This window comes from Macaca nemestrina, chromosome 7 (assembly GCF_043159975.1).
Source record: "Macaca nemestrina isolate mMacNem1 chromosome 7, mMacNem.hap1, whole genome shotgun sequence".
NCBI classification, from domain to species: Eukaryota; Metazoa; Chordata; class Mammalia; order Primates; family Cercopithecidae; genus Macaca; species Macaca nemestrina.
Genome location: NC_092131.1, coordinates 92,841,943 through 92,908,914, shown reverse-complemented (window position 1 = coordinate 92,908,914; position 66,972 = coordinate 92,841,943). Strand labels below are relative to the sequence as shown.

At 43.6% G+C, this 66,972-nt stretch overlaps 2 protein-coding genes across 2 annotated transcripts; one reads left to right on the top strand and one right to left on the bottom strand.

The window, feature by feature from the left end:
• Positions 1–17,356: 17,356 nt before the first annotated feature.
• FAM169B (Protein) lies at positions 17,357–58,764 on the bottom strand. The gene is made up of 4 exons (XM_071099435.1): positions 58,674–58,764; positions 31,057–31,239; positions 20,059–20,153; positions 17,357–18,733 (listed from the first exon to the last, which is right to left on the bottom strand). Exons 1-4 carry the CDS (start codon positions 58,762–58,764, stop codon positions 18,647–18,649), a joined length of 456 nt encoding a protein of 151 aa, XP_070955536.1. The 3' UTR covers positions 17,357–18,646.
• On the top strand, positions 51,738–52,323 carry LOC105479396 (mitochondrial import receptor subunit TOM20 homolog). The gene has a single exon (XM_071099434.1). It carries the CDS (start codon positions 51,847–51,849, stop codon positions 52,282–52,284), a length of 438 nt encoding a protein of 145 aa, XP_070955535.1. The 5' UTR covers positions 51,738–51,846; the 3' UTR covers positions 52,285–52,323.
• Positions 58,765–66,972: the final 8,208 nt, after the last annotated feature.

The window sequence follows — 66,972 nt, the reverse complement described above, 5'->3', positions numbered from 1 at the left end:
AGAACGCAGGTACCCACCCCTGAGTATGCAAAGGCGTCCCCCAGAGGGCTTGAGGTTGTGATTCGCAGGTCTGAGGTGAGAGCTGAGGATCTGCATTTCTAGCAAGTCCTCCGTTGATGGTGATGTTGCTGGTCTGGGGAGCACCTTGAGACCCACTCTTAAGCCTCATAGCTATTTAAGCTGGGCTGCTTCTTCCTGAACATTTGAAAAATTTCCCGTGATCTACACTTATCTTGCTCCACCCACGCTGGCAGAGTTCCAGAGCCTGAGTCTGGGACTTTTCAGGAAAAGCCAGAGAGGCGCTGGGTGGGGGTAGGGGGTCATGGGAAAGGGGATACAATGGAGCTGAACATGGGGCTCTCTCCCACCCGCTACGCTCTGGCAGCGCAGATCCACCAGGAGTTAAAGTCATACCCAGCCCCAGGCCTGCAAAGGCTGTTGGTCCCAAATGCAGCATCCAGACAGTCAGTGAGGGCAGAATGCTTACACTCTGGAGGCTTAACATTCTGTGGAGGACAGGTCTGGGGTCATCTGTGCAACATAAATGCTCATGGATTTGCACCACCTTTACAGAAAGATTTGTACTGGGGACATTTTATGCTAGAGATTTATCAACACAAATGAAAAGATTCCGTTCTGATACAACCACCATGATTTCATGAGACGGTCCTTTCTTCAGCCTGCAGTCTATGGATCTCTGGCTGACACTTAGGCCAACAAGACCACGTGTGCATTCAGTCAATCGGAGGTGAGCAGTGCTCTTTAGTGCAGTCCTGTTACATTCCAGCCAGTCAGACAGCAAGCATGTTCAGCCAATCAGAAGTAAGCATTGCTCTGAGCTCCATCCCCATCACATTCAGCCTAAACAGACCACAAATGCATTCAGCCAATCGGAAGTGATCACTACTGTGAGCCCTCACCCACCGGGATCCACAATATTGTCGTAACTGTTCTATTAATTCATAAATGGCCTCCATTGATGTGGCCGTTAATATGCACTGTAGATCAGCTGAAAAGTGATGTGTCTGCACTAGGAACTCACTGTTTATCACAAATGTATGCCCATGACAAAAACGTATACAAGCAGGCTGGGCACAGTGGCTCACACCTGTAACCTCAACATTTTGGGAGGCCAAGACTGGAGGATCACCTGAGGTCAGGAGTTCAAGACCAACCTGGCCAACATGGTGAAACCCCATCTCTACTAAAAATTCAAAAATTTAGCCAGGCATGGTGGTGAGTGCCTATAATTCCAGCTACTCAGGAGGCTGAGGCAGGAGAATCGCTTGAACCCAGGAGGCAGAGGTTGCAATGAGCTGCGATTGCACCCATGCACTCCAGCTTGGGAAACACAGTGAGATTCCACCTTAAAAAAAAAAAAAAAGAAAGAAAGAAAGAAAAAAAGTATACAAGCAAGAAAAGAAAGTTAACACCCCCAGAGTTGATTTATCCATTATGTACATAGGCATCTTGCCGAAGGCCCAAGGAAATATTTTAATTTATTTTTTAGAAAAGTAAGTAAATACAATCTGTCTTGGAGTATATTTGTCTTTATACCAACACAGTACCAAAATATGTTTTTTAATATTTTTATGGAGGAAGGGGCCTATGAAGGCAAAAGTTCGTAAGGCCCAGGAAAGTCATGCTTCAAGCAAATAGGAAGAATTGGATCATTCTGAAGGCCTGTACAGCTCTAACTATCTTCGGTTCCATATAACCATTCTCTTTTCCCTCCATTATCACAAAACATAGTCGACTGGGGAGAAGGAACGTGTCAGTCTGGACTGTTGGTTTCAGGGGCAGAAAACCAACTTAGGCAAATTAACTTAGGCCAAAGAGGAAGACTTTTAACTCTTGTCACTGAAAACTCTAGGAGTAGTTCTGGCTTCAGGCAGAGCTGGGTTCAGAGACTCAGTAAACCCCAGGTTCCCAGGTCTCCCCGTCTCTCAGCTCCCATTCCACTTTCTGGCCCTGCCCTGTAGCCACAAGATGGCAGCAGCTTTTTCACACTCACTTCTACAATTTTCAGCCATCTGAGGCTCATTCTGTCTGGACCAGCTCAAGCCAACTTGCCACCCTGAGTGACTCAGGAGAATCCTATGCTCTGACTGGCTTAGGCCTGGGTCACCTGCCTTATTCTAAGCACCAGGTAAGAGGCAGAGAGAGCGATTTAGGGCAAAACTCGGGCTATTCTGGAAGCAGAGAAAAAGAATGCAGAAGGCAGATGACACCTGCTGGATGGACTGCCCTTCTGATCTGCACCGTGGAACAGCTGCTCCACCTTACAGCTGAGATACCTCCACCTACATCAGCTTATCGCACCACCCAGCAACACCGGGACCAGGATATTATCATCCCCTCTTCACAGATGAGGAGACTGAGGCTCAGAAAATTAAACTTCCCACCCAAGATCACCTGCCGTGAACACAAAGCCATATCAAGATTCCAAATGTGTTCTGCCACTTAACCAGTCTCCCGGTTCTGTGTTTTCTCTTTGTTGTACAGGAAGTGAGGAGAGAGGATTATCACAAACCTGAGAGAGGAAGAGGAGGAGAAAACACAGAAAGGATGAAAAATCCCTGACGAAGTTTTACCAAGGTGCCTCCGCGCCACCCCGTCCCACGTGCTGTTGGGTTCATTGCTCTCCATTTAGGAGCCTTCTTCCCAGCCTTTTTAGTTGTTTACCAAACATATTGATTTCCATGTCATCTTCACGATTTTGCCACTTGTATTTTTGTTTACTTATTTTCTTAAGTCAACTCATTATTATACTTGCAAACATGTATGTAAATATCAACTTCATAGGGCAACTGTCAATCAAAAGGAGTGCCACTTGCCTCAAATAAAAATTAACTTCAGGATCAACAGAGAACTAATAAACTTAATAACAGCCATCCACACATCCCTCAAAATCATCTCACATCCAAAGCAGGGTCCTCAGACTAACTCTGGGGAATCAGAGCTACCTGGTCACACTGGAACACCAGCAATCACTGTGCTCTTTATTCTGACACGTGCATTCTGCCAGGCATGCCCTGCACCTCCCTTGTGCTCTGATATGCAGGGGAAGGAAGGCAGAGGTCCCTAAGATCAGGAGGCATGGGCGACCCACTCCAAATGTGGCCAGCATACTGCTGGATTACAGCCCTGTCCGCATTCCCCCACCACAATGCCACTAGTTCTTCCATTATCAAAAGAGTTCCACTATCAAACTAGGGTACCAGAAATCCTCCCCTAACCAAAAATATTTCCCCTACCCTCCTTGGCTTTATTCCTTTGGGTAAGATCTCTTCATTTTGGAGATTTTATTTTATTTTATTTTTTTTTGAGACAGAATCTTGCTCTGTTGCCCATGCTAGAGTGCAGTGATGCGATCTTGGCTCACTGCAACCTTCCCCCTCCAGGTTCAAGCAATTCTGGTGCCTCAGTCTCCCGAGTAGCTGGGACTACAGGTGCGTGTCACCACACCTGGCTAAATTTTTTTTGTATTTTAGTAGAGACAGGGTTTCACCATGTTGCCCAGGGTGGTCTCAAACTCCTCAGCTCAGGCAATCCACCTGTCCCGGCCTCCCAAAGTGCTAGGATTACAGGCGTGAGCCACTGTATCCAGCCTGGATTGTTCTTTATAACAGCATGAAACAGGAAGGACCCTAAACATTCAAGAGGAGGAAAGCAGTGGTGTCCACCATGGTGCAGCTATGTGACGAGATCTTATGCAGAATTAAAGTATGACGGGCCAGGTGGGGTGACTCACGCCTCTAATCCCAGCACTTACGGATGCTAAGGTGGGAAGATCACTTGAACCCAGGAGTTCAAGACTGTCTTTATTTAAAAAAAAAAAAAGTATGATGGTTAAAACATTGGGGTAAAATAACTCAGGTAGTTCTCACATTTTTAAAAAGCAGAAATTAAACTGCATGTGCGGTATGATTTCTAGTATAGAATAAAATGCTGCACTTTTAAAGCAAATTCTAGCTGTATATACACCAACAATAGCATTGTTAGTGGTGTACTCCTTGGGCAGTGTGTGGAAATATGGCAAGATATGACTAATTAAATGCAAGAGTCCCTGTTCCCACTCAGGGCATCCCAGCTGCCTGGGACACCCAGCTCTGCCACTGCATGCCCTACAAACTGTCACCTGGACCTCAGGCTAGGATGCTAACCCAGGTGTGTGCTGAGCCCATGCACCTCAGGGTTTCTTCATGAAGGACACCACAACAGCAGGAATGCCACCGGATGTGGCAGAGTCCAAGTTCTCCTGGGGATTCTTTCTATCTCTTCAGACTTTCAGCTGACACTCACACAGTGCTTGTTGCATCAATGCTGAGGTCACTGTGAGCCCTGACCCTGACTTCAGGGAGCTTACAATCAATCTAGCATAAATATCCACAAGTGAACCCCACCTGCCCCTCCTCAGAAGTCCCCTCCTCTATTCATCTCACTGGCTGCACCTGCATCTCATCCTTGGGAGCCAAGGGCTATAGAAGGACAATTTTCTGCCATACCCACGAGTCTGTACCAGTTCTCAGCATAGCACCTGGCCCATGGAAGCCACCAGTGTGCATGGGAAGGATGACTGCATGAACCAGTGTTTTTTTTTTTGTTTTTGTTTGTTTGTTGAGACAGGGTCTCGCTCTGTTGCCCAGGCTGGAGTACTAAGGTGGAATCACAGCTGACTGCAGCCTCAAACTGGTGGCCTCAAGCAATCTTCCTACCTTAGCCCCCCGAGTAGCTGGGGTTACAGGTGTGTGTGACCACAGTCAGCTAATGTTTTCATTTTTTGTAGAGATGGTGTCTCACTATGTTGCCCAGGCTGGTATTGAACTCCTGAGCTCAAGCAGTCCTCCCACCTCAGCCTCCCAAAGTGCATGAACCAGTTTTAAAACAGTAATTAGAACTTCTGTAAGCTGAGAGCATGCTATCCTTAAATCGGTAGTCCCCAGAGGCACGGGGCACCCGGTGGCCAGAAGGATCTTGGGCACCTCTGTTACCAGTCCAGCTTGGTTTAACTAGGGGGAGGGCTCCTTGGACCAGAAGGGCATCTTCTATCCCTCCCACTCCAATTCAAGTACCAGGTGTGGCTCCCCAGCTCCCCGCTATCTCAGTTCAACCTCCCTGGGGGCAGGTGGGGGCACCCGGCCCCAGCATGCTCTGTTGGCTGTTCCACTTCCTTGTTCCCTCTCTTCCCTCTTCTCACCCTTAGTTCCATTCTCCTCATTGTTGCAAGCCAGGGTCACCATGGTCCAGGACGCTGCAAATTTACCTTCATCTTCCCAGGGAATCCTGCCAGGGAGACACTGTCCCCATTTTATAAGCAAAGCACACTGGCCCCAAAGTATTTTGGCGGCTGCTGCTGCTGAAAGAAGCCAAATAACACATCAAAAAACTACAGATGAAAATGGGGCCAAATTGATGACACAGAACAGAAGGGAGTCCAGATCACAGCTGGATCGGGGAGTGCCTCTAGGCCCATGGCCCCAGTGTTTTCTATAGGATGCCCAAGGGCCAGAGAGGCTAAGAGGGAGGAAGGGGACAGCCCCCACTGCACCCCCCAGCTTTCATGCCTGGGTGGGGAATCCCAAGGAATAGGTGAGTCTCAAGGCCCCCCACTTTCAACCTGTGGTGAAGGGAGGCAGGGTGCATTGTAGTGGGTTTAGTTGAATTTTTTATGTATGTATTTATTTATTTGCAAGTCTATGGGATTAATGAAGTAATTCGGGAAATCTGGGGTCTGCACTCCTGGACTCACAATGAAAGCTAAACATTTTTTTTCCTAATCCCAGCACTTTGGGAGGCCGAGGTGGTCGGATCACATGAGGTCGGGAGTTCAAGACCAGCCTGGCCAACATGGTGAAATCCCGTCTCTACTAAAAATACAGAAATTAGCTGGGCGTGGTGGTGGACGCCTGTAGTCCCAGCTACTCAGGAGGCTAAAGCAGGAGAATCCCTTGAACCGGGGAGGCAGAGGTTGCAGTGAGCTGAGATCACAACTGCACTCCAGCCTGGGAGACAGAGCTAGACAAGAAGAAAGAGAGAAAGAGAGAAAGACAGAAAGAGAGAAAGAGAGAAGGAAAGAAGGAAAGAAGGAAAGAAGGAAGGAAGGGAGGCAGGAAGGAGAGAGAGAGAGAGAAAGAAAGGAGGGAGGGAGGGAAGAAAGAAAGAGAAAGAGAGAGAGAAAGAGAAAGAAAGAAAACAAAGAAAGAAAGAAGGAAAGAAAGAAAGAAAGAAGGAAAGAAAGAAAGAGAAAGAAAGAAAGAAAGAAAGAAAGAAAGAAAGAAAGAAAGAAAGAAAGAAAGAAAGAAAGAAAGAAGGAAGGAAGGAAGGAAGGAAGGAAGGAAGGAAGGAAGGAAGGAAGGAAGGAAGGAAAAGAAAGAGAGGAGGAGGAAAGAGGAAGAGGAAGGAAGAGGAAGAGAGACACGCGAGCCCCTTTTAAGAATAAATCTTTTTAAGAATAAATCTCAGCTGTGTTATCTGTCTTGTCACATCACTGAAGTGTGGGGATGAGGAGAACATAGTTCCACATTGAGCTGTTTACATCGAAGCAGACGAGCAGGCAGGAGTGTGCAGTCTGTGCGGCTCTCTGTTTCTTTCACCTGTTAAGCGCAGAGTTTCTAGCTGCAACTAAAGACCCACCCACGCCGAGTGCCCTTGGATTCTGTGGGAGGGCGGCCCCGTGTCCAACGCCTGGGGACACCGACTTGGAGCTGCGGACCTTAGAGCGCGCCCGGCGGGCTTTGGTTTGGGCAAGGCTGCCATCGTGTGGCCGCCATGGGTATTTCCCTCGGAAAGCGGCCGGGCAGCGAGCGGTCAGCGAGCAGGCGCCCGCGCGTCTTGGTTTTACAGGGGTCCACGCTCTCCGCAAGTCTGTCCTGAGATCGCCATTTTCTCCCAACAGCCAGAATGGGGCTCACTGCTGCAACCCGGGTCTCAGTCTTCTCCAGGGCACCTCCTAGGCCGTGCCCCGAGCCTTGACTGCAGTAGGTGGTGGTTTCTCCTCTAAAGGAAGAACTTGCCTGTCAGGGCAGTCCACAGTTCAAAATGTGACGCATACCAGAGCTCAGGCTTGGTATCAATCTTAGCATAGCATTTCAGGCTGAATAACTCTTTTATGGGAGCTTTCCTGCCTCCACCCACTAGATGCCAGTACCACCTCTCACCCAACTGTGACAACCCAAAATATCTCCAGACATGGCCAAATGTCCAGGGTTAGGAGGCAAAGCTACCCACCTGAGAACCTAGGAGGGGGTGTACTCATTTCCCATTGCAACTGTAAGAAATTATCACAAATTTAGTGGCCTAAAACTACCAGGATTTCTTACCACACAGTTCTGGAAGTCAGAAGTCTAAAACAGGTCTTGCTGGGCTAAGGTCAAGCTGGTTCCTTCTGGAGGCTCCAGGGGAGCATCTGTTTCCTGGTCTTTTCCACACAGGCGGCCTGCATTCTTTGGCTCATGGCCCCTTCCTTCATCTTCAAAACCATCAATGGCTGAGTGTGTCTTTCTCATGCTGCAATGCTCTGACGGTTCTCCTGCAGTCACATCTCTCTGTGTGTCCCTCATTTAAACGACCCTTGTAATCACACTGGGCCACCCAGAGGATCCAGGATAATCCCTCCCTCTCACAATTTTTTTTTCTTTTTTTTGGGACAAAGTCTCACTCTGTCCCCCAGGCTGGAGTGCAGTGGCCGCATCTCAGCTCACTGCAAGTTCCGCCTCCCGGGTTTACACCATTCTCCTGCCTCAGCCTCCCGAGTAGCTGGAACTTCAGGTGCCCACCACCTCGCCTGGCTAGTTTTTTGTATTTTTTAGTAGAGACGGGGTTTCATCGTTTTAGCCAGGATGGTCTCGATCTCCTGACCTCATGATCCGCCTACCAAAGTGCTGGGATTACAGGCTTGAGCCACCGCATCCCGTCTCCCTCTCACAATCTTTAGCTTAGTCACATCTGAGAGTCGCTTTTACCAGGTAAGGTAACTGATATGGTTTGGATGTGTCCCCACCTACATCTCATCTTAAATTGTAGCTCCCATAATTCCCTTGTGTGGTGAGAGGGTCCCAGTGGGAGATAATTGAATCATGGGGCACTTTCCCCCATACTGTTCTTGTGATAGTTAATAGGTCTCAAGAGATCTGGTAGTTTTATAAGGGGAAACTCCTTTCACTTGCTTCTCATTTCTCTCTTGTCTGCTGCCGTGTAAGATGTGCATTTCACCTTCCACCATAATTATGAGGATTCCCCAGCCACTTGGAACTGTGAGTCCATTAAACCTCTTTTTCTTTATAAATTACCCAGTCCCAGATATGTCTTTATCAGCAGCATGAAAACGGACTAATACAGTAACACACTCACAGGTTCCCAGGATTCCCATGTGAGCATCTTTGGGGGCTGCCACAAGAAGATACAAGTGTAAGCCTTGACCAGGCTAGAGAGACAGTGCAGATGAGTGACACAGGCCAGTGAGTGGTGGGGATATGCCCTCCAGGAAAGGGACAGCAGCTTCCAGGCCCTAAAACATCTCACCTGCTGACTAATTTGAACCCTCAAGCTGCCAGTTTACAGACCCTGATTCATCCTCTTCCTTTCACCATCAAGAACCTGAGGGACCCAGAAGGAAAGTGATCATCCCAGCCCCCTCTGGAGGAAGGAGCCAGGCTGAAGCCAGACCCCAAGCTCTTCCCAGTTCTGGGACACAAGTCTATGTTACCCATTCTCAAAGGGAAACATTTCTGCCATGGGGTTTCAAGCTGTGCATGAGGCTAGGGAGGAAGTGGTGGTCCCCACACCATCTACACTCCACACCCCCCACCAAAGGTTGGAGACTGGCTGTGAGAATCAGCCCAGGGCCCTGCCTGAGGGGCTGGATGTGAGAGCAACGTGGGCACCATGGCTCTCTGGGGACTGACGGGATGGGCTCAGGGGTCTCTCCCTCACTTGGAGGGTGAGACCTGTGTTTGGCTCTGCATTGAGTGTGAGGATACGGAGTGCCAGGGAGGGAAACAGAAAAGAAATGCCCAGTTATTGGCTTGGAAGTCTAAAAAGCCAGGCTCACTTGGGCAGCGGTGGGAAGGGCATCGTAGAAGCTCTCAAATAGATTTAGGGGTTCCAGAGTAGAAGAGAGGTGTGTTCCAAATCCAGCTTGGAGTTCTCAGAGAGTGAGTGGCCCCAACCCCAGGGCTTAGAAGAGGACTGCACGAGGGTGCAGGGTCAGCCCCACAACAAAGCCAGGAGTCCCCAGTGGGGACAGACAAATGATGCTTTCCCATGTGACCAGGGACAGAGGCAACGCAGGTTGAGAGCGAGAACTTGCCAGCCACAAACGCCACTTCCTGGACAGGGGTTTGGGGGAGAAGCGTCAACAGAAGCCAGCAGGACCACACACCAGGTGTCCAGGGAGCCTGAGACCAGAGACCATGACAGGACAATCGTGCATATTAGCTGGCGCCAGGGTGGGCCAAGAGCAGATGGCATCTCACCAAAGCCCCTGCCCTTGAAGCTGACCGCAGGAAGAAAGAGGTACCAAAGAAAATCCTACTTGGAGTGAGGTTAGTTGGAAGGTATCTAAATCCACTCGACTACTTTTTCTGCCATCAGCCAGAATGGGTGCTCCAGATATAGATAAAACTCAGTTCTAGGAAAATCAAGTCCTAATTTTGCACACCTGAGTGTGAACTGTGTAAAGTCAAAATTAAGTATGACAATAGCAGGTGCATGTAATAATGGAGCCTTTTACAGATGGAAGAGTGCTGTCCTGGGTGACATCTGTGGTCCCCTCACAGGGACGTGCTGGGGCTGGTGTTTCATGCCCATGGATAGCCAGGACCTGTGGGGCTCAGAGCTGTGCAGGGATCACTCAACAAGACCTGTCCAAATGTGCAGGCCAAGTCTTCAAAACGCTGTGTGTCCCCTCCCAAGCTGGCTTCATCAGAGAGATGGTGGAATGGAGCTCTCTCCCAGCGTCCACTTCCCGATCCATCACCAAGGGTCCCCACGCACCCAGGACCATCTGAAACACAGGGGTGGGAAGCCAGCAGGGCTAGACACACACAGAATCCAGGCTTTGCAGGGGAGGGAACAAAGGCCTCCAGTCAGCTTGGCCTTCCCACAGCACAGGCACCAAGGCCAAAGCTGCTGGGCCTCCAGAAGCCACCTCTGCAGCCCAGGCTCTGGTCCACAGCAAAAGTGGGTGGGATAAAAGTCAGAGCATGTATTGTGAAATTCGATTTCTTCTGCTCAACTTATGTCTGCAGCATTCAGGAAGGGAGCAGGGGAGGGTTTTGTTAGGAAATTACCAAAAATTACTGATGAGGAGAGATCAAAAGAGGAAAGCAGATCCCCCGAGTTCAGTGTCTGACATCAAACCAGGGCCCATCGCCACACTTGCTGCCACAGCGTCAGTCACCTACAGCCCAGGAAGGTTGGGGGTGGAGAGGGGCCAGCAGGGACTAAAGGAACCTTCCCAGGAGGCCTCCTCTGGCAACTTTTCTGCTCCCGGAAGCATCTCGGGGAGGAAATAAAAGCTTCCAGAAAGTATGAGGAAATGGTTCTCAAACTTTTCAAACCATCGGCTATGATTTCATAGAACTTTATTTTCTAATACTAAATTAGTAACTTTTTTTCATTTTCAAAATATAGCACTGTGGTATTAGATGTCTTTTTCTAACCCACATCCACCGACTCCCATCCCGCACCCCAAAACATCCTCAAGTACCACTCATGTGGCAGGGGTTTGGGGTAGGAGCAGCCACTAGAAACGCAAAGAAGCGGATGGGAAGCTGTGCTGACGGCACAGCTCAACCAGAAAGGCACACGCGTGGCCAGCAGCGGGACACTGCAGTGTGTTGCTTATAGTCTTTCTCTCTCTTTCTTTCTCTTTCTTTCTTCTTTCTTTCTTTTTCTTTCTTCCCTTCCTTCCTTCCCTTCTTTCTTTCCTTTTTCTTCTTTTCTTTCTTTCCTTTTTTCTTTCGCTTTCCTTCTCTTTCCTTTCTTTCTTTTTCTCTCTTTCTGTTTTCTTTCTTTCTTTTTCTTCTCTTTCTCTTTTCTCTTTCTCTCTCCTTCCTTCCTCCCTCCCTCCCTTCTTTTTTTTCTTTCTTTCTTTCTCTTTTTCTTTCTCTTTCTTCTTTTTCTTTCTCTCTTTCTCTTTCTCTCTCTCTCCTTCTTTTTTTTTATGAGATGGAGTCTCTCTCTGTTGCCCAGGCTAGAGTGCACAGTGGCACAATCTCAACTCACTGCAACCTCCACCTTCTAGGTTCAAGTGATTCGCACACCTCAGCTTCCCAAGTAGCAGAGATTACAGACACATGCCACCACACCCAGCTAATTTTTGTATTTTTAAGCAGAGATGGGGTTTTGCCATATTGGCCAGGCTGGTCTCGAACTCCTGACCTCAAGTGATCTGCCTGCCTCAGCTTCCCAAAGTGCTGGGATTACAGGTGTGAGCCACCACACCCAGTCCCTTGTAGTATTTCTTTATGTAGCTTATGTGAATTTAATTTAGACTGATTTTCATGAAGCTACTTTACAAATACAATACATATAGTTGGTTGTAATATCTACATTAGATGGGACGAATTTTATCTGCTTCTGTTGTTCACGTGGTGATACGGTGTGGCTGTGTCCCACCCAAATCCCATCTTGAATTATAGCTCCCGTAATTCCCACCCGTTGTGAGAAGGCCCTGGTTGGAGATAATTGAATCACAGGGACGGTTCCCCATACTGTTCTTGTGGTAATGAATAAGTCTCACGAGATCTGATGGTTTTATAAGGGGTTTCCCCTTTTGCTAGGGTCTCCTTCTCTTTTGTCTGCCCCCATGTAAGATTTGCCTTTCACCTTCTGCGGTGATTATGAGGCCTCCCCAGCCGTGTGGAGCTGTGAGTCTATTAAACCTCTCTTTCTTTATAAATTATCCAGTCTCAGGCATGTCTTTATCAGCAGCATGGAAACAGACTAATACACATGGAGACCCAGCAAACATTTCCTAAATCAAAGCACCCCTATTGCAAGTTGAGAGCCGTGAGGGAATGATCATAAAAAGAGCCTACCTAGTCCTGTGACTGGCATTACCTAGGAAGATTATACCACAATCTGCCCCCAGGAGATGTCCTCCCAATCCCACAGGATTGGAACAGAACCTGGGTGCCCAAGGACCCAGAGCCGTCTGCTGGGAGCCCATCCTGTACAGCATCCATCAGCCGCCCACGAAGAATGGGTGCCTCGAGTCTCAAGCAGTCAAGATCACCCAGGTTCACAAGTCCTGCGGCCTGCCTGTCTGCACATTGTCAAGAATCCCTGTTAGAAGGGTTTGCTGCCTAGAAAATCAGAAGGTGACTTTTTTTTTTTTTTTGAGACGGAGTCTCACTCTGTTGCCTAGGCTGGAGTGCAGTGGCATAATCTCAGCTAACTGCAAGCTCTGCCTCCGAGTTCATGCCATTCTCCTGCTTCAGCCTCCCCAGTAGCTGGGACTACAGGCACCCACCACAATGCCCAGCTAATTTTTTGTATTTTTAGTAGAGATGGGGTTTCACTGTGTTAGCCAGGATGGTCTTGATCTCCTGACCTCATGATCCACCCATCTCGGCCTCCCAAAGAGTTGGGATTACAGGGGTGAGCCACCACACCCAGCCCTGAAGGTGACTTTTGTTTGGTGGGAAGGAAAGTTCAGAAAGATGAGGCAACTCCATTAAACAGAGTTAGTTGGCACTAAAGCACCCTTCCGGAAGCACCTCAGTGGCTGTGGTCACATTAGGATTTTCCTGCCAGGAAAGAAATTATTCCTTCCAATTGTGTCTCATCTGATGCTGAAAATAACACAGGACCTTCCTAGAGCCAGAAATCACAGCTGCGTAGATACCAGGCTTAGGGACCTCCCGTGACTGCATTGCTGTGGTTTGAGCTCGGAAGAATACCCAGCTCCAATCCCTCTTGCTTTGCCATGGTAATGTTTTATGCCCTGTGTGAAATGGAGGAGCCAGGGGAAAAGAGGAAGGTGGCCAAGGAATTTCATGGCTTCTCAAGAGGGAAACTTAGATACCTAACTTTAAAACTTCCAGCTGCTAAGCATGCTTTCCCTAGAAAGAGAACTAAATCAAATGCAAAGATTGCTTCTTGCAGAAAATGGGGATTTTAAAAATTATCTCATAATCCATTGGCCCCCTGAGGTTTCTGGAAGTAGCCAACAAGTTGAGTTTATTTCTTCCTCATCCTGAAGGGCTTGTTCTCAAAGACTTCCTGGAACAAAATACCTAATGCTGGGAGAGTCTCAAAACCCTGCTTCCTGAAATATAACCTGTTTGAAGGCTCCATGCATAGCAGTGAGCGTCCGTCACTGCTGCCAGACCCTGGTCTGGAATGCAAGCTTCCAAGTGACTATGGACTCCCTGTCTGAGCCCATTCGTGAGTGTGGGGCAGAGCGGCCCTCAGGACAGTGTGACTGTTACAGGGCATGTGCGCACATGCGTCTGGCCACTGCCCTTGAAGAACGTGGGATCCAGAAACAGCCTTGTTCTAAGTAATGACTTCTGTGTGGATTTCCCACATTCATTTTGGAGTCAGATCACTTTCTCCCCGATAACTCCTTTTAGATGGGAATGAAAGAGCATTCATTTAAAAACACACACACACACACACACACACACACACACACACACACGGCAGGGCGCGGTGGCTCACACCTGTAATCCCAGCACTTTGGGAGGCCGAGGTGGGCAGATCACTTGAGGTCAGGAGTTTGAGACCAGCCTAACCAACATGAAGAAACCCTGTCTCTACAAAAAAAAAAAAAAATAAATAAATAATAAAAAGCCAGGCGTGGTGTTGCATGCCTGTAATCCCAGCTACTCAGGGGGCTGAAGCAGGAGAATCGCTTGAATCCGGGAGGAGGAATTTGTGGTAAGCCGAGATCGCGTCATTGTACTCCATCTTAGGCAACAAGAGCGAAACTCCATGTCAAAACACACACACACACACACACAATATTTACTACTGCAACTTTGTTGTTTTGTTAAAGCAAACAAAGAGAAAATAATTGGACATTGTGAAAATTAAAACTGGGCCAGCATTGGTGGCTCACACTTGTAACCCTAGCACTTTGGGAGGGTGAGGAGGGAGGATCACTTGAGCTCAGGAGTTTGAGACCAGCCTAGCTAACATGACGAAACCCCCATCTCTACAAAAATACAAAAATTAGCCAGGCTTGGTGGCACATGCCTGTAGTCCCAGTTACTGGGGAGGCTGAAGTTGGGGGATGACTTGAGCCTGGGAGGCAGAAGTTGTTGCAGTGAGCTGAGATCACCCCACTGCACTCCAGCCTGGGCAATAGAGCAAGACCCTGACTCAAAAACAAAATTTAAAATGTGCTTCAAATGACATCAAGAAAATGAAAAGAGAAACCAAAGAATGGGGAAAACACCTGCAAATCATATATCCAAAAAGGGATTAAAATCCAGAATTTATAAAGAATTCTTACAAATCAACAACATAAAAACAACCCAATTCAAAAATAAGTGAGGATTTGAATAGACATTTCTCCAAAGAAGATAATACAAATAATTGAAAAGCACATAAAAAGCTGTTTGACATCAGTAGTCACTGGGGCAATGCAAGTCAGCACCACAACGAGATACCACTTCCCACCCACTAAGATGGTGGCTGTATCAAAAAGATGGAATAGGCCCCGGGTGCAGTGGTTCACGCCTGTAATCCTAGCACTTTGGGAGGCCGAGGTGGGCAGATCACGAGGTTGGGAGTTTGAGACCAGCCTGGCCAACATAGTGAAACCCCGTCTCTACTAAAAATACAAAAAATTATCCGGGCATGGTGGCGGGTCCCTGTAATCCCAGCTACTCGGGAGGCTGAGGCAGGAGAATCACTTGAACCCAGGAGGCAGAGGTTGCAGTGAGCTGAGATCACGCCATTGCACTCCAACCTGGGGGACAAGAGCAAGACTTTGTCTAAAAGAAAAAAAAGATAGAATAAGTGTTGGCTGGGATGAGGGAAGCATAAACCCTCACACCTGGCTGGTAAGAATGTAAAATGGTGCAGGGACTTGGAAAAAAATTGGCAGTTCCTCAAGAGTTACCATATGATCCAGAAATTCCACTCTCGGATGTGTACCCAAGAGAACTGAAAACATATGTACACACACAAACTTGTATTTGTGTATGTGTATATTCATAGCAGCATCATTGAGAACTACCAAAACCTCAAATCAATCCAGACTACATCACCTAGTGAATGCCAAAATACAGTGTTCTACATCCATACCATGGGATGTTATTTGGCAATCAAAAGGAATAAGAACTGATGACATCCACCACAACATGGATGAACCTTGGAAAAATTATGCTAAGTGAAAGATGTCAGCTGTGAAAGACCCCATATTGTGTGATTCCGCTTAAATGACATATCCGGAAGAGGCAAATTTATATATAGATTAGTGGCCACACCTCTGGTTAATTTCTGTATTTTTGTAGAGACAGAGTTTCACCATGTTGGTCAGGCTGGTCTTGAACTCCTGAGCTCAAGTGATCCACATGCATCTTCTCCCAAATTGCTGGGATTACAGGCATGAGCCACCTCGCCAGGCCTGAATTATTAGTTTAAATGAGGGAACTTTAAGGTTTGTAAATAATATCTCAATAGAACTGTTAAAAAAATAAGAGACAGGAACACAGAAAACCGAAAAATAAAATTGATTTAATAAAAACAAGACAACACACACAAACATGTGCATTATGGGCAGTCCTGCACACAGTGCTGGAAGGGACCCCTGCACACGGCCTCACAGCTGGCACGGACTGGGCAGGAGGTTGCTCTCAGTTCCACGGCATTGCCCTCTAACTTGTGTGGTCGATTCATATGCCCTTAAACAAAGCCATCAGTACATCAGCTGTTCTTCCCTGAGAGGTTTATTTTATTGAACAGTAACTTCATCAAACCCCTGAGACATTTTTAAACATTTATTTTCATGTAAACACAAAATACTAACCATTCATCTCAAATAGCACAATGTTCACAGCACACACATCCCATGTGAAAGGTTACATCTGACACCACACACAGGGCACCCTCTAGGCTGAAGACTTAACTCTACTTTTATGGTCTGTGCCACCAGCACAAAGAGCCCATGTGTAAGGGGCAGGGGGGAGGCAGGCTTCATGATGTCTCCATATGAAGCTCTAAACTATATTTCTAGTCAATTGGACCCTTCCATCTTTGTAATGGGTGCAAGAGAGATGAAAACTCCAGTGGAATACTCCAGAAGATATTCCTTTAAAGAGAAGATAGTTTCCTGAGGCCAGTAACCACACTTCACTTATATCCCCTGTGCCCGGCACACAGCATGTCCCTGAGAAAGCATGCTGAATATCTGTTGTACAACAGGATGGATGGATGGATGAATGGATGGATGGATGGATGGATGATGGATGGATGGATAGATGGATGGATGATGAATGGATGGAGGATGGATGGATGGATGGATGGATGGATGGATGGATGGATGGAAGATGGATGGATGGATGGATGGATGATGGAAGGGTGGATGGATGGATGGATGGATGGATGGATGGAAGATGGATGGATGGATGGATGGATGATGGATGGGTGGATGGATGGATGATGGATGGGATGATGGATGGATGGAGGATGGATGGATGATGGATGGGTGGATGGATGGATGATGGATGGGATGATGGATGGATGGAGGATGGATGGATGGATGGATGGATGGATGGAGGATGGATGTATGGATAGATGGAAGGAAGGATGGATGGGTGGAGGATGGATGGATGGAGGATGGATGGATGATGGATGGATGGACGGATGGATGGATGAATGGATAGATAGATGGACGGTCGGACAGATGGACAGCTGGATGCATGGATGAATAAATAACAGCTCCCACTGTGTGTGTCCTTTGACTGCTCAAAGAACAGATGATGTATTCCCAGAGCTTGGGACTGTTGGTGGTCTCCTTACCAGGCCACAGGAGGGGCTTTATTACATCCTAAAAAGGTAAAACCCAGCAGGGCGCGGTGGCTCACGCCTGTAATCCCAGGACTTTGGGAGGCCGAGGCGGGCGGATCACAAGGTCAGGAGATCGAGATCATCCTGGCTAACACGGTGAAACCCCGTCTCTACTAAAAATACAAAAAAGTAGCCGGGCGTGGTGGCGGGTGCCTGTAGTCCCAGCTACTCGGGAGGCTGAGGCAGGAGAATGGCGTGAACCCGGGAGGCGGAGCTTGCAGTGAGCCAAGATCGCGCCACTGCACTCCAGCCTGGGTGACAGAGCAAGACTCCGTCTCAAAAAAAAAAAAAAAAAAAAAAAAAAAGGTAAAACCCTATTTCTCTGTCAACAAGGTAACCAGGCAGCCCAGGGCTAACCCTGCAGCTGAACTCCAACGGCAAAGAGCAGAGGCGGCAAGGCCCACCACGGTAGCAGGCCCCTGGCTTCTCCAAAGTCAGTGATGAGCACAGAGGGGTTTGGGGTGTCCTCGGCAATGGGATCGGATTTGCATTTCCCCAAAAGCAGGGTCAAGAACTTGGGTTATCTGCCTCAAGAGGGCCTGACCAGCTTTCTCTGGGAAAAATCCTACTGAAATCAGCAAGGCTGGGCCCAGTTGTAGAGAAAGCACCGCCCCAGCTCTCAGGGAGCAGGCTTTGGGCTCCCTAAAGCAGCCTGGATTTGCGCTCCACCCTTGAGGAGGGCAGACGGCTCTGGGACAGCTCTGCCTAGCCCATCGGACCTGAGGCCTGAGAGCAGGTCCCTGTCTCTGCATCCCAAGTGCGGCCATACACAAGCCACCAAACAGGGCTCCATCAGTATTTGAGAATGGGGAGGTCAACGTCACATTCAAGCCAGGTTGTCATTTTTAGTTACTTTTACTACCACAAGCTTTTCCACTCAAGGCCACCATGTGCTAGAAGCACCATCTGCCCAATTCCTACCTGGTGCTTCCCATCTAAGCTGATGGCTGAAGCCTGTGCAGAGCCCTCTCTGAGCACCTCCTGTATACCAGGCCAGAAAAGAGCTCCAGATCTGCAGTAGGCACCATCCAGCCCCTGCCCCGGCCCTCAAGGCACTTCTGATGTGGCTGAAGCCTCCCCGGAAAGGACATGTGTCCCCCTGGAAACCTCTTTGGTGTCCGTGGTCTCACAGCAATAGCAAGGCTGGCATGTGCAAACCTGCAATGGGTTTCTACAGCCCAGATGGAATGGGTGTGGCCCCTTCCTGAGCATCTTTAAACTTCTATAAGGAAAGAGGTACATTCAGTAAAACATCCCTGTGGTTCCGGTGAAGTCCCACCAAGTTATCCTGAGAAGCAGAAGCCACATAAGTTTTAACAAGTAAGCTTCTGAAATGTTTAGGAACTATCAACAATTAACTTAGGGAAATATTTCCTCACTGTTGCATGGTGTCGCATGCTAAGCGCAGCATGTTCTTAGGCATTCTAGAGCCTGAGCCCACCTCAGAGGTATGTGGGGCCTGCGGGGTCACTGGCCCCTCAAAGATCCCTGGGGAAGGTGCACTCCCGGCCACACAAGTCTCAGACCCGAAACCTGGGAGCCCAGGCAGGCCTCCGGACCCAGCCCAGATGGGCGTCTGGAGACGTCAGGGACTGGACCTTGTAAGCTTGCCCGGTGTCTACCCCGCCAGCCCGGCATCCTCCTCTTCCACTCCACACTCTGGATCATTCTTTGTGTCTTCCAATTCTTCTCCACGCATCCTCTCCTGAAGTCAGAAAAGAATCCACAGGCATGCCAATTAAACATGGCAAAGGGGTTGTCCCACACAGTCTGGGGCTGGACGTTCAGGACATGCAGGTGTCCTGGTCTGGCTTGTGCCTTCACTTCCTGCTGAGATTCAGAATAGGCCAGGTTCAGACGCCCCAGCCAGCCACGGGGAAATCAGGTTTTGTGCATAAGAGCACATATTTACTGAAAGGAACTGAAGGACAGCCCAGCCTGGGGAGACCAGAGAAAGGGCAGGGAAGGAAGCATTGCTTTCAAAGCTGGCACTCCGTGCTCAAATGTGCAGAATTCCCCCAGGTCCACACCCATGGGCGTTACAGTACCCTGGACACTTCTGCTTCTTCTAACAGAGGTTTAAAAGAAAAGTCAAGGATCAACAGAAATGGCCAAGTACTACGCTCTCTGTTCAGTGCCTGTTGGGTCTTAGGTTAGCCCATCTTTCTATGGTGAACCAAAGAAAATGAAAGCCCTCATCTGCCAGATGGCTAGAGCTAATGTCAGACAGGAAGCAGCTTTCTAAAACAATCCAGCACTTACTGGGATATTTTATGCTTTCATTGTTGAATCTTCTATTTCAGAGCAATATAGTTTCCAAAATAAGCAGTATTTGTCCATGATGTACAAGTGTGAGTTTAAAGTAATTTTGGACTCTTTAGGGATTTGAGAGCAAAGACCCTTTGGCACCAGAGAATGGACATTTTCACAATACCCTGTGTGGGCAAGAGTCTGGTTTAGCCACAGGAAAACCAGGAAAACCTATAATCTTATGAAATACTGAATGACAACAAGCCTCTAAGAAATATTCTTAATATTCCCTCAAGATTCTGTTCTACAGTCACTCTGGATTATACAAAAACCTAATACCTAATTCCACTCCATCCCAGCAATCTGAGCTTTCGCAGTGGAGGAGGAAAGAAAGACAAATTTGTCTTGTTTTTTGTTCTGCTTGACAGACACTGGTCCATGGCAAAATTTGAAATTCAGATTTTTCAATATTTCCTTAACGATGCAAGGTTACGGCCAATTCCCATGTGTTCTGTTCCATTTTGGTTTCGTTAGAGCTTGTCTAGTTTAGAGAAGAGAACCATAAAAAATCTAATTACAAAGGCCTCTCCTTGAAACACCCCCCTCCCATGATAGCCCGGAGATTCTGAGCCTAGACCAAGGCCCCGCTGCCACAAGAAGCCCACAGCCGAGTCATCTAGGAAGCTGCCTGGCAGGTTCAGACCACGGCTTCACTGAGCAAGGACAATCTGATTACTAAGAAAGTGAGAGGTTCATGGGGGTGATATAGTATCACCATACCTTGCTGCTGTCTCCAGGGGCAGACTGTCTGGGTCTGTCATTCTGAGAAGTCCTCGCATGACGGCTCACGTTTTCCTCAGAATTTCCTGGGTGTGCTGCCCTCCCCAAGCAAGAGAAAGAGGATAAGCAAATGAGGGTGGCTCCCAAGGGGCTGGACAATCAAAAGAGGAAATGGTACACTGGGGACCTTGTAAACGTGTTGATAGCCATGACCCAATTCTATATCCTTTTTTTGTTTGTTTGTTTGTTTTTTGAGATGGAGTCTCCCTCTGTGGCCCAGGTTGGAGAGCAGTGGCGCCATCTGGTCTCACTGCAACCTCCACCTCCCAGGTTCAAGCGATTCTCCTGCCTCAGCCTCCCAAGCAACTGGGATTACAGATGCCTGTCACCATGCCTGGCTAATTTTTGTACTTTTAGTAGAGATAGGGTTTCACTATGTTGGTCAGGCTGGTTTTGAACTCCTGACCTCAAGTGATCCTCCTGCCTCAGCCTCCCAAAGTGTTAGGTCAATTCTATCTTCTTGACCTTCACTTTGCCATTTGCTGCAATGCTTTCCAGAAGACAGGTGTCAGGAGATGCAAAGTAATGGTTCCACTCAAGCATTTCTGAGCTGGAATTGTGATCTGTTCTTCCATCGATTCTGGAATTCAAGGGACTCACATTTTCCCAGTTCTAGTCCTGGATCCTTTTTTTTTTTCTTTTTTTTTTTTTTTTTTTTGCTCACTGGTGATTTTGCTCACAAGAGAGGTCATAATCACCCACGTTCAGTGAGTCTCCCTCCTCTCCTACCAAATCAGTACCGACTTGGAAAGGGATGACTTTCTTGTCCTCCTTTGCACCTCTCCACCCCACGCCCCCAAATCCATATGTGTGTGTGGTGTTCAGATCCCTAAAAAAATACGCAGTTTTACATTTCAGCTGAAAATACCTATGTAACACATTTTGTTTACTAAAGAACAAATGAATTATTTAGTTGTTATCTATATAAGTAAATTTTTAAATGTATTTACAGAACTGCATAAATTAGCAAAATTTGGTTTGGCAAAATTTAATTGTGGGCACTTAAAAATATCAGCACACTTTAGCTCTCTTGGCCATACAGAGTTTTTATATCACACAGTAGTAGGTGCCCATGTAGTTAGCTGGTAAACGAGTTCAGAAGCCAGGTCAGCCCTATTCACTACTGCATCCCTAACGTCTAGGAAGTGCCTGGCGCACCCGTAGATGCCCCATTAATGGTTATCGAATGAACAAATAAAGCAATACACGAATGAATGAATGAGAAAATGAAGTAGAAAACCTATTATCAATTTGCCACCTTTCCTAATGTTTTTATGTGTTGTGAGCTATCAAATGTTTACTTGTATTTCATTCCTAATTGAGGTTCATTAAATCTTTAAAAATGAGCGCACTAATTTGGAAGCACACCTGGAGGTATCAGAGCCCTAATCACAGAGGTAAGTTATCATCCAAGGCTGCAGTAGATTACAATGGCCACTAAGGGGAGCCACACAACCTGTCAAAAAGCAGCATTTGCCAGAAAAAAACACACCCAATATGGTGGTTTTGCCCCCAGCACTCCCCAGCACACAGCACCACCACAAAATTGCTGTTGCTATTGTACTCTATAATGTATGAGTCACCAGAACAAACTAAAAAAAAAGGTCAGAACTGCAGTTTGCTGGGCATTAAACTTTCAGAAAAGTAGCCCCTGCTTCCCATCTCATATTTTTCACAACTCTTGATGCAAAAATCCTTCTGGTTTAAAAATTAAATGCAAATAAAAGTATTTGTGGATGACAACTGAATCGATTAAAAATTCAGCTGGAGAAAGAAAGCAAAACTATGACTTATAGATTGAAAAAAAATTAATTTTTAAAGCAGTGGTCAATTATTTCCTGCCCCCAGTAACAATTTTGTAAAAGAACATTTCACTGTTGACATATTCAATTTCATTCTCTCTGGTAAAGAAACTTAAGGCATGTTTAGGCTGACCGGGAAATCACATCAGAAGCAATTATGATCCTATTGGTCAAGTTTCAAAGGCTTTGTCTGTAACTGAATGTAGGAAGAAAGAAATTTCCCACAAACTCCTTCCCTCAAAAGGTCTGCATAACCTGTAAATATTTTCAGGGCCATTATAAGCTGCAGATGTTATCAACAGCCAAGATCGCACAAACTTTTAAAGACCTGGCCCACCAATCAGGCTGCTTCAAAAATAGTCTTTAAAAAAACATTTGCAATGAGCACAAGTTAATTTCCCTTTGAAATGTTGTGAAATGTTCATGCCTTATTTAGAGCAAGAAGCAATTGATTCCACTGGGCTTCTTGCTTACAGTTCTATTTCTATGGCACATAAAATTATAGGATACCTCCAAAATAACTGTCAGGAAAAAGAAAGGAGAACAGATAAAACTTGAAAAAACAGAACAAGTCAAGAAAGTAACTCTAAGAATCACTGACTAATTTAAGACTAACATCCAATTAATGGCCTGAGTTTCCCAGGGAAGAGAAGGTTCCGGAATCTGCATTGTTAGGTGACCCGTAAGAAGTTCTAATCCACTAACACTTGCTGATTTCCATGAAGAGAGAAACAGATGAGAAACTGCAGAGCACTGAGCTAATCTGTGATCACATTTGCAGCCCCAACTCACCAACTTGAAAAAAACCTGAGATGTCAGCACTAACTGTCATAATGGTTGCAAGTTGAAGCCGGTTGGCTGAAAACCTTCCTGAGTGAATTAAAATCCTGACTGCGGGCCCTCGAGGGGAAAGAAGACGTGGGTGAAACTGGGAACTAGCCATGATTTATACAGGCAGTGAAAAGACCATAACTTAGAATTTTTTTTTTAATTAAAGAGGTTTAGTAATCTAATTATATCCTAATTATAATGATAACCCTTATTCCTTCAAGGGACTCAGGCATGCTTCTGGAACATTCTCTGTGCAAGTCCCCTCATTTGCTGTTTTAAAACGAGAGTTGGTGAATCTCAGAGTGAATTAAAGTGACAGGTTTGGCATCTGACTTCCAGCTCAGTTTCCTCTGCCCAGACCACACTGACTCCTAGCTCTTGAAACAGCCCCAGTGGAATTCTCCAGGAGGAGCCATCTCCCCAATTAGGAGAAAACATCCTCGTCCCTGCTCACCCCTCTGGCCTGTGCGATTTCCACATTTCAATATGCAACACATTTTCTTTTTCCATTCCCAGCCAAGGAACTGAAACATCCAAGCACAGAGGCTGTGCGAGGCCCCACAGCCTCATTTGTGAAGCGTGTCCATAAACCCGCACAGCTGGACAGCTCAGTGCCCAGGGACCTGACCGGCTTCCCTTCATTCCTAACTCAGTGCCACAGGGCAAGTCACTTAACCGCCTCATTAGGATCACAGCACAGCCCCGCCCTGCCATGCCTCCTTCCCGGGTGCCTGGTCACCCCATTAATATCTGTAAAGATCCATTAAGCCTTCCAGCATAAAAGCAAAACTGATCACTATTATCATCAATAAACTCCAAGGCACGCTCACCTGTCAACACCTAAGGTGGATCAGTCACCACGTGGAGAGAAAGCCTGGCACCTCGGCTGCCTGTCAACCCCTTAATGAGCCACCTGCAGCCGCAGAAATGGCATTCGACGCTGATGGGAGCACCCACTCCAGGAGTGAAGGAGAGCCAGGGCTTTCATTTTGGACAGTTAATTTAAATTAACTGTCCCCCCTCACCTCCCACCCATGGCAGCACCTGCAGTCTGGAGGTGTCTGCTGCCCCACCCCTGGCCTGGCCTCACCTCTCAGTGCTGAGCTGAGAAGCACTGAACTGAGAAGCACCTGTCATGGGAAGCCGTTACCCACTTGCAAGAAGTGGAAAGTTCACTGTCAAAAAAGCAACTTGAGGTCGGGCGCAGTGGCTCACACCTGTAATCCCAGCACTTTGGGAGGCCAAGGAGTGCAAATCACCTGAGGTCGGGAGTTCAAGCCTGGCCAACATGGTGAAACCCCGTCTCTACTAAAAATACAAAAATTAGCCTAGCATGGTGTCACATGCCTGTAGTTCCAGCTACTCAAGTGGCTAAGGCAGGAGAATCCCTTGAATCCAGGAGTCGGAGGTTGCAGTGAGCCAAGATTGTGCCACTCCACTCCAACCTGGGTGACAGAGCCAGACTCTGTCTCAAAAAAAAAAAAAGCAACTTGGAAATCCTGACACTGCAAGCCTGCTTTCCCATCTGACTGTTTAAAGGATTTCCCACCCCCTGCCTCCTCCGGAAACCCACCACCAAAGGCTCTGTTTTCGTGCTTCCTCCACTAAACCCCACTGGCAAACTGCCACTGGGGCACTGTCTCAAGCAACCAGAAATTGAAGACGGAGTGCACATCTGTCAACAGGGAAACAAATGACATCATGTCCACGCGACATCATACTATGCTGCTGTGAAAAACATCAGGCAGCAGTTTTGCAGCACGTTGTCTCTGCGGCGCTGCCATTATGTGTGCAGTCGCCTCAGAGGTGAGGAGGATAGGAGACTCGCGTTTCATAGTAAACCCTTTGGAGTTTTCAACCAAGTGCACACAGTACCTTTTTTTTTTTTTTTTTTTTGAGACGGAGTCTCCCTCTGTCGCCCAGGCTGGAGTGCAGTCGCGATCTCGGCTCACTGCAAGCTCCGCCTCCCGGGTTCACACCATTCTCCTGCCTCAGCCTCCCAAGTAGCTGGGACTACAGGCACCCGCCACCACACCTGGCTCATTTTTTTGTATTTTTAGTAGAGATGGGGTTTCACCGTGTTAGCCAGGATGGTCTCGATCTCCTGACCTTGTGATCCACCCGCCTCTGCCTCCCAAAGTGCTGGGATTACAGGCATGAGCCACCACGCCCAGCCACACATTACCTTTCATTACCTGTTCAGAATAGTGTTTTCAACTCATCTTCAGCTAGGCAGAGGAAACTGATCTTCTTATATGTTTCAATAATCTATCTAATTTTAAAAGGGGAGTCCCTTAGTCCCAGGGAGCTCCTAACTGCTAAATTGGGGGTGATCTTTTTGAGCAAGAAGGACGGGAAGGTGTGCTTCACTCAGGAGGGGAACGTTGGAGGATAAGATGTCCCCACCCAGGTCCTGCCCCTCCTTTGTTCTTGCCACAACAGAAATAACATCCACATGGGTCTCATTAGATCATGTAAATCCATACTAGTATTGAGACCAGAAATAACTAGACATGGTGCAGTGTTTCAGTCCTACTCACAGTCTGGAAGCTTTGCCTGGTAAAGTTGAGCCTTGAGCCAGACGTTGGTGTGCTGGCCCCAGGCCCCCAGGGGCTCCACCTCCCACAGGCGCCCTCGGTCCTTCGGACAGACCAGCAGGAACTGCCTACAGACTGGGAGAAGGGAACGCAGTGTGAGTCAGGAAGTCCCCCACCTCACCCTGGTTCACTCTGCGCCAGCTCTCTGGGTCTCAGATACGGGCAACTCCAGTCCTCTAGCAGCCCTCTATCCCCTGATCTCTGCTGGAATCCCTGCGGCACTCAAACCACTTTTTCACCTGCCTACCATGGACACGCCCACCTCCCCGGCTCCTCCCAGTGAGGAGCTCTCATCTCCATGCTTCCCATCTGCATTCATTTACCAGGGCTCCTCTAACAAAACACTGCAGACCGGTTGGCTTAAACCAGGAGTCCCCAACCCCTGGGCCACCGACCAGTGCTGGGATGCACAGCAGGAGATGAGTGGTGGAGGAGTACACAAAGCTTCATCTGTATTTACAGTTGTTCCCATTGCTCATGTTACCGCCTGAGCTCTGCCTCCTGTCAGATCAGTGGCAGCATTAGATTCTCATAAGAGCATGGACCCTATCGTGAATTTCGCATGCGAGGTTGCGCACTCCGTATGAGAATCTAATGCCTGATGATCTGTCACTGTCTCCCATCTAGTGCAAGACGGGACCATCTAGTTGCAAGAAAATAAGCTCAGGGCTCCCACTGATTCTACATTATGGTAAGCTGTATAATTATTTCATTATATATTAAAATGTAATAACAATAGAAATAAAGTGCACAATAAATAAATGTAATGTGCTTGAATCATTCTGAAACCAATCCCTTGTCTCTGCCCCATCCATGGAAAAACTGTCTTCCACGAAACCAGTCCCTGGTGCCAAAAGGGTTGGGGACCACTGGTTTAGACAACAGAAATTTATTTCTCATAGTTATGGAGGCTGGACGTCCAAAATCAAGGTGGCCCAGGGTTGTTTTCTCCTGAGGCTTCTCTCCTTGGCTTACAAATGGTCATTTTCTCCCTGCATCCTCATACGGCTGTTTCTGTTTGGGTCCATCCTGGTGCCTCTCTTCTTACAAGGACACCAATCATACAGGACTAGGGGTCCACCCTCAGGACTTCATTCAACCTTAATTAACTTTTTAAAGGCCCTATCTCCAAATGTGGTCACACCAAGGGCTTCAACATATGAATTTGAGTGGGGGGCACAATTCAGTCCTCAGCACCATCCACCCTGGCCACTCTTCATGCACCGTCCTTCCTCCCTCCCAAAGAACCTTCAAGCTTATCCTCTGCTCCCTCCTGGATTCCAGGGTCCACTCAAGTTTCCCACACTTTTATGCTCACATTCATGGGTGAACATTTTCACATGGCAATGTCCTGAATCCAGGTGAATGGGAAACTGCTCCTGGTTCTGCAGGTGCCCATGAGGACTCCATTAGGCCCTCTTCTTAACATTTGGGGGGCCCTGGGAAAGAACACAGATGGAAACCTACACAGTGCAATGCTAAGTGCAGGCAGACCTCGGAGATACTGTGTGTTTGGTTCCAGACCACCACAATAAAGCAAATATCACAGAAAAGCAAGTCACACAAATTTTTTGATTTCCTAGCGCATTCATGTAAAAGTTATGTTTATAGTATACTGTAGTCTAGTAAGCGTGCAATAGCATTTTTGTCTAAAAAATATAATGTACATACCTTAATTAAAATATATTTTAATGCTAAACAATACTAGTGATCATCTGAGCCTTCAGGGAGTCATAATCTTTGTGCTGGTGGAGGGTCTTGCCTCAAGGTTGATGGCTTCTCAGAGTGGGGTTGCTGTGGCAATTTCTTAAAATAACACAGCAATGAAGTTTCTTCCACTAATTGATTCTTCCTTTCACAACAGATTTCTATGCAGCATGTGATGCTGTTTGACAGCATTTTACCCACAGTAGAACTTCTTTCAAAATTGGAGTTCATCCTCTCAAACCCTGCTGCTGCTGCTTTCTCAACTAATTTATGGAATATTCTAAACCCTTTGTTGTCATTTCAGCAATGTCCACTGCATCTTCAACAGGAGGAGATTCCAACTTGAGAACCCACTTTCTTTGCTCATGCATAAGAAGCAACTCCTCAACCGTTCAAGTTTAATCATGAGATTGCAGCAATTCAGTCCCATCTTCAGGCTCCACTTCTAATTCTAGCTCTCTCTTTATTTCCACCACATCTGTAGCGACTTCCTTTGCCGAAGTCTTGGACTCCTCCCTCAAAGTTATCCATGAGAGTTGGAATCAACTTCTTCCAAACTCCTATGAATGTGGATATTTTGACCTTCCATGAATCATGAGTGTTCTTGAGTGTTCTTAATGGCGTCTAGAGTGGTGAATCCTTTCCAGAAGGTTTTCAGTGTACTTTGCCCAGAACCATCAGAGAAATCACTATTTATGGAAGTCTTAGGAAGTGTATTTCTTAAATAAGACTCGAAAGCTGAAATTATTCCTTGATCCACAGAATGGATATTATGTTAGCAGGCGTGGAAACAACATTAATCTCTTTGTACATCTTCATCAGAGCTCTTGGATAACCAGGTGCATTGTCAATGAGCAATAATATTTTGAGAGGAATCTTTTGTTCTGAGCAGTAGGTCTCAACTGTGGGCATAAATTATTCAATAAACTGTGCTGTAAACAGACGTGCTGTCATCCAGACACTGTTGTTCCATTTCTAGAGCACAGACAGAAAATATTTGGCATAATTCTTAAGGGCCTTAGGATTTTCAGACCAGTAAATGAGGATTGACTTCAGCTGAAGGCTACCAGCTACATCAACCCCTAACAAGAGACTCAACCTGTCTTTTGAAGCTTTGAGGCCAGGCACCAACTTCTCTTCTCTAGCTATGAAAGTCCTAGATGGCATGTTCTTCCAGTAAAAGGCGGTTGCACCTACATTGAAAATCTGTTGTGTAGTGTAGCCACCTTTATCAATGATCTGAGCTAGATCTTGCAGATAACTTGCTTTGCTTCTGTATCAGCACTTGCTGCTTCACCTTGCACTTTTATGTTATGGAGACGGCTTCTTTCCTCAAACTTCACAAGCCAACCTCTGCTAGCTTCAAACATTTCTTCTGCAGCTTGCTCAAATCTCTCAGCCTTCACAGAATTGAAGAGAGTTAGGGCCTTGCTCTGGGTTAGGCTTTGACTTAAGGCAGTGTTGTGGCTGGTTTGATCTTCTATCTAGACCACTAAAACTTTCTCCCTATCGGCAATAAGGCTGCTTTACTTTCTTATCATTTGTGTGTTCACCAGAGTAGAACTTTTCATTCCCTTTAAGAATTCTTCCTTTGCATTCACAGCTTGGCTACCTGGTGCAAGAGGCCTAGCGTTCAGCATACCTCAGCTTTTGACACGCCTTCCTTGCTAAGCTTAGTCATTTCTAGCTTTTGATTTAAAGTGAAAGCCACATGACTCTTCCATTCACTTGAACATTCAGAGGCCATTGTGGGGTTATTAATTGGCCTAATTTCAATATTGTTGTGTCTCATGGAATAGGAAGAAAAGGAGGGAACAGCTGATCGGAAGCGGAGTCAGAACAGGCTCGTGTATCGAAAAGTTCACTGACTTACGTGGGCATGGTTTGTGGTGCCTCCAATTGATGTTATAACAATTATAACATCAAATATCACTGATCACAGATCACCATGACAGATATAATAATAATGAAGAAGTTTGAAATATTGTGAAAATTACCAAAACATGACACAGAGACATGAAGCGATACCATACTGTTGGAAAAATATCCCTGATAGACTTGCTTGAAGCAGGGCTGCCACAGCCTTCAAAATGTAAAACATGCAGCATCTGCAAAGTGCAATCAAGGGAAGAGCAGTGAAATGAGGAATGCCTGTCTTCCAAAGGTACAAACCAAGTTAGCAAAGCGCTATATATGACACGTTCTGCCCTCCTATCTTGACAAATATAACTTCCTAACAACAGGAGAAGCTCGTTTCAAATTTAGAATTCTTGGACTCCTTGGAGTGTTGCACCAGAATGTGGCAATACCAAGCGAGCTGGCCCCCAGCCGGCAGTCCACCCCCTTCTCCTCCCACCCCAGCCCCCAATACCTCACGGGGCCTGTGAGTACAAATGTGGCCGTTCTCCCCACATGCCATCCACAGTCCCCCAGGAGCCGCCCCTGGGCTCTGAGGATGTGCAAACTGGCAGCATGGTCCACCCTCATGAGCACAGACCCAGGGATGAGGTCCACTCAGGCCCACAGTGGCCACTGGCAGGAATCCTGGGGTACTGGCACCCTGAGCCAGTTTAGAAGGAGCAGCATGAGCCAGGTGGGCACCTCCTCTTGTGCCCATGAAGTCCTCGCCCCTTGGAGGAAGATGCAGTTGAAAGAAGGCTCAAAGCATGGGGCCCAGGACTTCTGCCAGAGTCCCTCCTGTCCAGTTGGAAGGCATCACTGAACTCAGTAAAAACCTGACAGGCACACCTGGGTGGCTGAAGCCCAGAGAGAAGTAGCATGAGTCAGAATCAGCACATTCAGATCTTTCTCTGCAGGCAAAGACAGTGGAAGGATGGGAGGGATCACAGGGCCCTACAGGGTCTCAGCAAGGCTGGCCCAGGATCAGCAGCCAGCCCTTAGCCTTGGAGCCCACTGTTCCTTTGAGTAAAAGGCTCTCTTCCACTCCCTTGCTAAAGCTTCCTGAAACCCTGAGGTGGCCTGCACCTGAAGCAAGAAGGAGGAGGGGGCCTGGAAGGACATGGGTATGGACAGAGGACCAGCTGCCTGGGCCCCCGAATGCTCCTGCACCTGAAAGTGAGCTACATGATGCAGGAAGCCTTGAGCACTCATGCAGAAATTCAAGGCTCTTCAGAGTTTTAACAACAGGCTAAGAGTTTGAAAATACAAAGAAACAGCCAGACCCACTTGGGGAAAAGTATGTTTTTACCTGCTTTTCTTTATGACTTCACAGCAACGGAAGCTTCCTTGCCTTTCCTAACTGTTCTTTCCTATCCCTTGAGCCAGAAAGACGCCAGAAACTGCATACTAAGCGTTCAAAAACCGCCGCACACCAAGAACAGAGGCAGGGCACAAAGTAGGGTGTGTGTGCTTCATGGGGGAGAAGGGGACTCAGAGACATGCTCTCCAGAGCCTCCCACCCTTGTCACCTTAGAGTGTGATGTTTCACATCAGAGTTGTTTCATCCTCCTCTGGCAAACGTGGATAAAGAATATGGGAGGGAGGCGTCTTGTGCGTAGAGAGCTACAGAGGTGCTGGAAAGCTGAGTCCATTCAGAGCTTGCCTTTCTACCCAGTCCCTGCCTTCCCTTCAGCTTCTGGGCTCTCCCGTGGCTTCTAGTTCAAAGGACAAAGTGAGGAACTACAGGTATCAAGTGAAATAGCAAAGGCACTCCAAAGCCCCGCAGCCCGCAGCATGGCGGTAGCTCTCCGGATTCCCTTCTCTCTGAACTCGTTGATTTGTTTGTGATTGTTTCTGAATCCAATTATTTTCCAGCTTGGGAGAAGTTCACTTCTTGTGATCAAACATGAAGTCTCAGTTTGTGCTGCAGCAACCACAGATTTCTCAGAAAGAAGGAAAACCCCACGAGCGTGCTGCCAAGCGGAGGCCTGCATCTGCCCACGAGGGCTCCCCAGGGCCTCCCCCTGCAGAATCCTCCAGAATGCACATGTGTTATCCATCACCGTTACCCAAATGCTTCTGCAAGACACAAGGGGTTTTACCTTGGTACATGGCAGGAGACATCAGGCAGCTGACCCCCAGGGCCTCGTCCTCTGGGAATGTCTCACAGAAGTCCCACAGCATGGCTGTTCCCAAGCCTTGGCGCCAGTGTTTCCTCCTGATGAACACAGTGTCAAAGACGGGCAGCAGGTAGCATGCACCAGTGCCATCACCACACAGGCTGCCTGTAGAGAAAGAAACAGATAGATATTGTCCCCTGGGCTCACAGCTCACCCACTAGGACCCTGTAGGGCCCCTGCACAGCCAGAGTCATGGGTACCTCCTGGAAGCATGGTCAGTTTCACAAGCTAAACAAGTGATGCTAAAATAGCAGATCATTCTCCAGTTGACTGATTAGCTTTCTTTACAAACTCACATGATACAAGACCACTGGACTGAAATGAAAGGTGAACCTGGGAGACTAAGCAGAGTGAGGCCACTCAGGCAGCACCCTCCTCAGATTCCTCCCTTCACTGCACACAGTTCAATAAGACCCTTGGAGCCAACCAGGAGTATCTGGCAATGTCAACCATCTCCCTGCAGAAGTGAAACCTGAAGAGACCAATTCAGCTCATCTCTAGGGTATGCACTTGTTTCAGTAACTCTAGCAAGGGCTCACCATGTCCAATTATAGCAAAATGCACTTACCCCAAATAGACGCAGCACCAGGCCCTGCTTCTCATGAAATATTGATGGCCCTGCTGCAGCAGAGCAAGAGAGGTGACAATTGGCACCCTCCCCGCTTTTCACCCATAACTTAACTGTATTGCAACCAAGGTCAACACCAGCACAGTTGCCATTTCTGCAATGAGAACGTGGCCTTTCAGCCAGGCATCCCTGTCATCACCCTAACTAGAACACCAATTCTACATTGAGCCTACTAGCTCACCTTCCTCACCTCTAAACTGCACAGGTGCCCATGCCCTAGATGCAATGAAGAAGAAAACAAATAAGGAGCACTTTCAGCTCCTGTTGGAAGTGGTGGTATTTGTCCCTGCCAAGATTCAGAAGTGGATAATTTCCCAAACAAACAAACAAACAAAAATATGACTCAGATTCTAGTCAGCCAGACTGAACTGCAAAGATACACACTCCCATGGTGAACTGTTTGCAAAAATGGCCACGATTACTTCTCTCCTATGGCCATGCCCCTTTGCGTTTGATTTTGAAGCTCCTCCCATCAAGAGATGGGATCAATTTCCCCTCACCTTTAATTCCATCTGGCCTTGTGACTCGCTTTGGTCAACAGAATGAGGCAGAGTGACAGCACCACCACTCTAAGCCTAGGCCTCCTGAGGTCCAGTGGCCTGTGTTCTCTCTCGGATCCTTGCAACACACCACAAAAGCAAGCCCAGGGTAACCTGCTACCATGAAAGGCATATGGCCCAGGCACTGCTGTGGTCCCAGTCAATGTCTAGCCAGCTCCAAGCAGCAGAGCCACCTGACAGGCAGGTCACCACGGATACATAGCCAGCCCAGCTAGACTAGAAAACCACCCAGCTGAGCTCAGCCTAAAATGCCAACCAAAATAATTGTTAGCTAAATAAGCAGTTACTATTTCATACCAAAAATGAATTTAAAAATAAATAATCTCTGGGCAATAAGGAAGTTCATTTCTCTTGAGACAGTAACTATAAAATATTTGGGATTTCAACCTTGATGCGCTTGAGATGACAGTACCAACTTGCTTGCAATTATATTATTTCAGTATATAGAAGATGAGAGCAATGTTCTTGTAACTGTGAAGTCTTCCAAAACTAAAAAAGTTTAATATTAAATAATGATGCAATTTAATTTACAGTAGCATTAAGAAGAAGTAAATAATTAAGGGTATGTTTAAGAAAAGAATTGCATTGAACACTGAAAACTACAAGACATTGTTGAGAGAAATTAAAGAAGATCTAAATAAATGAAGAGAAATTCCATGTTCTTGGATTGGATGACTCAATTCTTAAGATAATTCTTCTCAAAATGATCTGTAAACTCAATGCTAGCTCTATCAAAATCCTCTTTGTAATTCTACAACTAAGCATATGAAAGAATGCTCCACATCTCATGTTATTAGGAAATCACAAATTTAAAAAATGAGATGCCACTACACACCTATTAGAATAGCCAAATTCTTTTTTTTCAAGATGGAGTTTCGCTCTTATTGCCCAGGCTGGAATGCAATGGTGTGATCTTAGCTCACTGCAACCTCTACCTCCTGGGTTCAAGCTATTCTCCTGCCTCAGTCTCCCAAGTAGCTGATATTACAGGCATGTGCCACCACGCCCAGCTAATTTTTGTATTTTTAGTAGAGACGGGGTTTTGCCATGTTGGCCAGGCTGGTCTCGAACTCCTGACCTCAGGTGATCTGCCTGCCTCGGCCTCCCAAAGTGCTGGGATTACAGGCATAAGCCACCATGCCCGGCCTAGAATAGCCAAATTCTTGAACACTGACAACAAGAAATGCTGGTGTGGATGTGGAACAACAGGAACTCTCATTCATTGCTTGTCAGAATACAAAAGGGTGCAGCCACTTTGGAAGGCATTTTGGCAGTTTCTTACAGAACTAAACATACTCTTACCTTATGATTCAGCAATCACACTCCTTGGTATTTACTCAACAGAATTGAAAACTGTGTTCACACAAAAACCTGCACACAAATATTTATTGCAGCTTTATTCATAATTACTAAAACTTAGAAGCAACCAGGATGTACTTCAGACGGTGAGTGGATAAACAAACTGTGGCTCATCCAGTCAATTTAACATTATTCCGCACTAAAAAGAAATGACTTATTACTACACAAAGATATAGAAAAACCATAAGGACATATTACTAAGTGAAAGAAGCTAACTGAACAATGACATTCCATTGGATTCCAACTACAGTATTGTGCTTCATAAAGTCATTTTGGTCAACAATGGACCACATATGTAGTGGAGGTCCCATAAGAATAAAATACAGCTGAAAAATTCCTGTTGCCTAGTGATAGTCATAGGCATCATAAAGTCGTAATGCAACACATTATTCATGTGTTTGCTGCGATGCTGGGGTAAAAAAACATACCACACTGCCAGTTGCATAAAAGTCTAGCACACACAGGCCAGGCACAGTGGCTCATGCCTGTAATCCCAGTAGTTTGGGAGGCCGGAGCAGGTGGGTCACTTGAGGTCAGGAGTTTGAGACCAACATGGCCAACATAGTGAAATACCGTCTCTACCAAAAATATAAAAAAGTAGCCAGGTGTGGTGGCGTGCACCTGTAATCTCATCTACTCAGGAGGCTGAGGCAGGAGAATTGCTTGAACCCAGGCGGCAGAGATTGCAGTGAGCCGAGATTGCACCACTGCACCCCAGCCTGGGCAAGAGAGCAAGCCTCTGTCTCAAAAAAAAAAAGTCTAGCACATACAATTATGCACAGTACATAATACCCAATAATGATAATAAATGACTGATACTGGTTTATGTATTTACTATACTATATTTTTATTGTCATTTTACAGTGTACACCTTCTACTCATTAAAGCAATAAAATTAACTGTAAAGCAGCCTCAGGCAGGTCCTATAGGAGGTATTCCAGAAGAAGGCACTGTTATCCTAGGAGATGATAGCTCCACGTGTGTTACTGCCCCTGAAGACCTTCCAGTGGGACAAGATGTGGAAGTGGAAGACAGTGATATTGACAATCCTTACCCTGAGTAGGCCTAGGCTAACGAGTGTGTTTGTCTCTGTGTTTTTAACAAAAAAAGTTTTTAAACTTTAAAAAAAATTTTTGTAATTAAAGCCCTTAAGAATAAGAAAATATTTATGTACAGCTGCATGATGTATTTATGTTTTAGCCAAGTGTTATTACAAGAGTCAAAAATTTTAAAAAATTAAAAAGTTTTTGTAAAGTAAAAAGGTTACAGTAAGCTACAGTTCATTTATTATTGAAGAAAACTGTACAGTAAGCTACAGTTCATTTATTATTGTAGACATTTAGTGTAACCTAAGTGTACAATGTTTCTAAAGTGTACAGTAGTACACAGTACTGTCCTAGGCCTTCACATTCACTCACCACTCACTTACTCCCTGACTCGCCCAAAGCAACTTCCAGTCCTGCAAGCTCCACTCAAGTTAAGTACTCTACACAAGCATACCGTTTTTAAATCTCTTTACTGTGCCTTTTCTATATTTACATATGTTTAGATATATAAATATTTACCATTGTGTTACAATCGCCTCCAGTAATCATTACAATAACAAGCTACACAGGTTTGTAGCCTAGAGAGGACAGGCCATACTCGACAACCTAAGAGTGCAGGACGCTCTGCCATGGAGTCTTATGTGAATACATTCTATCATGTTCACACAATGATGCAATTGCCTAACAGTGCATTCCTCAAAACATATCCCTATGGTTAAGTGACAAATGACTGTATATTACATTCTGGAAAAGGCAAAACTAGGGAGGCATGGTGACTGGGCACAGTGGCTCACATCTGTAATTCCAGCACTTTGGAAGGCCAAGGTGGGCAGATTACCTGAGGTCAGGAGTTTGAGACCAGCTTGGTCAACATGATGAAACCCTGTCTCTACTAAAAATACAAAAAAATGAGCCAGGCAAGGTGGCTCACGCCTGTAATCCCAGCTACTTGGGAGGCTGAGACATGAGAACTGCTTGAATCAGGGAGGTGGAGGTTGCAGTGAGCTGACATCATGCCACTGCATTATAGCCTGGGTGATAAGAGTGAGACCCCATCTCAAAAAAAAAAAAAAAAAAAAAAAAAAGATCTGTGGTTACCAGGGCTAGGAGTAAGAAGGATGAATAGGCAGAGTACAGAGGATTTTTAGGCAGTGAAACTACACTCTGTGATATTACAACAGTGGACACATGCCATTAAACATTTGTCACAACCCATAGAAGGTGCAACACGGAGTAAGCCCTAATGTGAACTATGAACTTCAGTTAATGATAATCTATTTCTATAGGCTGAACCTTGTGTCTCCAACATTTGCAAACCCACAGTACCTCAGAAGATATTTTCTTTGGAGATCTTTGGAGATAAGGCCTTTAAAAGAGGTCATGAAGCTAAAAAGGAGGCCATTAGGGTATGCACCAATCCAACCTTCTTACAGGGACTAGTGTCTCTATAAGAAGAAATCTGGACCCACAGAAAGACACCAGCAATACTCAAGTAGAGAAAAGACCAAGTATGGACATAGTGAGAAGGCAGCCATCTGCAAGCCAAGGAGAGAGAGGCCTCTGAAGAAAACAAGCCTTCTGACACCCTGACCTAGAACTTCTAACCTCCATAACTGTGAGAAAATTAATTTCTGTTGTTTAAGCCAGCAGTCCCCAACCTTTTTGGCACCAGGAACCAGTTTCATGGAAGACAATTTTTCCATGGACCGGGAAAGGGAGGGGATGGTTTCAGGATGATTCAAGTGCATTACATTTATTGTGCACTTTATTTATATTATTACAGTGTAATATATAATGAAATAATTATACAACTCACCATAATGTAGAATCAGTGGGAGTCCTGAGCTTGTTTTCTTGCAACTAGATGGTCCCATCTGGGGGTGACGGGAGACAGTGACAGATCATCAGGCATTAGATTCTCATAAGGAGAGCACAACCTAGATCCCTCACATGTGAAGTTCACAGTAGGGTCCGCACTCTTATGAGAATCTGATGCTGCCACTGATCTGACAGGAGGCAGAGCTCAGGTGGTAACGTGAACAATGGGAGTGACTGTAAATACAGATGAAACTTCGCTCACTCGCCCACCACTCACCTCCTGTTGTGCAGCCCAGCTCCTAACAGGCCATAGACTGGTACCGGTCCATGGCCTGAGGACTGGGGACCCCTAGTTTAAGCCACCCAGTCTGTGGTCTTTTGTTATGGAAGCCCTAGAAAACTAATGCATATGTCAATATTGGCTCGTCAATTGGAACAAATGTACCTCACTAACCCAGTATGTTAATAATAGGGGAAACTGTTGGGGAAGGGGATACAGAGGAACTCTGTACTTGCCGTTCAATTTTTCTATAAATCTAAAAACTGTTCTAAAAATAAAGCCTATTCATATTTTTAAGTGTATTAGGTATTTTATAAAGTGAGGTTGGACCCATACATCACACACAAAAAATGATTCAAAATGGATCATAGACATGAATGTAAGAGCTAAAACTATAAAGCTTTTGGAAAAAGTAAAAATCTTCCCAACCTTGGGTTAGGCAAAGAGTTCTTAGATTCAACACCAAAAATACAATCAATTGACAAACCTAACTTCATCAATGTTTTAAATGTTTTGTTTCAAAAGACACCACTGGGAAACATGGCAGACGGGAGGCAGGACTAGACTGCACCTCTGACTGGGACAGACAGAGCAGCGTGTGGAGGTTTGCATTGTTAATTTCTGCTCCAGAACAATTGCAGGAATAAATCAGGAAACCTGAGAGGACCCACAGGCTCCCTGAAGGAAGCAGATTGCTCCTGCAGGACCCAGGAGACACCCTAAATACTGTGCTGGTATCCACGACTGAGAGACCCACAGATGGCTCACATCACAGGACTCTGCAGACAACCCCCAATACCAGCTGGAGCCTGGTGGACTTGCTGGGTGACTAGATCCAGAAAAGAAATAACAATCACTATAGCTCAGCTCTCAGGAAGCCACATCCATAGGAATAGGGGGAAAGTAATACATCAAAGGAACACCCTGTGGGACAAAACAAACCTTTAGCCCTAGCCCTTCCCTCTGACAGAGGCTACCCAAATGAGAAGGAACCAGAAAACCAATTCTAGTAATGTGACAAAACAAGGTTCTTTAACACCTCCAAAAAATCACACTAGCTCACCAGCAATGGACCCAAACAGAGAAGAAATTCCTGATTTACCTGAAAAAGAATTTAGGAGGTTAGTTATTAAGCTAATCAGGGAGGCACCAGAGAAAGACAAAGACCATTGTAAGGAAATCCAAAAAAACGATACAAGAAGTGAAGGCAGAAAATAGATATTCAAGGAAATAGCATAAAAAATATCAAAACTCCAGGAAACAATGGACACACTTATAGAATGCAAAATGCTCTGGAAAGTCTCAGCAATAGAATTGAACAAGGAGAAGAAAGAAATTCAGAGCTCAAAGACAAGGTCTTCAAATTAACCCAATCCATCAAGACAAAGAAAAAATAATAAGAAAATATGAACAAAGCCTCCAAGAAATATGGGATTATGTTAAATGACCAAACCTAAGAATATTCAGTGTTCCTGAGGAAGAGACAAATCTAAAAGTTTGGAAAACATATTTGGGGAAATAATTGAGGAAAACTTCCCCAGTCTTGCTAGAGACCTAGACATCCAAATACAAGAACCACAAAGAACACCTGGGAAATTCATCACAAAAAGATCATCACCTAGGCACATTGTCATCAGGTTATCTAAAGTTAAGACAAAGGAAAGAATCTTTAAAGCTGTCAGACAAAAGCACCAGGTAACCTATAAAAGAAAACCTATCAGATTAACAGCAGATTTCTCCGCAGAAACCCTACAAGCTAGAAGGGGTTAGGGCCCTATCTTCAGTCTCCTCAAACAAAACAATTAGCCAAGAAATTCGTACCCAGTGAAACTAACCTTAATGTATGAAGGAATGATACAGTCTTTTTCAGTCAATCAAATGCTGAGAGAATTCACCACTACCAAGCCACCACCACAATAACTGCTAAAAGGACCTCTAAATCTTGAAACAAATCCTGGAAACACATCAAAACAGAACCTCTTTAAAGCATAAATCTCACAGGACCTATAAAACAAAAATACAATTTAAAAAAACAAAAACAAAAAACCAAGGTATACAGGCAACAAACAGCATGACGAATGGAATGGTACCTCATATCTCAGTACTAACATTGAATGTAAATGGCCTAAATCGTCCACTTAAAAGATACAGAATTGCAGAATGGATAAGAATTCATCAGCCAACTATCTGCTGTCTTCAAGAGACTTACTTAATACATAAGGACTCACACAAACTAAAGATAAAGGGGTAGAAACAGACATTACAGGCAAAAACGAGCAAGAGTATTCTTATATCAGACAAAACAAACTAAAGCAGCAGCAGTTAAAAAAGGCAAAGAGGGGCATTATAATAATGATAATTTTATTTCCAACAGGAAAATATCACAATCCTAAACATATATGCACCTAACACTAGAGCTCCCAAATTTATAAAACAATTACTACTAAACCTAAGAAATGAGATAGACAGCAACACAATAATAGTGAGGGACTTCAATACTCCACTGACAGCACTAGACAGGCCATCAAGACAGAAAGTCAACAAAGAAACAATGGATTTAAACTATACCCTGGAACAAATGGACTTAACAGATATATACAGAACATTCCATCCAACAACCACAGAATATACATTCCATTCAATAGTGCATGGAACTTTCTCCAAGACAGACCACATGATAGACCATAAAATGAGCTTCAATAAATTAAGAAAACTGAAATGATATCAAGCACCCTCTTAGACCACAGTAGAATAAAACTGGAAATCAATTCCAAAAGGAACCTCCAAAACCATGCATATACATGGAAATTAAATAACCTGCTCCTGAATGATCACTGGGTCAAAAATAAAATTAAAGGGAATTTAAAAATTCTTCAAACTGAACAGCAATAGTGACACAGCCTATTAAAACTTCCAGGACACAGCAAAGGCAGTGCTAAGAGGAAAGTTCATAGCCCTAAACACCTACATCAAAAAGTCTGAAAGAGCATAAACAGACAGTCTAAGGTCACACCACCTCAAGGAGCTAGAGAAACAAAAACAAACCAAACCCAAACCCAGCAGAAAAAAGGAAATAACCAAGATCAGAGCAGAACCAAATGAAATTGAAACAAACAAACAAAAAATACAAAAGATAAATGAAACAAAAAGCTGGTTCTTTGAAAAGATGAATAAAATTGATAGACCATTGGCAAGATTAACCCAGAAAAGAAGAGAGAAAATCCAAATAAGCTCAATAAGAAATTAAATGGGAGATACTACAACTGACACCACAGAAATACAAAAGAACATTCAAGGCTACTATGAACACCTTTACATGCATAAACTAGAAAACCTAGAAGAGATGGATAAATTCCTGGAGAGATACAACCCTCCTAGCTTAAATCAGGAAGAATGAAATACCCCGAATAGACCGATAACAAACAGCATGATTGAAATGGCAATTTAAAAATGACCAACAAAAAAAGTCCAGGACCAGATGGATTTACAGCAGAATTCTACCAGACATTTACAGAAGGATTGGTACCAATCCTACTGACACTATTCCACAAGATAGAGAAAGAGGGAACACTCCCTAAATCATTCTATGAAGCCAATATCACCCTAACACCAAAACCAGGAAAGGACATAGCCAAAAAAGAAAACTACAGACCGAATCCCTGATGAACATAGATGCTAAAATCCTTAACAAAATACTAGCTAACCGCATCCAACAACATATCAAAAAGATAATCCACCATGATCAAGTGGGTTTTATACCAGGGATGTAGGATGGTTTAACATACACGAGTCAATAAATGTGATACATCACATAAACAGAATTAAAAACAAAATTCACATGATCATCTCAATAGATGCAGAAAAAGCATTAGACAAAATCCAGCATCACTTTATAATTAGAACTCTCAGCAAAATCGGTACACAAGGGACATACTCCAATATAATTAAAGCCATGTATGACAAACCCACAGCCAACATAATATTGAATGGGGAAAAGTTGAAAGCATTCCCTCTGAGAACTGGAACAAAACAAGGATGTCCACTCTCACCACTCCTCTTCAACATAGCCAAACTCTGGAAGTCCTAACCAAGCAATCAGACAAGAGAAAGAAATAAAGGGCATCCACATCAGTAAAGAGAAAGTCAAACTGTCACTATTTGCTGATGATATACTCGTTTACCTAGAAAACCCTAAAGACTCCTCTAGAAAGCTCCTAGAACTGATGGAAGAATTCAGCAAAGCTTCCAGATACAAAATTAATATACACAAATCACTAGCTCTTCTATACACCAACAGCAACCAAGCAGAGAATCAAATTAAGAACTCAACCCCTTTTATAGTAGCTGCAAAAAAAAAAAAAAATACTTAGGAATACACCTAATCAAGAAGGTGAAAAACCTCTACAAGAAAAACTACAAGACACTGCTGAAAGAAATCATAGATGACACAAACAAATGGCAACACATCCCATGCTCATGGATGGGTAGAATCAATATTGTGAAAATGACAATACTGCCAAAAGCAATCTACAAATTCAATGTATTTCCCATCAAAATACCACCATCATTCTTTGCAGAATTAGAAAAAATTCATATGGAACCAAAAAGATCCTGCATAGCCAAAGCAAGACTAAGCAAAAAGAAGAAATATGGAGGCATCACATTACCTGATTTCAAACTACACTATGAGGCCACAGTCACCAAAACAGCATGGTACTGGTATAAAAATAGGCACAAAGACCAATGGAATAGAATAGAGAACCCAGAATAAACCCAAATACTTATAGCCAACTGATCTTCGACAAAGCAAACAAAAACATAAAGTGGAGAAAGGACACTCTTTTCAACAAATGGTGCTGGGATAATTGGCTAGCCACATGTAGGAGAATGAAATTGGATCCTTATCTCTCACCTTATATAAAAATCAATTCAAGATGGATCAAGAACTTAAATCTAAGACATAAAAATATAAAAATTCTAGAAGATAACATTGGAAAAACCCCTCTAGATATTGGCTTAGGCAAGGGTTTCATGATCAAGAACCCAAAAGCAAATGCAATACAAACAAAGATAAATTGCTGGGACTTAATTAAACTAAAGAACTTTTGCATGGCAAAAGGAACAGTCAGCAGAGTAAACAGACAACACACAGAGTAAGATAAAATCTTCACAATCTATACATCTGACAAAGGATTAATATCCAGAATCTACAATGAACTCAAACAAATCAACAAGAAAAAAACAAACAATCCCGTCAAAATGTGGGCTAAGGACATGAACAGCCAATTCTCAAAAGAAGATATACAAATGGCCAACAAATATATGAAAAAAATGCTCAACATCACTAATGATCAGGGCAATGCAAATCAAAACCACAATGTAATACCACCTTACTCCTGCAAGAATGGCCATAATCAAAAAGTAGTAGATGTTGGTGTGGCTGTGGTGAACAGGGAACACTTCTACACTGCTGGTGGCAATGTAAACTAGTACAACCACTATGGAAAACAGTGTGGAGATTCCTTAAAGAACTAAAAGTAGAACTACCATTTGATCCAGGAATCCCACTACTGGGTATCTACCCGGAGGAAAAGAAGTCATTATAAAAAAAAAAAAAAAAAGATACTTCCACATGTGTGTTTATAGCAGCACAATTCTCAATTACAAAATCAGGGAACCAACCCAAATGCCCATCAATCAACAAATGAATATAGAAACTGTGAGAGAGAGATATATACACACATACACATACATACACATGATGGACTACTACTCAGCCATTATAAAAGAAATGAACTAATGACATTCGTAGCGACCCAGATGAGACTGGAGACTATTATTCTAGGTGAAGTAACTCAGGAATGGAAAACCAAACATATGTTCTCATTCATAAGTGGGAGCTAAGCTATGATGATGCAAAGGCATAAGAATGACACAATGGACTTTGGGGACTCAGGGGGAAAGGAAGGGAAGGGAGTGAGAAATAAAATTCTACAAATAGGGTACAGTGTATACTGCCCAGGTGATGGGTGCACCAAAATCTCACAAATCACCACTAAAGAACTTACTCATGTAACCAAACACCACCTGTTCCCCAATAACTTATAGAAATTTAAAAAAAAGAAAAGACATCACTAAGAAAATGAAAAAACAAGCCACAGACTGCAAGAAAATGTTTACAAATCACATTTCTGATAAAAGACTTAGATTCAAAATACATAAAGAACTCTAAATTCAATAAGAAAACAAACAACCCTATTAAAAATGGACAGAAAATCTGAACAGACATTTCTTCAAAGAAAACACACAAATGACTACTTATCAATTAAAAAATATTTCACACCCTAAGTCCTTAGGGAAATGCAAGTTACAACCACAGTGAAATGCCACTTTTTGGCCTACTAGAATGGCTATAATAAAAACACAATAACAACTGTTGACAAGGATGTGGAGAAATTGAAACCCTCATCTACTGCTGATGGAAATGTATTATGGTACAGCCACTTTGTGAAACAGTTTGTCAGTTACTTAAGAAGTCAAACATAAGCTTACCCAATGACCCAGCAATTCTACTCTTAGGAACCTATCCAAAAGAAATGAAAACAATGCCTATGCAAAGACATGTTTGTGAATGTTTATAGCAGGGTAATTCATAATAGCCTAAAAGTGGAAACAACCCATCAACTGATAGATGCATAAACAAAATGTGATATTCATACAATGGAATACTACTCAGCAATAAAAAGGAACAAAATATTAACACATGCTACAATTTGGATGAACCCTGAGAACACACTGTGCTAAATGAAAAAGAAACCAGATGCGGCCAGGTGCAGTGGCTCAGGCCTGTAATCTCAGCACTTTGGGAAGCCAAGGCAGATGGATCATGAGGTCAGGAGATCAAGACATCCTGGCTAACATGGTGAAACCCCATCTCTACTAAAAATACAAAAAATTAGCCAAGCATGGTGGTGGGCACCTGTAATCCCAGCTACTCGGGAGGCTGTGGCAGGAGAATGACATGAACCCGGGAGGCAGAGCTTGCAGTGAGCCGAGATCACACCACTGCACTCCAGCCTGGGCGACAGAGCAAGACTCCGTCTCAAAAAAAATAAAGAAAGAAACCAGATGCAAAAGATTGCATATTTCATCATTCCATTTATGTGAACTGTCCTGGAAAGGCAAGTTGGTAGAGACAGAACAGATCAGTGATTGCTTGGAGCTGGGATGGAAACAGACTGACAGCAAACAGACAGTATTTTTGGAGGGGTGATGGAAATGTACTAAAACTGGATTTTGATGATGGTTACACAACTCTCTAAATGTGCCAAAAATCACTGACTTATACACTTATAATTGGCAAATGTTATGGAATGCAAAAATTATTCGACAAATTGAATTATTCAATTAATAATTATTCAAAATTATTCAAAAATATTCAATAAAATTGATTTCTTAAAAATACAATGGATTAATTTTTTAAAAAAAGATTGTAACATATCAATTATAAAAAAGGGAAAAGAGTAACTTTACAGTGGAGAAATCTAGCAGACACTCTCTTAACTGTGATCAGGGTTATCACTAGTAGTAATGTTCATATCACGTACCCCACCTCTCTGACATGATGTGAGGAGAAAGGCACTTCCCTTTTCCCCCAAATTCAAAGCCCCACAGTCAAATAATGAGTAAACATCAGGCAAGTATATATTAATGGACATTCTATAGATCACCTGACCAGTACTTCTCAAAAGTGTCCAGATGGTGAAAAACAAGGAAAAACCAAGAAGAGGTCTCAGATTGGAAGAGTAGACTAAAGAGACTTGAGGACTAAATGTAACATGGTATGCTGGATCAGGAAGAGAGATTGTTATGGTCTGAATGTGTCCCCCAAAATTCATATATTAAAACTTAATCACCAAAGTGATAGTATTAAGAGATAGGGCCTTTAGAGGGTAATTAGGCCCTGAAGGCTTCAGCCTCATGGATGAGATTGGCACCCCTATGAAAGGGCTGGAGGGAGTGAGTGGAAAGGGGCCCTTTTCTCCCCTTTCCATCTTTTCACCATGTGAGGACACAGCATTCATCCCCTCAGGAAGATACATTAACAAGACGCCATTTGGAGGCAAATGGCAGGACTCATTTGGGTCCTCACTATACATTGAACCTGCTAGTATCTTGATCTTAGACTTCTCAGCCTCTAGAACTGTGAGAAATAAATTTCTATTGCTCATAATTACCCAATCTGTGGTATTTTGTTATAGCACCACAAACAGACTAAAGTGGGGATTAATATCTAGAAAATATAAAGAACCATTCAGCCTCAACAACATAAAAACAATCTGCAAGTCCATAGCTTACATCATATTCAACAGTGAAAAGCTGCAAGATAGTCCTCTAAGATCAATAACAAGTATATTCACTCTTGCCACTTCTATTCAACATAGTACTAGAAGTACTAGCCACAGCAATGCGGCAAGAGAAAGAAATAAAAGCCATCCAAACTGGAAAGCAAGAAGTTAAATTGTCTCTGCAGCAGATGACATAACCTTTACTTTGTCTTTCTTTCTTTCTTTTTTATTTTCTTTCTTTTCCTTCCTTCCTTCCTCTTTCTCTTTCTTTCTTCTTTTCTTTTCCTTCCTTCCCTTCCTTCCTTCCTTCCTTCCTTTCTTTCTTTCTTTGTTTCTTTCTTTACTTCCTTCCTTCCTTCTTTCTTTCTTTTCCTTTCTTTCTTTTTTATTTTTGAGACAGGGTCTCACTCTGTCAACCAGGCTGGAGTGCACTGGCATGATCATAACTCACTGCAGCCTAAAACTCCCAGGCTCAAGCAATCCTCCTGCCTCAGCCTCCCAAGGAGCTGGGACAACAGGCACACCACCATACCTGGCTAATTACTTTTTGATTTTTTTTGTAGAGACAGGGTCTCCCTATGTTACCCAGGTTGGTCTCTCAAACTCCTGGGCTCAAGTGAGCCTCTGGCCTTGGCCTCCCAAAGTGCTGAGATTTCAGGGATGAGTCACTGTGCCCAGCTGATACAATCTTATATATAAAAAAAATCCTAAAGACTATGTTAAAAAAACTATTAGAACTAATAAACAAATTCAATAAATTTGCAGGATACAAAATCAACATACAAAAATCAGTAGTGTTTTTACACACTAACAATGAACTATCCAAAAGAGAAATTAAGGAAACAATCTCATTTACAATAGCTACAAAAAAAAAACAAAAACAAAATACCTTAGGAATAAATTTAACAAAAGAGATAAAATTCTATACAATGAAAACTGTAACACTGATGAAAGAAATTAAAGAAGACACAAATAAATGAAAATTATCCCATGTTCATGGATTGGAAAAATTAATACTGTTGAAATGTCCCTGCTACCCAAAGTTATCTGTAGATTCAACACGTTCTCTCTCAAAATTCCAATGACATTTTTCACAGATATAGAAAAAAAATCCTAAAATTTGTATAGAACCACGAAAGACCCAAATACTCAAAGTGATCTTAATCAGAAAGAATAAAGCCACAGGCATCACACTCTGTGATTTTAAAACATATGCAAAACTATAGTAATCAAAATAGCATAGAACTGACATAAAAACAGACTGATACACCAATGGAACACAACAGGGAGCCCAGAAATGAACTCACATATGTACAATCAGTTGATTTTTGACAAAGATGCCAAGAACACACATTGGAAAAAGGACAGTCATTTCACTAAATGGTGTTGGGAAAACAGGATATCCACATGCAAAAGAATGAAGTTAGGCTCTTATCTCACATCATATACAAAAGCCAACTCAAACTGGATTAAAGATTTAAATGTAAGGCTGAAACCTGTAAAACTACTATAATGTCATGGAAAGCTCCATGACATTGGTCCGGACAATGGTTTTTTTTTTAATATGATCCTGAAGCATAGGCAACAAAAGCAAAAATACCCAAAGGGGACTATATCAAACTAAAAAGCTTCTGCATAACAAAAGAAACAATCAACAGAATGAAAAGGCAACCTACAGAACGGGAGAATATTTGCAAAGCATACATCAGATGAAGGGTCAATATCTAAAACATATAAGGAACGCAGACAACCTAATAGCAAGAAAACAAATAACCCATTTTAAAAATGGGTGCATGATCTCATTTACATGTAGAATCTAAAAAAGTCCAATTCATAGAAGCAGAGAGTAGGATGGTGGTTACCAAGGGCTAGAGGTGGGGAAAAACTGGGAAGATGTTGGTCAAAAGATACAAAATTTCACATACACAGGAGAATGACTTAAGAAATCTACTGTACAACATGGTGACTACAGTTAATAACAACGTATAGTATACTTGAAAATTGTTATGAGAGTAGATTTTAAGTGTTCTCACTACAAATTACTGATAAATATGTGAGGTAATACATATATTAGGCCGGGCGCGGTGGCTCACGCCTGTAATCCCAACACTTTGGGAGGCCGAGGCGGGCGGATCACGAGGTCAGGAGATCGAGACCATCCTGGCTAACACGGTGAAACCCTGTCTCTACTAAAAATACAAAAAACTAGCCGGGCGTGGTGGCGGCGCCTGTAGTCCCAGCTACTCGGGAGGCTGAGGCAGGAGAATGGCATGAACCTGGGAGGCGGAGCTTGCAGTGAGCTGAGATCGCGCCACTGTACTCCAGCCTGGGCGGCAGAGCGAGACTCCGTCTCAAAAAAAAAAAAAAAAAAAAAAAAAATACATATATTAATTAGTTTGATTTAGCCATTCCACAATCTATACATATTTCAAAACATCCTGTTGTACACCAAAAAATATATATATATCTGTCAATTTAAAAAACTTTAAATATGAATAATATTATGCAACCATCATCACCATCCATGTCCAGAACTCTTTCCATATTATAAATGGAAACTCTGTACCCATTAAACAGTAACTCCCTGTTTCCCTCTCCCTCTAGTTCTTGAAACCACCATTTTGCTTCGTATGAATTTGATATAAATTCACAATTTGAATATGAGTATTTTTTAAATTAATATTTTTTAATTGCCAGGAAATATTGTATATGTCTTTGGTGTACAACATGATGTCTTGAAATATGTATAGATTATGGCCAGGCGTGGTGGCTCACTCCTGTAATCCCAGCACTTTGGGAGGCCAAAGCGGGTGGATCACAAGGTCAGGAGATCAGGACCAACTTGACTAACACAGTGAAACCCCATCTCTACTAAAAATGCAAAAAATTAGCTGGGCGTGGTGGCAGGCGCCTGTAGTCCCAGCTACTCAGGAGGCTGAGGCAGGAGAATGGCGTGAACCCAGGAGGCGGAGCTTGCAGTGAAATGAGATCGCGCCACTGCACTCCAGCCTGGGTGAAACAGTGAGACTCTGTCGCAAAAAAGAAATATGTATAGATTATGTAATTTAAAAAAATTTTTTTTAATTACGTACACACAACCAATACAAAAAATAAGCAAAGGATTTGAATAAATACTTCTCCAAAGAAGATATACAAATGGCCAATAAGCATGTAAAAACATGCTCAGTAATCTTTAGGGAAATGCAAATCAAAACTACGAGATACCACTTCACATCCATTAGGATGGTTACCATAAAAAAATAAGTGTTAGAAAAAATGGGGAGAAATTACAACCCTTGTGCACTGTTGGTAAGAATGTAAGGTGGTACAGCCACCATGGGAAACAGTGCAGCGGTTCCTCAAAAAATGAAACCTAGAATTGCCACATGATCCAGCAATTCCAGTTTTGAGTGTATGCCTAAACCAGAGTCTCAAAGAGATATTTGTATACCCATAGTTTACAGCAACATTATTCACAACAGCTACAACATGGATGCAATCCAAGTGTCCACTAACAAATGAATCAATAAGCAATATGTGGCATATACATACAGTGGAATATTATTCAGTTTTAAAAAGGAAGGACATTCTGACACATGCTATAACACAGGTGAAACTGGAGGACATTATGCTAAGTGAAATAAGCCAGTCACAGAAGGAAAAATACTGAGTGATTCCACTTATATGAGACACTTAACATCGTCAGATTCAAACAAAGTAAAATGGTAATTTCAAGAACTGGAGAAAGAGTGAAACGGCAAGTTATTGTTTAATGGGTACAGTTTCCATTTTATAATATGGAAAGCGTTCTGGAGATGGATAGTGGTGATGGTTATACAACATCATCAATATATTTAATACCATTGAACCATACACTTAAAAATAAGTAAGATGCATTTTATTTTATGTGTATTTTACTACAATAAAAAAATTGGGAACAAAAAGCAAAGAAACCACCAAAAAATTATAGAATTAATAGGAGATTTTAGCAAGGCTGACAAACCCAAAATCAATACTTAAAAATCTATATATTGGCCAAGGCAGGCAGATTGCCTGAGCTCAGGATTTTGAGACCAGCCTGGGCAACATGGTGAAACCCTGTCTCTACTAAAATACAAAAAATTAGCCAGGCGTGGTGGCGTGTGCCTGTAGTCCCAGCTACTCAGGAGGCTGAGGCAGGAGAATCACTTGAACCCGGGAGGCGGAGGTTGCAGTGAGCCAAGATCACGCCACTGCACACCTGGGCAACAGACCAAAACTCCATCTCAAAAAAAAAACAACAACTATATATTAGAAACAAGTGGAAAAAGGCTTTAAAATAAGATATCATTTCATAGCCATCAGATCAGCAACCACTAAAACGCTGGACAATACCAAGTGTTGGCAAAGATAAGGAGCAACAAAGCCTTCAACCTTCTGCTGGTGAGAATATAAATGGCTACAGTCATTTAGCAAAACAGTTGAGCTTGGTCATTACCTAGGAATGCTGAACTCGTGCCTACTCCACAGGTGGAAAGCCCAGTTCGAGTTATATACCCTAGATCAGTGTTTCTTAAACATTTTTCATTATGGCCAATTCAAGTAGCCTTTTAAGACATTTTTAATCAAATACTAATAAAAAATAAGACTTTGTTAAATAATGTTGATCTTTGAAAAGCCACAAATCACTGTAAATATCTAGGATTTTTTTGCTCCCCAAGAACAAATCACTGTCTCATTGGGGGCAATACCTCCTTGCTGAGAATGTGTGCCTTAGGTCAGTGGTTCTCACACTTTAGAGTACATGAGAATCACCTGCAGGGCTTGTTAACACAGACTGCTGGGCCCCACTGCAGAGTTTCTGATTCAGTAAGTCTGGGGAAGAGCCCGGAATTCCTGTATCCTACACTACATGAGCAGCACAAAGCTGTGTCCTCTGGGGGGCTCTAAAAATTAGAGTTGTCAGCAAAGGGCTGCCTGGTGGTCTTGACTAAGAGTATTCCAGCCCAGGTTGACACCAGAATACTTTTAGGCGAGACCACCAGGATTCCTCCATGGATTATTATGGGATATCTGCCTAACCCATAGCTCTTCTTTAAAATTGCCCCACCATAGCCTCAGTTAAAGAGACAGGGCTAGACAGCCGTCTCTGATCCACAGCATCCAGCCCACTTGACCACAGTTGAGCAAAAGGTGGACCCATGATCCATCCACAAGAAACCAATCCACCAGCCAGCTGGACTAGCACTATAGTAGATCCCGGCCCTTGAAAGCAGTACAGTTAGAAGCCAGGCTGGCATCACAGCAAACTAAAGTCAACATTCTAAGGGAGCAAGAAACTTCAGTAAGTAAAGGAAGCTGGTCTGCAAAGAGACTAGCAGAGTAGCACCCCACTAGCAGCTGTGGGGTCACCATCCCGGCCTTAGAAGCCAGGCAGCACCCCACGAACTTCCCCTGCCCTCTTCCAGTGCCCTCCCTTCTTGTAATTCCAGGAGTAGACCTCTGTTCCTTGCAGTGGCAAGTCCCTTCTCTTTGGGTGGCAGACTTGGTACCTGAAACAACACTGCACTCTTGCCCCTCCATTTTTTGCTATGCTTCTATTAAAGTCCGGAAGACGGCAAGGGGGTCCCTGCTTGATGGGACAACAGTACAGGAGGTCCTTGTGGGCCTGCTGTCTGGGGAAGACAGAGAACAGAAGGCCCTGGTGACAGGCAGGGCTGAGTCCCACTCCACAGTGTCACTGTCATCTCACAGGTCCCATGCTTGCCTGGGCTCTAAATCACCTAGTTTAATATTTTTAAGTGTTGCCCTTGTATTTGTTCAAGGACTTTCAGGAATCATTTGTGTTGGGCTTTCAGGAATCTGAAATGCAAAGGTGTTCTTTTTAGATTTTTATACAAAACCAAAATACTTACTAGCTCTGCCTTAAATTGGCCTACTCTCCACTCCCCAGTCCAGTATTTTCTTCCCTTGAATGCTAACAGTTTTGTGGAATGGTGGTTTTAAAGCAAAAGTTAAAGTAAAACCTCACAATTTTGATTACCTAGGGAAAATTTCAACATGAAATAGTGAATGGCTGAAGTGTCAATATTTTGTAAGAAAGACAATTACAGAACCATCAAACAAAGGGAGAAACTCAAACCACTCTATTAGCAAAATGTGTCCAAAGAGGGGTCTACCTGAAAATATCTTATTTATTCTATATAAAGGCACTCACTTGTTTGAAAACTGACTGGGCTCTTCAGCAGTAATTGGACACAAACTACTGATACACACATTATTGTGAATGAATCTCAAAGGCACTATGCTGAGTGAAAGAAGTCAGTCTCCAATGGCTAAACACCGCCTGATTTCACATATAGGATATTCTAAAAGAGACAAAACTGTAGTGATGGAGAACAGACCAGTGGTTGCTGGGGTTATGGGGAGGGGGGATGAAGTGTATGGGGGAGGTAATGAAACTATTGTTTACTTTCATTGTGGTTGTGGTTATTCAAACCTATACATGGGTTAAAATTCACAGAGTCGTAAAGCCTCCCAAAAATGAATTTTACGCTACAACTTTTAAAAATAAGATTTAGTTCCTGGCCCGCGGCCGTCGGGTGTGAGCTGCGCCGACCGCTCTGAGGGTTCGTGGCCCACCACTCCTTCGCCATCTCTGCCGCCACCGTCCACGCTCAGCGTCGTAGAGAAGATGGTGGGTCGGAACAGCGCCATCGCCGCCGGTGTAAGCGGAGCTCTTTTTATTGGGTACTGCATCTACTTCGACCGTAAAAGACGAAGTGACCCCAACTTCAAGAACAGGCTTCGAGAACGAAGAAAGAAACAGAAGCTTGCCAAGGAGAGAGCTGGGCTTTCCAAGTTACCTGACTTTAAAGATGCTGAAGCTGTTCAGAAGTTCTTCCTTGAAGAAATACAGCTTGGTGAAGAGTTACTAGCTCAAGGTGAACATGAGAAGGGCATAGACCATCTCACAAATGCAATTGTTGTGTGTGGACAGCCACAGCAGTTACTGCAGGTCTTACAGCAAACTCTTCCACCACCAGTGTTCCAGATGCTTCTGACTAAGCTCCCAACAATTAGTCAGAGAATTGTAAGTGCTCAGAGCTTGGCTGAAGATGATGTGGAATGAGAAACAAATGTCAACATAATAAAATCTCAGTTAAAAATATATTTAAAATTTTTGGTAGTTGAGCAGCTCTGGGGGAATAAGGGCAAATATGAACTACACTGAAATCTACCAAAGTTAATGTTTACTTTGTGTAGATCCATTTGTCTATTTTATTTATTTTTCCCAGTGAAAAGTGTATTTTGGTAGAAACACTTTTTATTCATTTTATACACTTTTTATTCATTTTATAAATACACTATGAGTTACTAAAAAATAAAAAATAAGATTTAAAGTTACTTGCAGACAGAAAAGGTATAGCTAAAATGCTTAGAAACAATGTATACTCTGCCAGGCGCGGTGGCTCATGCCTGTAATCCCAGTACTTTGGGAGGCTGAGGAGGGCAGATCACAAGGTCAGGAGTTCGAGACCAACCTGGCCAACATGGTGAAACCCCGTCTCTACTAAAAATACAAAAATTAGCTTGGCGTGGTGGCACGTGTCTGTAATCCCAGCTACTCAGGAGGCTGAGGCAGGAGAATCACTTGAACCTGGGAGGCAGAGGTTGCAGTGAGCAGAGATTGTGCCACTGCACTCCATCCTGGGTGACAAAGCAAGACTCCATCTCAAAAAAAAGAAAGAAAGAAAGAAAAGAAACAACATATACCCTTCAGTAGGCGTATTAGTCTGTTCCCACATTGCTATAAAGAAATACCTGAAACTGGGTAATTTATAAGAAAAAAGGTTTAAGTAGCTCAGGGTTCTACAGGCTGTACAGGAAGCATGGCTGGGGAGACCTCAAGAAACTTTCAATCATGGCCGAAGGCAAAGAGGAAGCAGGCACATCTTACACGGCCAGAGCAGGAGGAAGAGAGACTGAAAGGGGAGGTACTACACACTTTTAAACAGCTAGAACTTTTGAGAATTCATTCACATCATGAGAACAGCAAGGGGGAAGTCCACCCCATGACCCAATTACTTCCCACTGGGCCCCCACTCCACCACTGGGGGTTACAATTGGACATGAGATTTGGGCGGGGCCACAAATCCAAACCATATCAGTAGGTAAAACCTGGCCCCTGTGATACTATTTATGCAATGAATTTGTCCATTTTGTTTTCCTCACAGAATGAAATTATAAACTTCAGCCAAGTCCAGGCTAAATTAACAGACATTCTGAATCATATGGATCTAAGCTTATGAAGAGAAACTGTTGTACTGAAAAGTGAGGAAGCATGCCATTTGCTGTGCCCATCTCTCAAACACCAATACAGCACCACCACATAACGCTGTGGCAGGCACCAAGACAGAGCCAAGGCTGAAGAAACATCAATAACTGTTCTGAACTTTTGAACTACAAACCCTTCCTATAGTCAATTAAACCACATGTACTCACTGGCAAATTTTCTTAACTTACATGTGTAAAATAACAAAAGATCACAAAATATACCTAATCACTATCAAAATTACTTTTTGTTTAATTTACCTGCATGCATAGCAACCGTTTTTTAATTCATCTAAATAGATCCCTCTCTCAACTTACAGGAAAAGATGGGAAGGCAAGGAACAAAATTCTATGTTCTATACATGAACAGAATATTAGATAAGGCTGGTGAGATGAAGTGGTCATGCAAATCCCTACATATAATAACTATTAAAAAAAATAAATTTAATAAAATATTTAAAGAAACTGCAAGGCATCCAAAAGCAGAGAGAAGCCAGAGGAAAATTGGCTGGGCGCAGTGGCTCACGCCTGTAATCCCAGCACTTTGGGAGACCGAGGCAGGTGGATCATGAGGTCAGGAGATCGAGACCATCCTGGTTAACACAGTGAAACTCTGTCTCTACTAAAAAAATACAAAAAATTAGCCAGTCGTGGTGGCGGTCGCCTGTAGTCCCAGCTACTCGGGAGGCTGAGGCAGGAGAATGGCGTGAGCCCGGGAGGCAGAGCTTGCAGTGAGCCAGGATTGTGCCACTGCACTCCAGCCTGCGCAACAGAGTGAGACTCCATCTCAGAAAAAAACAAAAAAGAAGCCAGAGGAAAATTTACTTTCAGAAAACTGCAACCGAAATCGGTAGAACCTGTGAGTTTACAGTTTACCAGCCACAGGATTAATTCCACCTGCAAGGCTACAAAAAAAAAAAAAAAAACATTGGTGGGAAAAATCGCAGCCTTACCAGCTAAATGTGTCAAATATCAGAATTCAGGATGGGAAAAGAAGCAGAAATTTAATGAGGAAGCCCTAGCAGCATGAGAACCACAGAATTAGTGAGACCCAAATTCAGAGCATAAACTTCCCAAATCTGGCTTATAGCTAGTCTACATATGAGTGGAGCAGACCCCAAGGGATCCGGCAAAAAAGAAGTCAGAGCCCAGAGAGATACCCACTCTTGAAAGATGGAACTACACAGGATTAGACCTCTGTGTCCTCACCCAAATCTCATCTCGAATTGTGGTCTCCACATGTTAAGGGAGAGACCTGTAATACCCACATGTCAAAGGAGGGAGGTGATTGCAGTTTAAATCCAGGCAAGTTCAATGCCTGCTAAAACAAAAATCTCAAAATCCTCAGAAAAAAAAAAAAAATTCAGTTGCTGCAATGACTAGTTTTCAACCAAAAATTACTAAATATGCAAAGAAACAGGAAAGTGTGACCCTTACTCAGGAAAAAAATAATGGTGGTCAATAGAACTGACTTTACAAAGGTGATTCAGATTCATCTGCCATCTATAATTCGCTGCTAAGTCAATTGAAAAATTAAGGGAAGCTGTATTAGTCTGTTTTGTGCTGCTATAAAAGAATACCTGAGGCTGGGTAATTTGTAAAGAAGGGAGGTTTATTTGGTTCCTGGTTGTGCAGGCTGTACTAGAAGCATGGCACCAGCATCTGCTTCTGGTGGGGCCTCAGGAAGCTTCCATTCATGGTGGAAGGCAAAGGAGAGCAGCCGTGTCACATGGAGAGAGAGGGAGCAAGAGAGGGATGGGAAGTGCCATGCTTTTTTAAACAATCTGCTCTAGTATGAACTAATACAGCTAGACTCACTCAGTATCACAGGGAAGGTGCCAAGTCATTCATGAGAGATCTGTCCCCATGACCAAGACACCTCTCAGTAGGCCCCATCTCCATCTCCAACAATGGGGGGTCACATTTTAACCTGAGATTTGGAGGGGACAAATATCCAACCTGTATCAGAAGTATTTTGGCCTGAAGGAAAACGACGCTGGATAGCAACTGTTTAAAAGAGCATGTCTCCTCCCCACTCTTGCTCCCTTGCAGATATGAATGACACCACCAATCACCATAACCTGACAGTTCTAAACATTACACCCAACAACTGCAGAATATACTCTTTTAAGTCCCCACAGAATGTTCCCAAAGATAGACCACACACTAGGTCATAAAACAACTCTCTTTTTCAGAATATTAAAATATAGCAGACTATATTCTCTTACTGCAGCAGAATTAAACTAGAAATCAACAAAAAATAAAACATCAGAGATAGCCCCCAAATATCTGGAAATTAAAAACTCACTTTTAAAGAACCCTTAGAAATCACAAAGTATTTTAGAAAATATTTTCAACTGAATAATAGTGAAAATTGATCAATTAGACTTCATCAACATTTAAAACTTTTGCTCTTTGACAACCACTGTCATCAAAATGAAAATGTTTTCAAAACATGTATCTGATAAAAAGCTTTTATCTAAAATATTTAAAGATTCTTGAAGCTCAATAATTTAAAAAACAATTAAAAATGGGCAAAAATATTTGAACAGACGCTTCATCAAACAAGTTATATGACCATCAAATAAGCACATGTTTAATATCATCCATCATTAGTGAAATAGTGAAATGTGAATTAAAACCAAAATCAGCCACCACTTCACACCTTATAGACTGGCTAAAATGAAAAAGACTGACAATACCAAGTACTGACAAGGATGTGGTGCAACTGTAACTCTCAGACATTGCTGCTGGTAATACACATATTGATTCCATCCCTCATTCTGTCTCCCTAAAAATGTTAATCCATAAAAAGGCAGTAAAAAAAAGTTGGCAATGGACACCTGAAAAACACATTTGCTTTATTTATTTTATTTTCTACAGGTTTGACACTTTTTTTTTTTTTTTTTTTTTTTTTTTGAGACAGGGTCTCACTCTTTTACCCAGGATGGAGTGCAGTGGCATGATCTCGGCTCAAGTGATCTTCCTACCTCAGCCTCCTGAGTAGCTGGTGTGCACCACCATGCCCAGTTGGTTTTTGTACTTTTAGTAGAGATGGGGTTTCATCATGTTGCCCAGGCTGGTCTCTAACTCGTGAGCTCAAGGAATCTGCCCACCTTGGCCTCCCAAAGTGCTGGGATTACAGGCACGAGCCACAACACACGTTTGACACTTGTTAAACCCACTAAATTGCCGAGTAACTAACAGTCCATTGCCACTTCAAAAACCAGTTCATTGATGAAAATAATGTGACCTCACAAGCAGCTTCAGGGAACTTTTCACTGAATTTGTGGGATCCATCAGAAATGAAAAAGCAGAATTCAAGCACCCAGTCTGACCTGCCTCAGCTCAGCATCCTTAGATCCTCCCTCTCCTCCAAGGCTCTGAATCTGCCTGGGGAAGAGCATGGCAGTTGCAGACAACCCCTGCGTCCCTCCCCAGAATCAGGACCCTTGGTATCACTGCCTCCAGGAATAGCAGCAGAACCAGGCAAGACCAAGGTCAAGCTCTTTCTGCCACCTACCTGTGGTTTCACACATCAAGCTGGAATCTGTTAACAGTTTTTGTTATTATTAGTAGGATGTCTACACCACAAATGATTTGGTTACAGATTCAAAAACAGCCATTTGGTAGAAAATGACCACTGATGAGTCTCCCAGGAAAGAGGAGTTACAAAAAGCTTCCTTTACATTTTAATTTTTCTCTAGATCCTTTGGTCTATCTTAAATGGCGAAAGAACATGACCATTCAAAAAAGTGAAAGGGCATCAAAATCTGAGGGCAAAGGCTGTCATGAGGAAAGGAGACGAAAGCCACAGGGGCTAAAGCTACGACTGACTTTGCAAATAATTAACCAAGAAATGAAGAAGTGGTCTGGATGAGAAACTGCTGTATCTCACTGAGGAAAAAACAAAAAAGTGAGAAACACAAATTTATCGCATCCTGGACAGGTCAAGCACACACACAATGTGAACATGGCTCAGAACCAAATTCAGCATCTTTAGCGCCGGAGAAAAACATCTAACTCATAGTACATCCATGGCAGTTTACTGAGTAGACTGATTTTTGTTAAAATTGAGAACTTTTTGACAACCAAATGATGGGGCTGGAATTAGTTAGGTGAGAGATGTTGACAGCCTTTAAAAATTAAATAAAGAGGCCAGGCATGGTGGTTCATGCCTGTAATCCCAGCACTTTGGGAGGCTGAGGCAGGAGGATCACTTGAGCCCAAGAATTTGAGGCAGCAGTGAGTTATGATCACGACCCTGCACTCCATCCTGGATGACAAAGAGATCCCATCTCAAAAAAAAAAAAAAAAAAAAAAAAAAAGAGAGAGAGAAGAAAAGAAAGAATGAAAAAAAGAAAGCAACTTTAAAGAAAAAAACCGGTGGCCAGGCGCAGTGGCACACACCTGCAATCCCAGCACTTTGGGAGGCTGTAGCGGGCAGATGGCTTAAACTCAGGAGCTCGAGACCAGCCTGGGCAACATGGCAAAACCCCATCTCTACAAAAAATACAAAAATTAGCCAGATGTGGCTGGAGTCCCAACTACCCAGGAGGCTGAGGCGGCAGGACCACCTGAGCCCAGGGAAGTTGAGGCTGCAGTGAGCCATGATCGTGCCACTGTACTCCAGCCTGAGCGACATCAAGCAAGACCCTGCCTCAAAAAATTAAAAAAAAAAAAAAAAAAAGACGAGACAAATCCCTTCAGCAAAATGGTACTAGTCCCACACTTACCACTGGTGACTGCCTTCGAGTCAGAGATTTTCACCCTAACTTTGTTATCATGGCCGGACTCCCTCTCTTCTGATGTAATGTCTATAAATCTTGGCATCCAAGGTGCTTTTGCTCCACATATCAGCTATTAGCACTGGTATTTTTCCTGACAACTAACTAGTAACACTGAAGGAAAGAAACGAATTTTATACCATTAACTACAATTAGGTGTTTTTTAGAGGGGACATGGCACTGCCTGGAAATTAAAGGGACATGCTTTTGACCATGTTTGCCACTGAGATGAGAAATGTGGTGGAAATGGAATCCATACATGGGGTTCATTTACACCCAACTTAATCCACGAGAAAAGATTCTCTCCACATAGCTGGTGCTGAGGGAACCCTCCAGACCAGGCAGACCCCTAGAGAGCCCCCCTCAGTCCAGCCTGAAGTGGTGGCCGTGCATCCCTCACCTTTCATCTTGGTTGTGTAAAACCCAACAGCCGCTCCACGTCTCCACAGGATTTTAGCTTGTTCCTTCACAGAGTGAGGTAGAAAAAACATGTCATCATCATCCAAATTTCTCTCCAGTCTTCCAAAAATAATGACGTTTAAAATGAAAAGCACAATCCTTTCCCCAAATGACTGAACCTTTGGGGGAAAAAAAAAGAAAGAAAGAAAAGAGCAACAATAATCACGTGAGACAAGAGAGGAAAATCATATGCAATAAATTCTGTGCTTGGACGTGACCCACACATTGGGGCCAGGTGTGAGCTCCTCCATCGAAGATTCATTTTGTGCTCAAAGATCCAAAACGTGAATCATGGCATCTCACAGAGGCTTCCACACCACTGACCTTTCACACCATGCGGCCTCCAGGAGCAGAGAACAACACCAGGGGCGGCCCCTGGGTCCTCAAGACCACGGACCAGGAATGTGAGACGACAAAACACAATCCATCACATTGTAACAAAACAGGAATTTAACACTGGGGGACTGGGCAACCCATTTCAACTGACTCGCTGGATGTGTCCTGAAATAAACCCAATCTGCCATTTTCATGATAGCAGGCCCCGGAATTCTGGCCGTCAGAAGGAGGGTAAATAATGTGGGAGATCAATTGCTACACCAAAAGCAAGTGAGTTTCAACGGCTTGTGACCGATTTGGAGCACACACTGGCGTCCTAATCCCAGAGAATTACAGGGACTCGGGGCACACCCCTTCTAAGGCTGTAAAATTGAACCATCTCTTGCCTGTAGCAAAGTTATCACAAGTAAGGAAATTGTATTGTGGTCAAAGTCAGGCCCACACAGATAGAAGCTTTCCTCTTCACAAGTCAAAATGACTTCACACTCCTGCCTATTAAAATGCTGTGCATTTGTGTAGCCCATGGATGGCAAATAGGTGGTAGAAACCAAGGTCTCCCACCCCTGGATTCAGAGCAGACCTATCTGTCCAGCTAAGCGTGGACACGGTCTCAGAAGCCTCCTTAACACAGCCCTTCAGACAGTCACGAGCAACTGCTAAAATGTGGCACGAGGTGAAACCAATCAGCTATTTACGAAGTGACAATACTGTTGTATTGGAATTTACTCTGCAACACTGCTAGGTGACAGCCTCTGCGTGTGTGTATTTGTCACTTCATCCTATGCATTACCTCTAGATCAACAAGGCCACTAACTGGTCCATGACATCCACCCACATGCTCCCATTTGATTCTCACCACCTCGCTCGGGAGGTCCTGGTTCATAGGTGGGGAAATTGAGGCTCAAAGAGGGTGATTACATTTATTGATTTCCCTGCCTCATTTCAAAGAGGACTTGAGACAGCTGGACAAGGGATCTGTCAGAGGCAGGCACAAAACAACAGACTGGGGCTTTCCATTCCAGCCAGCGATTTCCTTCTTCATCTTCATCCATTAGAAATGAGATTTGGGGAAAGAGGATAATACAAATGTTAATACTTCATTTTATATTTAATACTTGACCCTTGGATTATCATCCTCATCGTTTGTGGTTTGTGGGTTGTTACCCTGGATTTGCTGGGAGGTCTTCAGCAATTCACAACCTCTTTGAGTCTTGGTTTCCCCCTCCAGTCAAGGGATAAGATCCTTCATGTGGTCTCTAAAATACATGCATGTTTTTCAAATGCTCTGGTAATAAAAATAAGGCAGCTTGCAGCAAATGGCAAGAAGTGTTCAGTGCCAATAAACTTATGAATTGGCCAGAATGTAAAATATTTCACCTTCATCTGGAGTTAAATCTTAAATGAGAAAAAGATTAGTGAAAACCACACTAGCTTGGCTCTGAGAAGCCATCACATTTTGTATCTCAGACAGCGGCAGCCAAATCAAGTTCAGACATTAAGAATAACCAGCTAGTCACAAAACAAGATTGGTGTCGTGGGGGAGGTTATATTTTTCAACTTATAAAACCAAAAAGTTCAGAAGAAAGCCAGAAGACAAAAGCAGATTGCATCTGGCAGAAGGGAAATATCCAATCAAAAACTGGCAGGAGAAAAAGAGGAGAAAGAAAATGTACTTAATTTGTCCAATTTCATTACGGGGGAGGAAAACATGTGACATGTGATTTTTGACTCAGAAATGTTTCTGAAAACACAAAACTAAGTTCCAGTTCACATCCCTCATCAGGACCACTAATTAAGTTAACAGGAAAAACATTAAGAAATCTTGTGGGGTTTTTTTGGTAATTTGTGAAGAAAAGCTGGCTAGGAAACAAAATGTAATTAAAAGAAAAAGAAAAAAAGTCAAGACCTAAAGTTCTACAAACAGAGAGAGGAAATATTCCCTTGTACAGCTGGGGTAGGATAGATCTTTACAACATGGTTCATTAAGTGGAAATAACACCCTAGTTTCTTTCTGTTCATAATATAGGCCACATTTTCAGAAAATGTGGGGGTTTTCTCATTTAAACTTAGAAGAAGAGATGACAAATGAAGGAAGTAACAACTCTTGTTCTGAAAAAATTATTTAAGGAGCCATTCACATTCTTCATAGCATTCAGAACAGTCAATCATTAAGTGGCACCTGGCCCACCTGCGGCACCAGAGCTGGGACAGCAACGCAAACCAAGATGCCAAGCACCACACTGGGTACGTCATGCTCACTTGCTGAATCTCAGGCCATCTCTAATGTGCTGGAAGAAAAACCTTTTCAAAATAATATCTACGGAGTCAATTAAAACGAGACCTAAAAAAGACAACTCATAGAATGGGAAAAAAATAACTGCAAATCATATATGCGATAAGGATTACGCATATGAAAAACTCTGCATATGAAACTCTGCATATGAAAAACTCTCACAACCCAATAGTAAAAAGTCAAATAGCCCAATTAAAAAGTGGGCCAAGGATCTTCATAAACATTTTCCCAAAGGGGATCTATAGATGGCCAATCAGCACATGAAAAGATGCTCACCATCCTTAGCCATCATGGAAATGCAAATTAAAACTACAGTGAGATTCTACTTCACACCTACTAGGAGGGAGAACATTAAAAAGACAATAACAAGTGCTGGTGAGGATATGGAGTGACTGAAACCCTCAGACACTGCTGTTGAGAATACAGAATGGTGTGGCTGCTGGGGAAAGTAGTTGGACAATTCCTCAATATATGAAACGTAGAGTTACCACATGACCAGCAATTCCACTCCTAGATATATACTCAAGAGAACTGAAAATATGTATCTCACAAAAACTTACATACAAATGCTTATAGAAGTATTATTAATCATAGTCAAAAAGTGGATACAATTCAAATGTCCATCAACTGAAAAATGGATAAATGAAATGTGGTATATCCATACAATGGACTATTATTCACCCCCAAAAAAAGAATGAAGTACTGATGCATGCTACAGTGGATGAACTCTGAAAAGATTTTGTCAAGTTAAAGAGGCTGTTTACACAAGACCACCTGTCATATGATTCCATTTATAGGAAATATCTAGAATAGGCAAATCCATAAAGACAGAAAGCAGATCAATGGTTTCCAGGGACTGGGGAAAGACAGGAATGAGGAGTGATGCTAATGGGTAGAAAGCTTCTTTTTAAAATGATGAAAATGTTCTGGAATTAGTGGTGATTGATATACAACGTTGTGAATATATTAAAACTCCCTGCATTGTGCACTTTAAAAGAATGAAGCTTATGATGTGTGAATTTATCTTAATGAAGCTCTTGTTTAGAAAAAAATCAAGAACTAATTTTTTTTTTTTTTTTTTGAGACGGAGTCTCGCTCTGTCACCCAGGCTGGAGTGCAGTGGCCGGATCTCAGCTCACTGCAAGCTCCGCCTCCCGGGTTCACGCCATTCTCCTGCCTCAGCCTCCCGAGTAGCTGGGACTACAGGCGCCTGCCACCTCGCCCGGCTAAGTTTTTGTATTTTTAGTAGAGACGGGGTTTCACTGTGTTACCCAGGATGGTCTCGATCTCCTGACCTCGTGATCCGCCCGTCTCGGCCTCCCAAAGTGCTGGGATTACAGGCTTGAGCCACCGCGCCCGGCCAAGAACTAATTTTTTTTAATTGCTCAGCAGAAAAAATAAATAAATAAAATAAAACCTGGATTAACAACTTGGGAACATTACCTGAGACCTCTTATAGGGATTATCTAATTTCAGAACCTTCGAGGTATTTGTGTGTAGATGAAGACATCGAGGCTGAGTCACACTGCCAGTAAGTGAGGTAGCTGGGTACAAACTTCCATCTCCTTGACATCAGGCTGGAGATCTTTGAAGTGTTGTGCCTGAGACTATTTCCCCTCTCTGTCTGTAGAACTTTAGGTCTTGACTTTTTTTTCTTTATCTTTTAATTGTATTTTGTTTCTTAGCCATTCTCCATACTGAACCTGAAAGAAAACTGATATTTCATTCATTATTTACAGGGCTCTATGAAGGGAACCGAATGGCATGCCAGATAACTGTAAACAAGATCACACATTTCAAGACTGCAGGGAAGCATCATCCTTCTTCCCACCTATGGAATTAAGATAAATATACCAGTCAAATGAAAATGGGTGAATGTGAGGCACACAGTCCAAACTCTCAGCTGGGTACTGGCTTCCTCCTTAGCCTTGGCCCCAGCCAAAGTTCAGCCAAGAGGACGCCACCTGGACCTCTGAGAAGTTCCTCTGGCTCCTGCCTTCACACCTGCCATTGCAGGTCTCTGCTTTACAACTGCTCAACAGAGGCACAGCTCTTCAAAGATCACCAGGTCTGATGTCAAGGAGACAGATGTTTGTACCCAGCTAAATCACTTACTGGCTGTGTGACTCAGTTTCAATGTGTTCATCTGCAAAACAAATACCTTGAAGGTTCTGACATTAGATAAGCTCTATAGAGGCTGAGGTAACATACAGGATAATATCTGCTATAATTCTAACTTATGCTAAGTGCCAATAAACATTACCTGAATGTACTAAGCAGAAGTTTCCCATACAACAGAGAGATGGTGTATATTAAAGTTTTAAAACTTAGACATGAGGGGCCACTTGGGAAAGTAAAATAGACTTATCAGTAGCCAGATATCTGTTATACATAGCACTGAGTGCTGTTTTCCTTGCTAGCAGGGTGTTATGGATTGAATTATCACCCCCAAAAAGCTGTTGACATCCTAACTCCCAGTTGTGTGAATGTGACCTTATTTGGAAATAGAGTCTGCTGATCAATCAACATGAGGGGATTCAGTTGGTCTCTAATCCAATATGACTCGTGTCCTTATAAAAAAGGAGGATTTTGACAGAGACAGACACACACATAGAGAACGATGTGGAAATACAAGGAGAAGGTCATCTACAAGCCAAGAAACCCCTGAGGTTACTAGAAGCTAGGAGGGAAGCCAGGAACAGATTCTCATTTACAGCCCTCAAAAGAAAACAACCCTGTCGATTGCTTGATTTCAGACTTTCCAGCCTCCAGAACTGTGAGACAATACATTTCTGTTTTGTGGTACTCTGTGGTACTAGGAAATGAAGACATGGCTAGACTGCTTTAAATTATCAAATTATCAAGTAAGCACTGTGACTTTTAAAACCTCTTTTACAATGTTCATTTAAAATTGCATCAACTCACCTTCATCAATCCTTCTCTTGCAGGATCAGAGGTTCCTAGTGCATCTTCCGTGGACCACAAGGATCCCTTTATGTAAACAGCCACAACTGGAGAGAAAGCCAAGAGAGGATGATGTGCATACAGCAAACTGGCCAACAGAGGGGCAGCTTCACAGCACAGAGCCACTGACAAGGTGCAAAGGAAGATGATTTGTGGGGAAAGCAGGTGATATTTTTAGAGCTGAATTTACTGAACAGGAAAGATTGACCACTCTCACATGAAGCAGGCTTCACAGATGTTTCAGAGGTGGCCTGTTGTTGACACAAAACAGGATATATCCCAATGTTTGGGGACACAGCAGGATACACACCAATATTGACAAATCCAATGAGTAAGAATTACCTTTTTTTGAGTCAGATTATCGTTCTGTCACCCAGGCTAAAGTGCAATGGCGCAATCTTGGCTCACTGTGAGCTCCACCTCCCAGGTTCAAGTGGTTCTCCTGCTTCAGCCTCCCAAGTAGCTGGGACTACAGGTGTGAGCCACCATGCCTTACTAATCATTGTGTTTTGTAGAAACAGGGTTTCGCCATGTTGGCCAGGCTGGTCTCAAACTCCTGACCTCAAGTAATCCGCCTGCCTTGGCCTCCCAAAGTGCTGGGATTACAGGCATGAGATTTGTGGGTACATAGTAAATGTATATATTTATAGGATATCTGAGATGTTTTGATACAGGCATGCAATGCATATTAATGGAGTATCCAGCAGAACACTTACATCTGTAATCCCAGCACTCTGGAAGGCAGAGGTGGGCGGATCGCTTGAACCCAGGAGTTCAAAACCAGCTTGGGCAACATGGTGAAACCCCATCTCTGTGAAAAATACGAAATAATTAGCTGGGTGTGGTGGCACATGCCTGTCATCCCAAATACTTGAGAGGCTGAGGCTGGAGGATCATTTGAGTCCTAGAGGTCAAGGCTGCAGTGAGTCATGGGTGCACCACTGCACTCCAGCCTGGACAACAGAGTGAGACTCTATCTTAAAAAAAAAAAAAAGGAAAGACAAAAAATGATGTATATGTCCCCTCAAGCATTACATCCTTTGTGTCACAAACAATCTGATTCTACTCTTTTAGTTATTTTAAAATGTACAAGAATCACATTTTAAGCACCAAAGTTACTTTGGTTGTTTTCTAGTGTCTTTTTTATACCCCTTTGATCATCATTTTTATATCTGCCTCTCAAGGCCAGTATTTGAGCCTGAGGGTTCCAGAATCCACAGAATTATAAAAGAGGCCTCTTCCCAGTCAAACCTTTTTAGATGGAGATTTGGAGGAAAATGTGAACATGGAGTAGAAAACAAAAGCAATTGAACATTTCACATAAGCCTCAAGATTTTAAAACAAATGTTGTGGACCACTCGGGGTCAGCTGCCACAGCCTTTCTTCTGCTACTGAAGGAACTTTAGTAGAAAACTCTGTGAAGACCAAGCTACAGTGGTGTGATGGTTAATACTGAGTGTCAACTTGATTGGATTGAGGGATACAGAGTATTAATCCCAGGTGTGTCTATGTGGGTGTCGCCAGAAGAGTTTAACATTTGAGTCAGTGTGCTGGGGAAGGCAGATCCACCCTTAATCTGGTGGGCACAATCTAATCAGCTTCCAGCAAATATAAAGCAGGCAGAAAAACGTGAAAAGGAGAGATGGACCTAGCCTCCCAGCCTACATCTTTCTCCCATGCTGGATGCTTCCTGCCCTCGAACATCGGACTCCAAGTTCTTCAGCTTTGGGACTCAGACTGGTTCTCCTTGCTCCTCAGCTTGCAGAGAGCCTATTGTGGGACCTTGCGATTATGTAAGTTAATACTTAATAAACTCCGCTTTATACATATATATAATAATAAATTCCCCTTCACGTATATATATAAAATACTTAATAAACTCATATATATATACACACACACACACATATATCTCCTATAGGTATCCTGTTAATTCTGTCCCCCTAAGAGAACCCTGACTAATATAAGTGGCATTAGCCAGGTATTAAACATTAACTCTGCATAGCCAGCCCCTCCTCCCTAGAGACCAAGCCAGCCCCTCCTCCCTAGAGACCAACAGCATCGAACTCACCTTGTCAGTTTCATATGGGTGAATTATATCATCTCTGACAATGGTTTCAAAATTGACAGAGTCAGCTGGGAGCAAAGAGCCAATTAAATGCTTGACATCTGCCTTCATTTATTCGACCCAGTTCACTTCCAAAATGGCACCTACTAGAACTTCCAGGAGCTTTATAAGCTACAAGGATTATTTTCCTGCTTAACAAGGTGAATCAATAAAAGCTGTTGAAGTTACTAATATGCTGTATTGCTGTAATACAGATGTTCAATTTGCTAATACAATTTCAAACAAGAAATGTGTTATGATTCAGTGTTTATGTGGTGCCTTGCAAGTTTCACGGTGCACTGCAGACCATTAATTAGTCACACAAATTGTCACAAATAAGACTGAACTGTTGTTTTTTTTTCAAAACTCATCTTAAACTGCTAAGTATACATAACAATGAAACTGAAGTCCAATCACATGTAACGGTTAAAAACAAACTGCCCTCAAAACCAAATCTTGAAAAATAGAATCAGCCTTCTGGAGAGCAGGAGCTTTTGATCAATGAAGTATAATACCTTGTCCAGAGAACACAGGAGGGAG

Bases quoted from the DNA above. Each gene is read 5' to 3' on its own strand.
- LOC105479396 (XM_071099434.1), top strand. From the start codon at position 51,847: ATGGTGGGTCGGAACAGCGCCATCGCCGCCGGTGTAAGCGGAGCTCTT.
- FAM169B (XM_071099435.1), bottom strand. From the start codon at position 58,764: ATGTTTTTTCTACCTCACTCTGTGAAGGAACAAGCTAAAATCCTGTGG. The intron at 20,154-31,056 runs GTAAAACCCCTT...TGGGGAGGGCAG, and splicing joins GTCTCCTGCCATGTACCAAG to CACACCCAGGAAATTCTGAG. The intron at 18,734-20,058 runs GTATGGTGATAC...TTCTGACTTCAG, and splicing joins CCCCTGGAGACAGCAGCAAG to GAGAGGATGCGTGGAGAAGA.